General features: G+C 49.5%; 1 protein-coding gene across 2 annotated transcripts; it reads left to right on the top strand.

Annotated features, from left to right (window-relative positions):
* Positions 1-4,078: 4,078 nt before the first annotated feature.
* On the top strand, positions 4,079-35,478 carry GLRX3 (glutaredoxin 3). 2 transcript variants are annotated; one of them, XM_061162938.1, is made up of 11 exons: positions 4,079-4,201; positions 9,381-9,489; positions 17,635-17,709; positions 18,403-18,604; positions 23,469-23,641; positions 24,100-24,161; positions 26,188-26,245; positions 27,861-27,913; positions 30,173-30,212; positions 30,320-30,412; positions 35,195-35,478. In XM_061162938.1, exons 1-11 carry the CDS (start codon positions 4,113-4,115, stop codon positions 35,243-35,245), a joined length of 1,005 nt encoding a protein of 334 aa, XP_061018921.1. In that variant the 5' UTR covers positions 4,079-4,112; the 3' UTR covers positions 35,246-35,478. The 2 variants fall into 2 exon arrangements, with proteins under 2 accessions (XP_061018921.1, XP_061018922.1); XM_061162939.1 differs by lacking the exons at positions 26,188-26,245; positions 27,861-27,913.
* The last annotated feature ends 34,878 nt before the right edge of the window (positions 35,479-70,356 follow it).

Genomic DNA, 70,356 nt, shown 5'->3' on the forward strand with positions numbered 1-70,356 from the left:
GGTATGGTCACTTGGTGGGAACCCTGTGTGTCCAGTTTATCTCAGCATCATTTGTGAGGCAACCTTCCCAAGGCCCATTCTTGGAGCCCCCAAAGCTGGTGGATCGTGGGGTGAAATTCCCTGGGGGCTCCCGAGCGGCAGAACACAGACCATCCACCTTTTAGTTACCTCGTTCTCATTCCAGGCCGGGGGCCCCTCAGCAGGATTCTGCCCTGGGGCAGCCCAATGGGGGTGACCCTTTGGGGCTCCTGGGGAGGAGCCTTTGTTCAGCCCTGCCAGGCCTGCGGCCAGCCGTGGTCTGTGGTCACACCACCACCCCACCCGGCTCGGGTCACCCCAGCGGACTGAGCCCCAGTCCGGGAGGATGCCTCCCGGGGAGCTCCGTGTGGGCAGGTTCTCAGCAGAGGTGCGGGCGCTCATTTATGCCTTTACAGTAGCTTGAGAAGATGTTATCGCAGCTTGAGAACAGAAATTAAAACATGTATCCTTCAGGTGCAAATCTACTGTACTTACAGTTTTACTGTTTCTCTGCAGGGGGGCTCCATTAATCTTGTAACAGTGAAATTCCTGAGGAAATTAGTTTCTTCCAGTTGGGTTATCCTCAACCGGTCTTTGGGGGAGGAGTAATTAGGATTTAAGACTCTCTCTTAAAGCAAAGGAAGTATGCCATTTTACCTGAGTAACGGCACTTTTCAATGCCATGCTTTGCCCATTAAAAACCCGTGTGTCTCTCAGCTCGCCGACATAGGGTACACAAAGATTTAGCCAGGTGGGAACTCAATTCCAAGTCCTCATCTATAGCGGCCAGGTAGGTGTTTTTCTCCGCCTGGCTTATCTGTGCCCACCTAGCACTCAGCACTCTACCCTGCTGGGGAGTAACCCTTGGGCCCAAGAGGGAATAACGTGCTCTCAAAAATGGGATGGCTAAAATATGTCCTCACTTATTCAGAAGCGCTGAAATGTTAGCTGTCATTAAACATAATTACACCTCAACCACACCTACATATCTCTCTTTGAACTGGGGTCAGTTCAGAGATGCAGGGTGCAGCACTTTTGCTGCAATAAATGCTTCACTTTTCTTCCCCCGACCCCCTGCAACCTGGGGCCGGTAGATTGGCTTTACCGTGGGCAGGCGAGCGGACCCAAGTTTGGTTAGGTATCACAGGCAGTGACGTTTTTGCATCATGGACTGGAAACAGCAAGGGCTTTGGAAAGCTGAAAAGCACTCTGTAGCTGTGTATAACCTTATCTACCTGTAGCTCAGATGCGACAAGCCCCGGTACATGACTGGGGCTCAGAGCTTCGAGGAGTGGACTTTACTGCACAGCTCAGTGATCCACCTGCCGAACATTAGACTTGTTGATGTCAACAGTGGTAACTGCATAAAGGGCAGAATCTTCCAAGGAGAGGACATCCCTGGTGGTCAGAGGCTAAGATTCTGTGCTCCCAATGCAGGGAGCCTGGGTTTGATCCCTGGTCAGGGAACTAGATCCCACATGCAACTAAAAATTTGTAAGCCACAATGAAGAGCGAAGATCCACTGTGCCACCACTAAGACCTGGCACAGCCAAATAAATGAATATTAAAACTCCCCTGTTCTCCCTCTCCGGGAGCAAGCGCTCCTAACTCATTGGGGCACATCCTTCTGAAGACTTGCCCTTTGCTACATTCACCTATACAGTAATATGTTGTATTTATAGAATTCTGCTTAAAGATGGTCATCAGAGCGAACACCTTGTATTGCAACATGCTGTTGTCTCCCCTTTTGTTGCATTTTTCATAGCAATCTCTAGATTTTATTTACTTTTTAAGAAAAATAATCTTTTTATTTAAAAATAATTGTAGGGTCACACGCCGTTACAACCCACTCTAGTACTCTTGCCTGGAGAAGCCCATGGACAGAGGAGCCTGACAGACTACAGTCCATGGGGTTGCAAAGAGTTGGACATGACTGAAGGGACTCAGCATGCATGCGGTTATAAGAAATAACACGAAGAGATTCTGTGTATGTTTTTCCCCCAAGGACAGCATCTTGAAACACTGTAGTACAATATCATAATTAGGATGTGGATGTATATTCATACAATCTGTCCATCTTCCTCCATTTCCTCAGCTTTACTTTTTGTGTGTTTTTTTTTGTTCTATGCTATTTTGATCACATTCAGGTTTGTGTATCCACTACCAAAGCCAGGATACAAAACAGTTCCTCTCTTTTTACATTTTAAATAATGTAATCTACCATCTTCAGTTACATCTTCTCAGGCTGAGTCACAGGTGTAACTGAAGGCCCCTTTCAGTCACTGGCACAATGCTGCCCACGAGAGAACACAAAGTGAGCCAAAAATGAGTCACCTGCATACTTTAAACATTTCTAGCAACCACATTTAAAGGGTGAAAGTGAAAGCTGGTCGCACAGTTGTGTTCGATTCTTTGTGATCCTATGGACTGTAGCCCACCAGGTCCTCTGTCCATGGAATTTCCCAGAGTATTGGAGTGGGTTGCCGTTTCCTTCTCCAGGGAACCTTCCCAACCCAGGGATAGAACCTGGGTTTCCTGCATTGCAGGCTGATTCTTTACCAACTGAGTTGCTAGGGAAGCCCCATTTAAAGGGCAGAAAGAAGTAAATCTAATTTTAATAATATATTTCACACAACCCAGTATATTTCAACATGCAATAACTGTAAAGACTATTCACGGGATACACTACATGAACTTCTGTTGGTAATGAGTCTCTGAAACTCCGCAAGTCCACTTCGCCCCTCCTCCCCCCGGTCGCAAGTAGAGAGCGTGGTTCACAGCACCTACCACGTGCCGGGCTCTCACTCAGGCTCTGGGATGGAGACACAACTCCCGCCCTTGATGTGAGACCACAGACGCTTTTAACGCGGTGACGGGTGAGGCGTGCCCGCAGTACAAGCTGCGCAGGAGCCCTCACCTGAGTGTGGCTCCACGGGGCCTGTCCTCCAGCCTGGTACAGAGCCAGAAGACCCCACATGTCTGGAGGAGCCCCACGTGTCTGGGTGGAAGCAATGGCGGTAGTGAACCTGGGATCCAGGAGGGGCGCTTTGGAGACACGGCCAGGGCTGGTCTGGGGGGAACCTTAAAGAGACCATCCTCCCCCGCCCTCCCCTAGCCTTGGGCACCGGGGGCAGGGGAGGGCGCTCTGCGGGAGCTTTCCTTGGCGATGGAGGCTACCGGGACCATGGACATGGACAAGGTCACCCAGGCTGGAGAGGAGTGCGGAGCAGTGGTGGAGAGGTGGCGAGGGGGCACTGCCTGGAGCGTCAGCATCAGGAGGTGCCGAGGGGACCCGGGGGAGGAGGCCTGAGGTTAGAGGGGCGCGGGGCGAGGGTGAGCGGGTCCTGGAGCCGGGCCTGACCTCACAGTGGGTGATGGTGGGCCATGCGCTGACACGGCTTCGGGATCTTCAGGGCCGAATTCGAAACTCCTTGTCAGCGATGCGGTTCGGAGAGGGCGCAACCTCCCTTCCCCTGATCTCCCTTTCTTCCATCCCTACCTTTTGGATTAAAATTTCAGCTTGTTAAATACACGCTTCCCTGGTGGCTCAGATGGTAGAGTCTGCCTGCAGGGTGGGAGACTCGGGTTCGATCCTTGGGTAGGGAAGATCCCCAGAGAAGGAAATGGCAACCCACTCCAGTACTCTTGCCTGGAGAATCCTATGGACAGAGGAGCCTGGCGGGCTGCAGCCCATGAGGTCGCAAAGAGTCGGACACGACTGAGCGCCTTCACTCACTCAAATACACACTCACATCACACACACACACACACACACACACACACACACGCATAAACCCTTCTCCCAGCTGCCTTAGGAGCTGCTAGCATCGCAGGAAGCCCTGACTTCCAGGAGCCCCGGAGGTCAGGATTCCTGAGAGTCCAGAGCCCCGGGGGTCAGGGTCCTACTTGGCCGGCCGGACGCCGCAGCCCCAGGGTGTTCACCAGCTCCGGGCTGGCAAGCGGCCCTGGAGGGGCGGGGCGGGCCAGGGGGTGGGGCCTCCGGGACGGCCGGGGGCGGGGCTTCCTGCGCCACCGCCCGCGCTCCGCCCCCATCGGCCGCCCGCGCTCGATTGCTCTAGTCTGGCGGCGGCAGCATGGCGGCGGGGGCGGCTGAGGCAGCGGCGGCCGTGGTGGAGGTCGGCTCAGCCGGGCAGTTTGAGGAGCTGCTGCGCCTCAGAGCCAAGTAAGCGAGGCGGCGGGCTGCAGGGGTGAGGGGACGCGGCGGGGGCCGGCCTCATGGGCGGACTGCCCGGCTCCCTCGTGCGCGGCCCAGCCTGGGCGGCCCGGACCCCGAGCCCGGGTCCCCGCCCCTGTGAGGGAGCTGGTCCACCGCAGACCGGTCCCGAGCCGCCGGGCGCCCCGAGGCGCCAGGCCCGGCGGCCCCCCGGGGGACGGCGACGCGGGGACCCAGCCCCCGGCCGGGGGTGGGCGCGGAGACCCCGGCCCCTTGCCGTGTCGTCCCGGGCGGACGCTGCAGGGAGGCCGAGCGGGGCCGGCAGTTGGCGTCTGAGGGCGCTCGTGGTCGGGCCGAGCGCGCTTGCCCGGGCGCTGGACGGGGCTCTCCCGTCTCCTGAGCGCCGCCCTCGGTTTTGGTTTTGCCCGCCTGCCTCTCGCCCTAGGGGGAGGCGTCGGAAGGAGACCCGCGGGGTACGTTGGGCCCTTTTGGGGGATACCCGGAAACACCGCCCCCCGCCCCCCAACTTGCGGGTCGGCGGTGGCGGGCGCGCGGGGCCTCCGGGGGTTCTCTCCGCTTCCACTTCGAGGCCTCGCCTGGGCACCCGCTCCCCGCTCAGCCCCCTGCTAGCCCAGGGCCTCCCCTGTGCTCGCGCCCTGGCGAGGCCTCGGTGTCCTCTGCGATGAGAGGGGTCAGGGCCGTGGGCGGCGCGTGGCCGGCGGGCGGGAGCGCTCGGAGGCTCCAAGGGGCAGAGAGCCTGCGCGGAGCTCAGGGCTGTGGGGCGTGTGAACCTGAATGCAGCCCCGAGTTTGAGTTGGAGACAGATGGGGAGCTCCCTGGGAGCGTGGCAGGGGGCGGGGGGGCGTGGGGGTGCGGGTGAGAGGGGAGAGCCCCTGTCTTCCTCGTCGCGGTGCCGAAAAGTGTTCATCAGAACAGCTCATTTGGCGTTTCAGGTCCGCTTGGTAAATTGTTGAAAGAGGTGGGCCCGGGGAGGCGGGTGCGTGGGGAATGACGTTGACTCATTGATGGAAAGGGATGCGGCCCGGAGGCGGCCTCTGGAAGGAGCCGGGCTTGTGTGGATCTGTCCTTAATAAACGCTCAGTTTACCCATCTTAAGTAAACAGCGCCTGACGTCATGAGGACAGAAACCTGAAGCAGACATAAACGCGGTCACCCTCTTCCGGTGAGGGTGAAGACTATTTTGCTGTTTGTGTGTTTGGCATTTTTGATTCTATGTTTCATTTTTTTTTAAACGTAAAAGTCCGTAAGACGTCACAGTCGGTTAAAATTTCAATGTTAATACCATTTGGATGCATTCTTGCCTGTATCTGAAATGACCCAAGTTCAGAGCAGTGGCAAGAACACATCCAAATGGTATTAACATTGAAATGATTCCTTTAGATGGGCACGTGGGAAGTGGTGCTTGGCATCTGGGGAAGGAACAGATCTGTGCTCCTTTTGGTGGAAATGGCAGCATTTCAGAATATGAAATGCCTTGTTAATGCCATTTAACGTCTGTTTGACAGATCATCGCTTCTCAATTTTAAAATTTCATGTGAATTGAAAATGGTTTTTGCCTAAGTCGTCTAATCACATGTTTATGTGTTATTGAAACCTCAGTTAGTCTATACAGTGGGGATATTGATACCCATTTGCAGAGTAATTAAGGTTTTGCCCATTTGTAAAATATTTAACTAATATAGCTTAATACTGTATGATTTTAATACATGGTAGTTGGTGTTATCTGCACAGGATTAACCTCAGGAGCAGGACATCTGAAATAACAGAGAGACAGCCGTTTATTGACCACTAATTATTTTACTGACAACCAAGGTTCACTACGTTGTTTAGAAGCACAGTAGTTAGGGTTTGAACCTCGGTCTTCTCTAAAAGGTTTTTCCTTAAACAGTGCATCCTGCACATTGGGCTATCCATGAAGATGGAGAGAACAGTGTGACGTCAGGAGAGGGTGACAGCATTTATGTTTGTTTCAGGTTTATGTCCTCATGATATCAGGCATTGTTCACTTAATTGGAAAGTAGAAGTTAAGCATCTAAATATGAGAATAGCATGGATAATTTAAAATTACATTAATGTAATTCTTTAATGTTTTTAAAGGGCTTACATATTTTTGTTTGATCTTCCCAACCTCCCAGGGTATTATTGCTGTTTCACAGATGTGGCAGTTAGGTTAAATTACTCTTCAAAGCCGCATTAGTAGTGGTGGAATTTAAGTTGTATATGTGTACTTTTTCTTTTTTACATACGTTGGCACATACTGTTAAAAAGTTTTGTAACCTATTTTTTTAAAATGTACTCTTTGTAAGCATTTTCCTGTTGTTAATTGTTCTTTGAGATATAATTTTTAATGACTTTATAATATTTTATGGTCATTAAGAAAACTATATTGTTGAACAATAGCCTTTTACAGTTACTTGCTATGTAGAATACTGGGGAAGTATTCATATACATACATCTTTGTCTCTTTAATGACTTCTGTAGGATAGATTCTTGACAAGAAATTTCTGAAAGTTTCCAAGTGAACTTTTACCAGTGGGATATGAAAGTGTTGTCTCACTTTATCTTTTTAATCATTGAATATTATGATTTTAAAAATCATTTTTCAGTTTGGTAAGAAGTGGTAATGTCCAGCTGCATGCGTGAGAGGAAGAGGAAGCAGTAATTGGTGAAGTATCAATACTTCCTCCATAGCCTCTGGCCATGCGCCAGCGCTCCTCTGAGTTCTGGGTACAGTGGGGGCCCATGGAGTGGGGGCCTTACCCTGTGTTCCTCTCCTGCCTTAGGTGGCTCTTCCTTCGGAGCCTCCTGCTTTCTGTGTCCCAGGCAGCTGTCCCTTCTTCTTTGGTCCTGTCTGTGACCCTTGTCTTCCATTTTCCTTTGTTTCAGCACAAGACCTTGCTTCCTACCTGAGAAAATAGGACTTCAGTAGCCTCATCAGACTGCTTCTTCTACGTGCCCCTCCCCCAACACAACAGATTTACTTGTAGCTTTTCCCACTCTAGGGACTTCCTGGTGGCTCAGACAGTAAAGAATCCGTCTGCAATGCAGGAGACCTGGGTTCGGGTTCGATTCCTGGGTCAGGAATATCCCCTGGAGAAGGGAATGGCAACTCACTCCAGTACTTTTGCCTGGAGAATCACGTGGACAGAGGAGCCTGATAGGTTACAGTCCATGGAGTTGCAAAGAATTGGGCACGACTGAGCAACTAACACTTTTTTTCACTTTACCCATTCTTGATTCCTTTGCTCCTGACCCAGAGGAAACTGCCCTCTTCTCAAGGTGAATTCTTCTCTGCTCTAGATTTCCCTGTCCTGCCACCTTGAATCTCATGTCTTTAGCCTCTCCCTCTCATTTGCACTGTCCCCTCACAAAATAAACTGAAGATTTTCTTGCACTGAAGAAAGCCCATCCCTTGATCTGTCTGGATCCTTGCTCTCTCTTTGTTAACAGCCCAGTCTCTTACCTAGTAGGTTCCTAGCAGTTTACTTCCTCATCCTCAGCTCAGTGGTCCACACATTGCTTCTCTCACCTGCTGAAATGACTCCCCACTGCTGGTTACTTTTTTTGCTCCATTTGATGGTTGTCCCCCTCCCTTCCTGACTCCTGTGAGACCCCTGAACCTTCTCTGGTCTACTGCCAGACTCCTTTCCCTCCGTCTCTCTTGACTTGGTGTTGACGAGCCCCAGAGGCTCTGCCCTTGGCCCCTTTATTCTCCGGCGTGGATGAGTGTGGTGCCCACTATCTCTTGATTCGCAGATCTGCGGATTAAGTGTGGTCTTCTTTCCTGAGCTCGACTGTCACTAACAGCCCACTGACTTCCTTTCCTCTCAGGTTGCCAGCTTCTGGACTGTGATTCGTGGTGAGTACCACCACTACCTAAGTCACTAAGCCAGAAACTTGGAGGTACTAAGCCCCTTCTTTTCTCAGCTGTATTGTTTTAATGGTTTAACAGTTGATTACTTTTTTTCTTGCCCAGGTTTAATTGTCCTTGTTTTTTTCCTCCTTGTAACATATTTTTCAATGTGTTTTCCTGAGTTTTCAGATTTTTTGTAGGTGAAAGTGAAAGTCGCTTAGTCGTGTCCTACTCTTTGCGACCCCATGAACTGTATAGTCCACGGAATTCTCCAGGCCAGAATACTGGAGTGGGTAGCCTTTTTCTTCTCCAGGGGATCTCCCCAACCCAGGAATCGAACCCCGGTCTCCTGCATTGCAGGTGGATTCTTTACCAACTGAGCTGTGAGGGAAGCCTTTTTGTAGTTGAGAGAGAGTGTATTTGCATTTGGGCTTCCCAGGTGGCGCTGGTGGTAAAGAACCCCCCTGCCAGTGCAGGAGCCATAAGAGGCTCAGGTTCGTCCCTGAGTCGGGGAGGTCACGGCGCCCACTCCAGTCTTCTTGCCTGGAGAGTCCCATGGACGGAGGAGCCTGGCGGGCTCCAGTCCGTGGGGTCCAGACTTGCACACGACTGAAGCAGCTGTTTGAATTTAGAGCTTTGTAAAAGTGAAGGGTTTTTCAGTTGAGTATGAGGTTAGACTTAAAGGTGTCTTTGCCAACATAATTTTATATGAAAATAGTTAATAGATACATACTGAGATTTCTAAGGATTTTATCAGCAGTTTATTAGTCCACTATTCTGTCTGTTCATACTGTCAATTTTTAGAAAATACTTTGTAGCATAATATAAGAAAGTTTGTCTGTAAAAAGCGGTTCTGTTTTTTTCCTTGTTTTCTGCTTATATATTTCATTTGCCACATTTTATTCCTATTCCTATGATCACTTCATTACAATACCATGTTTAAAAATACTAACATTAATAGTAACGCATATACAGTCATGTTTCACAAACATTGTGTCCTGACTGCAGAAATCTAGTTTCTGCAGGGTCTCAAAATAGAGTTAATTTACATGGCTAGTAGTTGAGGTGGGTGAATGTTCAGAACCACTTCATGTGAGCTAAATACTGACTCAAAAAATATCATTAATTTGAAAATTCATCCGAAAGAAGACCTTGAAATCATATTTCAGCCTGTGTTTAATATAAGATTCTAGCAGTACAAAAACAATTAAGGCGGCCCTTGAAAGGTTTCTTGGTAATAAAATTTAATCTATCACTATTCGCTTATTTCTAAAGCTACTGTTTTTATAACAGCTGCGTTTTTCGGATTTACAGGTCCCTTCTTGTGGTCCATTTCTGGGCACCATGGGCTCCGCAGTGTGCTCAGATGAACGATGTGATGGCAGAACTCGCCAAAGAGCACCCACAAGTCTCGTTTGTGAAGGTACTACGTTTTCAGTGTCTTGTCTTAGGAATTTAATTCTGATTTTTGGGTTAGACTACATTTTATTGACATAGAAAGGAGTGGTGGTGTGGGATTCCTCATATTCATAGGTAGTGTTGGGATCTGTTATTTTCACAGTAGATTATTCTTAAACATCTTAAAATGGTTTTATATTTTTCAAGCAAGGAGTGGTGTAAAACTCACCACACTTTCCTGAATACATGCTTGGGTGGGAGGACAGGATGGGCAGTCAGGAGAGGGTTTACGTCAGCACTGGCAGGCGAGATCACTCATTGTGGGTAATTATGGTTTTATACAGTAGAGATGTTAACAAGACTTGCTTCATTGAAAAGCTAAGTGGGACATGGAAAGTGATTCAAGAAAGGGTGTGTGAGGGCTACAGGGAACAGGGGAGTAGGGAGAGCTTGCTGCCAGGGGTCGGGTAAATGCAGGCCTGCAGGGAAACCAGAGTCTCTCTGTCATGTTGGGGAAGCAGAGGAAGAAGGAAGCCAGCCTCTCCCTAGCTGCCTTTGTTTTCGCTCACTTTGCGTGTGGCCTTCTTTGTCCTTGCCCTGGTGCTCCAGGCTCCTCATTCCTGGTATCTGTCTCGGCTAGGCAGGACTAGGATAGTGAGAGTTACAAAGGACAAGCTCGCTTGGTTTTAGCACATTAATGTATCAGTCAGGACTTGTTGAGGCAACATGGCCAACATGTGAGTTGAGTGTTTTTAGAAATGAGCTTTTGGGAAGGGAGGCATACCCTGTATTCAGAAGCTGAATCTTTAGGATTTAAGAAAGCAGACAAAACCCCAAAGCCTTATTTTTTTAAAAAATAACTAGAGGATGTGTTGGCAAGCATATGGAGTTAAAAGTGATTATCAACTGTATTTGTCTGTGTGCCACTTTTTATGTAAACTGAAGACCCAGAATTCTGACACATTAATTTATTTGTGTAGTGGCTGATACACTTTTCAGACAGTTTCTGTTTAAATATGTGTCCTCTGAACAGGTATTGATTGCACATAGATGGTTCAAAATCAAAACAGTGTAGGAAGAAGTCCATTGAGAAGGCCCAGCCTACTCCTTCCCACCAGCCCTGCCGTCCCATCCCATAAGTAACACTTGTATTAATTTTGTATGAATCCTTGCCGTGTTTCCTTATGCAGATAGAGCACGTATGAATAGTTAGCTTTTTAAAATTTAAGGACTTATTTAAAATTCCAGTGAAATGTGTAATGTAACCTTAGAATACAACCTTAAAATGTCCAATATAAATAATAGAAGCGGACATTAAAACTGCATGTTTGGTCAGTGATAAAAGATAACGATTACAAGTGAAATAAATGATTAAACATTTCAATCGTAAGATTAATCAAGACAATGGTAATTGTTGTAAGTCTGCTTTTCTGTGTATCATGTTACTGGTTCAGGTAACACATTGTTCTTAGCTGCCATTTGAATGATTTATTTAAAGTGACTATAGGATTACTTCTCACATCAGTACTGGACTTGGCAGTGAGATTTTAAGTTGTTCAAGTGCTTAAGTGTCTCGGCAAGCCAAGGGTTGGGAGCCCTCATCTGTTGGGGATACCTGACCCTGACTGCACCTGCTGTTCAGAGAGGGTGACAGGTTTACGTGGGTAGTTTGCTCAGGTGTTAGTTTCTGGGAAGTCACTCTGTGGCATAGTTTTTCTTTTCTTAGACATCTTCAGAGGCAAAGATGATTTGCATGTAGGCAGGTGATTTAAAGGTCACAGTGCTGAGCAGTAGCCAGCCCAGGAGAGGTGAGGTCCCTGAGAGGGGTGCTGGCATTTCCCAGAGGAGGGGCATGTGGTTCAACTAAACACAGCTTTCTCAGTGAGAGCTCTGTGACTCTTCCAGTCTATAGAATCGACATTTTCTAACTCTCTGTTTCTTATGATTTGATTTCTTGGTGGTTTTTCTTTTTTTTTTAACAACTGCAGTTGTTTGGCAGTTTTGACTTGAGGTATAGAGATTAGTTCATTCTATGACTTAGATTTACAGATCTTAAACACTGTGTTTTAATACTTTGATTCTAAAGTTTTGTGATCAATTCCTTATTTTGTAGAAGATGGTAAAATAACATCTGAGAAAAACCTAGAATACATTTTTTTTTTTTATCCAGTTGTTTGTGCCCATTGGAATAGGTTGCTGAAAGGCAAGGTTTTCACTTCCTGCGTTTGAATCCCCTCACTTCCTGGACAGATGATACGGTGATAAAGGACGTGTGTGCCTTCCTGGTGCCACGTGTAGGCCGCCTGCCGTGTGTCCACCTGTGTTGGCTGCCACGTCCCATCAGGTCCTGGGGCTGGGCTTTTCCCTGACCTTCTCACACCTCCAAGGGCTCGGAGGAGATAGTGAAGTATTTCTGTTGCTTGAAGTCTCACAGAAACCTTACATTTATTCAGAATAAGATTAAATAGCTAATTAAAATGTCAAGTGTCTTTGCATTTTAAATTATATAAAGTCAATTTGTTAGTACTTTAACTACAATGGGAATACACATTTATCATTAAATCAAATTGTTTGGTCAGTAGACTATTTCAAGATACAGTGTCTGGTGGTGGCGTGGGAAAGAGGAAGAATAGTTTTGGGTGGTGAAATTGGGGCCACTGGTCAAATTCATGGTTCAAATCAAAGCCATTTAAAAAAAAATAGGAGTGGCAATTTATTTTTAAATTCTTACATTTGATATTATTATGACTTTTGCTTTTTAAGTAAAGATTGTGTGTATTTAAAGGGTACAATGTGATGATTTAAATCAAATCCATTTTGTGTGATGTCTTTTTTGTGTACCTCCGTGACTTTTTTTTCCCTTTCCTCTTTTTCTGAACTTAGTCTGTTCCATTGGTTGGACTGTCAGGGAGTCTCTTGTCTTTTCATTGGCTCTGTCGTTTCATTCCTATTTGGTTGACTTCTTGACTAGGTGGTGAGATACTTGAGGTCAGGACCTTTACCGTACCGTGTTTGTTTTGTTTGTTTTAAATTGCTTTTCTTCGTGCAGGTGGCTCCCACCTCACGTGCCAGCCCTTTCTCCTCTTTATTCCCTCCCCCGAATTCTAGCTTAGTCCTATTAGACTCTGATACTCAATTTACCATATACTGCACTTTGGTATAAAAAATTTATTCTTGAAGTTAGACTTAGCAACCACCTGGTTGGTGAGATTTTGTATTAATGTATTTAATTTACTATTAATCTTGTTTGTATGGTAGCTGCTGTTCTCGCATTTTATGTGCATTGTATTTTCAGATATGAAATCAAGGGTACAGAAAGAATTATATACTTAAATTTTTTTTTTTTATTCCTTAAAAAGTAGGAATCTATAGTTTGATATTTTCTTAAATGGGCAACCATCTTAAAGAACAGCTTACACTGTAGTTTCTAAAGGTTTGTACAGTTAGTATAGATAATTTCTGTAGCTTACAGTGTTTAAATTCTAAATAATCTGTATGATTAGTGAGTGTAAGCAGAAAATGTAGGGCAGTCTCCAGAAGGGTGCCAACTAGCTGTGTAACTAGGTTTTGGCTAACTGGCTGTATAACTGCTATCAGCATCGGCTAACTGGTATCAGCTGATAACTGGTATCAGCTGACTATCTGAACTTGCTTTTTTTGTGTGTCAGAATATTGATCAGTTTATTTGGTGTCTTACAGAGCATATGTAGGATTCCATTTTTTAGGAACTATAAAAATGTGTCTCTCATAATTCTAGTAGGATGGTTAAATCTTAAAAATAACATAGTTTACTAGCTGTTACTGGGTAAAGTTTGGCAAAGTGTTATAAAAAGTTATTAGAAATGTTCATTTAAATACTATTTTGAAATTTATATTTGACTTTCTGACAAACAAAGAATTTGACTTTGAAAGATTCACCTTTTATAGCACGTCACAGAGTAGAAAGACGCCCTGTATGAGGTATAACAGAGTGTCCCAGAATGTCAGGTGCTTTTGTTTGCTTGTTTGTTTTTTTGAAGTCTAGTTGATTTACGTTGAAATGTCATTTTCTCATCCTTGCCTTTACCTTGGAGCCTCACTGCTGCCACTGGCAAGTAGTCACTTGTGTTTTTGGCCTAGGAATAGTGACTACTGATTGTTCAGAATTCTGTTTCTTGAACACTTAATTATATGCCACACAGGATGCTAGTTATTGGGAATACAGGACAGTAAGGGTATAGACAGTAAATGGGTAACACAGAACCAAGGTAATTTCAGGTGGCATGGTGTTCAACAAAAGGAATAAACAGGCAGGCTGTGAAGAGCGGGTCTTGGGTAGGCGGGGTGCTTTTATGTAGGTTGTGCTGAAAGGGTGTATCTACCAAGTGAGAGTTAAAAAACGCAAAGATGGCAGTCACTGGAAGAGCTGGCAGAGAGCCTTTAGGTAGAGGCTTAGCAGGTACAGACCTTAGAAGAGCAGTGGGCGGTCAGCGGGGCTGGAGAAGAGGGAAGGGGTCAAGGCCCTGACCGGAAGCTGCAGAGGCAGGGAGGGCCACGTGGCCTTGTGAGCTGTGGTTGAGTTTTGGTTTTATTGCAAGTTCAGTCTGATGCAGTCTGATTCCTAAGTCGATTACTGTGGCTGCCACGTGGAGAATGGTTTGAAGTGGGTAAGGGGGCAGACTTGAAGCAGGTCTTCCAGTTAGGAGGCTGTTTGACTAGGCCAGGTAAGAGATTTCTCAGACGTTAGTGGGGAGATTGTTGAAATGCTGTCGTCATTTGTGTCGGCTTATAGTTTAGAGGGGGCACCCAGGAGACCTGTTGATGGATTGGATGTCAGGGTGGAGGAAATAGATCTGAGCAGCTCGGTGGATTAAATGAGATCGGGGCTGCCCTGGGGAGGAACAGGTGCAGTGGGAAATATCTAGTGGGGATCTGTGGGCAGATGTCGAGTATGTGGCTTGGAGGTGAGAGGAGAGGTTTGTGCTGGGTAGAGGTTGGGTGGTGGTGCCGTACTGGAGCCTTAGAGCCAGGGTGTTGCCTGAGACCACTCTAGGAAAATGAGTGTAGGTAAGAGAAGCAGGTGCAGAACCAAAGCCTGGGGTGGGCAGCAATGTTGTGGTTGGCAAAGGGGAAGGAAGAAGCCAGACACTCAGTCCAGGAATTAGAGGAAGAGAAGACACGGAAAGCCAAGGGACGGGAATCCGAGAAGGCAGCTGTGGTCACGCCTACTGGGTGAGACTGAAAGGTCAGTAAAATGAGGAGACAAGGAGGAACTGTTGGGTCTGGTGAGGTGCTAACAGGGCTGTGTAGAGTGGAGTGTGCCTGGAGCCAGACTGCCTCGCTCCCCCGCTCAACAGTGTAGTGACCTAGAAACCAGGTGTGATGACAGCACCTGCTGTGAGGATCCCTGCTGGGGCTCAGATGGTAAAGAATCTGCCTGCAATGCAGAGGACCTGGGTTTGATCCTTGGGTTGGGAAGCTTTCCCTGGAGAAAAGAGATTGGCTACCCACTCTAGTATTCTTGCCTGGAGAATTCCATGGACAGAGGAGCCTGGCAGGCTACACTCCATAGGGTTGTACAGAGTCAGACACGACTGAGCGACTAACACTCAACTCGCACACTCACTGTGAGGATTAAATGAACCCAGTATGTGAACACACTCAGAATGTTTTCTGGCCTAGAATACACCATAGCTCTTAGCCATTACTATCACGGTGGTCTTTGGGGACCCCTGATATATCGAAGGAGATGATGGAGATTCCTTTCCTCTGGATTCATCCTGCTGTGGTAGTGCTCCCCTGCCCTCCTCCCCTCTCCACAGACACACAGCATCCTGGGTGGGAAGGGTCTGAGTTTGAGATTCAAGGTGTAGGAAGCACGTGGTTCCCTCAAGGCATTCTGGCTGGGAATCCATTCCGGATGTGTCCATGTCTGTTTGGTCCTGAAGTCATGTATAACTGTGTCTTTTAAATTTGCTGTTTCTTAGTTGTTGTGGTAGAAAAGGTAACCGAAGCATAATGAGAAAAGCACGGGGTTTGTCGTCAAACAGACATAGGTTTGTTTCTCAGCTCTGCTGCTAATTAACTGTGTCTGGAGTGACCTCTCTCCTGGCCCCTGTGGAGCTGAGATGATAACACGGCCCCTACTTTCCAGGTTGTGACAAGTCTGGTGTATAGCACAGAGCAGGCCTCCAAGGAAGGTAGCTCTTGTTGGCCATCTTTGGTCACTTCAGAATGCAGAAGAAAATTGAAATGAAAAGTTTTGAGTATTTATGCATTTATCTTCTACTTTCGTTGTTATAACTGTTACGTTGCTTTACATCCAACAGAAATATTTCCAAGGAGTTTTAGTGCTGTGAAGGTTTTCGGACTTCAGCTGCCCTTGCTATTCTGGGGAGCGGCTTTGCCTTTAATGGCCCTCCTGTTCTGGACTCAGGAGGATTTGCCTGTCACTGTTGCCTTTGTCTTATTAAGCTCCGTCTTCTGGGAGCTCATTTGAGGGGAGGCACGTGTAGTGATCCTCCTGGTTTCAGCAGGAATTTTGAGAGCATCATTTGCTTCCCAGAAGAGTTGTCAGTAAGGGGCCCTACTGGAAACCAGCAGAAATACGAGAAGAGATCAGCTTTTAAAAGCATATAGGAATTTGATTTTATGAGTCAGGATGTGACTTGTTTTGTTCTGTTTAAGACTCTGTTATCTTGCTTCTACTTAGTAGCACCTGTTTTTTGATTTGTATTACTTTTCTGTTAGAATCCCGGAGTGCAAGCGATGGGGATCTTCACTGAGCCTGGCCCAGTGCCCAGAGTGTGGGGGGCCCTCACCAGATGTTAGTGCTGCCTCGGTCACCACCTTTCTGCTCTTCTTTGGTCTAGTGTGGAATTGTCTGAAAGAATATGGTACAGAAGTTCCTTAGACTTTAGAAAGAATGTCTTCTGAATAGCTGTCTCCAAATGCTTAACCTTCTCTTTGTTCTTTTTTTCAGTTTTATTGGACACTTGACATTGATTTTAAAATATATGTGGTTTCTCACATTAAAAATGAAAATAATTTAAAATATTGTTTCAGAAGGGTGTTCTAAAGAAAATAGAATTAAGGCGGTAAAAGAGCACCCAAGAATATATGAGATGGAAGACACAAGCCACAGACATAGGATAGCCTCCCCCTGTGTCATGGTCATTTTTATGGATAGAAACAATGGATTGGTTAAAGCTCTGGATAAAGAGAGTATTTTAAGCCCAGTGGAAATCTTTTACTCTTGGAAAAACACAGTGTATATATGTTTAAAACTCTTTAATAACATAATTTATCAATAAACTCTATTTCCTATAGGTATAATGTGGATACAGATTTTTATTGGTTTTAAAAGTTTATATTACATTGACAGTCCTGTGAGGGAAAAACACAATATATCTTGGTTTTTCTCAAAGTATATAAAGTCCACATAAAAAGCTTATAGTAATTGTATTCTCATTATTTAGAGAGCGTGTTACTAAATACGTTTAAATTTATGTGTCAAATATCACATCAGATCTTGTTGAAGGGCTTCAAGGAAATTTTCAAATAGAATGTGATCATCTTATTTAAAATGCATTCAAATGTATGAACAGACCCAGAAGCAAGTAACCTAGCAAGATATCTATCTGCTTAGGGTTCAGCAGCCTTTCAGGAGTTAAAAGTAAAATTTATCAGACATCAATAGTTTATTGAAGAAATACTCCTTTTTGCTTCATAATTTGCAGAAGGCTGCAACTGTCAGTCATGATGTACTGCCTCTTGAAATTAGTCAATAGAGCAAACAGCAAGAATTGCTGTGGGCAGAAAATAAGCACTGTAATCATGACATAACTGGGGTCAGTGATTTATGGATTTCAATATAGTAGTAGCTGCATATGATTGAAAATTTACTAGGTCACTAGTGCACCAAAAATTTTATTCACAGCCTCCAGGCATCTTTTGAAATGTGCAACAAAATAAAAACCTCTGAACCTGTTTTGACACCGCAGACTCAGTGGATGACATGCCAGCCCAGTGAGTCTCATTTAAATGTAAATGTGTCATAAACTTTTGTACTGTACTCTTTAAAACCGTCAACTACCTGAAGGGATAATGCATGTGAAACTGATTTACATGTTGAAGTAGTTAAAAAGAAAAGACCTTTTTATAATCACGCTTAAATTCTTTTATTTTAAAGTTGGAAGCAGAAGCTGTTCCTGAAGTATCTGAAAAATATGAAATTAGTTCTGTTCCCACCTTTCTGTTTTTCAAGGTAAGGATAAAGATGGTGAAGGAGACGCTTTGTCAGTACTGCGGGGCCGTCTGTGCCGGTTCCTCTACCCTTTCCCCTGATGGCTGAGCACGGGGTGTTCGCTTGCTCATCGCCTTCACTGTCTTGTAGTCTCATTACTTGCTTGCCCTGGGGGTCCTGGAAAAGTGACATGGTCTGTGGAGGTCCAGCCACCAGAATGCATGACTGTAAACCCAAAATGTTTCCGGAGTTGGGTCAGAAGTTGGTTGGTTGGGAAGTTGATTGGTTGGGACATGTGCCTGGATATGATGAAACATCTGGCCGCTTCTGGTTTGATTAATGATTCTCTTAGGAAGTGGGTGCAAATCTGTGTTTCAGGGCACTCCTGGGTGTCACCATAGTTCCCCAGGTACCTCCTGTATACTTCATAACAGCTTGACCACAGTGGGGGTGGGGAGCTCCTTTCTGATTTGGTTTGAGGAGTAGTGCTTCTTTCCCAGTGTTTGCAAAAAGGAAAAAGGAAACCATTTATTTCTAAAATTGACATGTATAGCAGGCAGTTTGTAATCCGAGTTTTAAAAAAGTTCTCCCGTGATAGTGTTGACCTCTTTAAATATTGGCTAGAGCTATGGACCTGTGCTTGTTATAATTTTGGAGCCTAAAATAGATGATGAAGGAATGTACACATACTCTAAATGACTTCTTTAACTTTAGAATTCTCAGAAAATCGACCGATTAGATGGTGCCCATGCCCCAGAGTTGACCAAAAAAGTTCAGCGACATGCGTCTAGCGGCTCCTTCTCACCAAGTGGTGGTGAGCACCCGAAGGAAGACCTCAGCCTGCGCCTGAAGAAGTTAACTCACGCTGCCCCCTGCATGCTATTCATGAAGGGAACTCCTCAGGAGCCGCGCTGCGGTAAGGGGCTGCTGTGAGCCATGGCCTCACGGGGTTGGGCTTGAGACCACGTGCTCTGTGCAGACTGTGCTGGACATCTTATATCGATGCTTGTGATCAGACACCCTTAGAAGAGCAGAAAGGTTGTAATTTCCAGTGGACTCTGTAGTTAGGTGATGAGAACTTGTTTGCAGTGTAGACTTGGAGAATGTTGGAACCAAAAGGCATCTTGGAAATCATCTAATTCAAAACCTTTGTTGTCTGCCTAATTCCCAGTGAAGGCCATTTGCTCAGCCACTGAGTAGCAGAGTTGGGGTTGAGTCCTGGCCACCATATTGCTGTCTCCATTAATAGGCTTTGGTCTGTTCAGCTAGTCTGGCTCTTAACACTTACCTTCTCTTTCTTGGCAGCCTCCTTTTATTCATATGGTTCAGATTCAGCAGTTCAGAAGTGCACAGAATTACGGTAGTGTTCCATTGTCCACCCTGTATGCTTTTGCCTTTCCTGTTGTCTCTCAGCGTCTGATGACACTGTTCACCCATTGCTGTCATTTCCAGTTCATTGCTTCTCGGGATTTAAATATTCCTAATTCTGTGGCTTATAGTCACTGTTACTGTCTTACCTCAGATATGCATGGAGTTTTGTCCTTAAGTAAGTTTCAGAGTTATTTGACCCCTCTGGTATTGAATTTATGTTGTTTTCTTTTTACTGTGCCTTGCGCAACATTATTATGCTGCATAATTGAGCATTTAATACCTTTCGATGATGCTGTTGAGAACCTAAGAGTGTTGGTTTCAACTACACAGGAGGGATTAGTTAAAGATAGGTGGCAGGGAAATTAAATGTGTTATCAATATCATTACTGCATGTCCAGTGTGACTTTGTAAATACAGCCAAACTTCCACTATAAAGTTAGTTGTAAGTTCTTCCCTATATAGTTAGCAAATTACATATTAAATTACGAAAAAGTCTAGTTTTAAATGTGAAGTTTCATGGTGAATTCTGTCTTAGTTAAAGAAATGGTTCCCTTCTTAGTTCTGCTTGAAAATTTTCTTTGCCAGCATTTACATGTTAGTTGCCTGCTGTTCATGTATGGAAAGGCTGACTTAGTCTATGTGAGAGTTAACCAGAGAGAGCCGCAGACAGGTTCTGCGTGTTGGTTGTCTGTTTTTAATGGATGCTGCGCCTGGCCCGCCTCCCCCATCACGCAGGAGCACCGTTTCTGGCACGCTCTGTGCTGACCTCACAACAGCAGTCCCGTCGGTCTTAGTCAGGACCTTCATCAGGCCTGAACCATGCAGAACTGGCTCTAGGGCACGGAGGAACCTGCGTGACAGGTTAGACACAGTAGACCCACAGTAAAACCAGTAGGGTGTTATCTTCTTTGGGAACAGAGCAGTGATATTCTCTTAAATCTCTTCTGAATGAAGAGATTACCTGGCAGGTAAAACTGGCAGGTGGTGAAACTGCAGCTGGGGAAGGTAGTCTGAATCGGCAGAGGGGAAGGGGATGTCCTGGAATGCTTCGCAGACCAGATGCTGGCAAGCAGGCGCTTGTTGGCTGTGCCTGCCCTGATGCCTCGAGCTTCAAGTCGGCCACCGTCCTCGTGCCTTCAGTTCTTCCTTGGTAGTGTCAGAAGGTCGGAGTCAACCTTGGAGAGCCATCCAGATGCTGAATAATTATTCAAATAAAATAGAATTACAGTTAGAAATAATCATTTTTCTGCTTACCATTTACTTTATTAGGCTGAATGTATGAGGTATTTCTAGCCATCTTTATATTAACCACCTGAGTGGCATTTAGAAGGCTGTACAAATAATGAGTTAGAATGAAAAAGAAGCTTTGAAACATTTCAGAGCAATATATTATTGCTCTATATTATACACTATAACATACAGTATATTATATACATTTAGATAATACTTAGCAGATATAAAAACAATTTTTAGATACATATGATAAACATAGTTTCATTCCTTATTATTTTTATATATATGTTATGTAGAATTTTTAACTACATTTTAGTAGGCTTTTCTGTTTCCCAGTATTTTGGTTTCTGTGACAGCATGTCTTTTTTCACATATAGTAAATAGATTATTTTGGAGTATTGGTATTCGTTACAAAAGCGCCTAGTTAAGGCTTAATCGGGAGTCTTCTGCTGTGACTGTGCCCGGCTGCTCCTTCACTGATGCTGCTCTGACTGTTCGCCCTTGTCTGTGTGCACGGCTCCGTGCACTGTCTTTATCTTGAAATTGTCCTCTTACAGGAACGTACACAACTTTTACCCTCTTCCTTTCTGAGCTTGTTTAGTGGAAAATTGCTTTTGCTTTTCTGATGGTACATTAGTGGTGAGACCTAGGCAAACTCTTCTTTATAAGAGAACGGCCATCAGTTCTCGTGAACTCAGGTGGCTGGTGTTCCCACACTTTGCGCAGAACTCACTTTGAAGGCACTGCTCTCGTTAACACGCGTTACTCCCTTTGGACTCCCCGTGGGAGTAGAGCTACACTTGATTTTTGATTAGCGTGTCCGCACCTTGCTTTCAGTAAAACAGAAAAACATGAATGAATAACGCTTAAACTTTCTATCAAGGAAACCTTGAAAGCCGTTTCAGGGTCTGCCCTGGGATCTGCTTGGACTCAGCCCAGCCCCTGCACACTGCACATCTCTGTCTTCTCAACCTTAACTTTTGGGCTCTACCTGTAGCATGGTTAGTGTCCCAGGAGCCTGGCATGCTGATAGGGTCTCAGTCGTCAGAGGGTTAGACTTCCTTTTTCTGTGCTGCCTAGGAGGACAGGAAAGAAGGCTGTTGTGCTCTAGGATGATTTTCGAGGAGCACTGAAATGCACATCTTTTAAAACAGAATGATAAATCCTTGATCTTGCAGGTTAATTAAGTTTTCTGTGAGTTCTCATATCTGTTTCCTTTAATAGCGCTTTTAGTAAAGCAAAAGGTATTTGAACTACGGTACAGAAATTTCTCCTGCAGTGAGTCATCTAATTGGGTTTTACTTTTTAAATCAGACATGGAAACATTAAAGATTCCAAAGCATTCTTTAGGGCTCTATTGTTGTTAGATAGTGATGAAATGTGGCGTTAGGCTCCTTATTCATGTCATCTGTCATGAGTGGAAATGATTGTGGAGAAAAACAGTTAAACATGGTTTTTCTACTTCTAAATATTTTTACTGCATTCATGCATTTTTCTTAAAAAAAAAAAAGTGTGTAAATATTTTGTTATTAAAATAAAGCTTTCTATTTTATCCTTCAGCATAACATTTTCAGTCTGCCACTTTAACCCTTAAAAATGAAACACTACCAATCAATCTCTCTAGTCTGCCTGTAATTGCCTAAAGCAAAAATAAAGCTTTTTCTCAGTCAGTTACAGTAGAAATGAGTTAATATATTGGCAACAGAATAACCATCAGCAATCAGCCGTTAGCTGTTTACTAATGAACTCCCAGATGAATGAAAAAATTTCAGAATCAGTGTTTTACTTCAGGCTGTACATGAACTTAACACTTCAGTTGTAGGAAAAGCAACTTACATGCTATACAAATAAACACTGGTGCTTCATCTCAGTGAATGGCAGATCTAAAAATGTCTGGAGCTCAGTAATAGATCCACGTTTTAATAGTAAAAGTGCTTTTGCATCACATCAGGTAAAGCCTATTCATGATTTGATTTTATTTAAAAATAATTGCAGATGCTATTACCTTCTAGGAATTAATCTGAAGAGTAGGTTATTTTCCAATGGATTACGACTGTGTTTGGAAAGAAGAATGATGGAATGTGAAAGAGTGGAGTACAGAGTGTTGAAAAACAATCAGGAAGAATTAGCTTATAGGAAGAAAAATACCCTCTTTTCAGACAAGACTAAATAGGTTTATAAAAGACTGATATGCACACTCTTATTCTTCAGTAGTAATGTCATAATAAGAAAATGATGTCAAAAAAGTACAGAACAAAAATGTGTCACAAAAGTGTAATAAAATCATGGAACATAAGATTGTCACTACAGTGTGGTTAAAAAAAAAAAAGAAATCACATTACATGCTTTGGGGAATATAAATAGTTTTAGAAAAGAAACTGTCAAGTAACGACACTGGATGAGAAAGGATACTGTCAGTCTATTGACAGTTCATATACAGCAGTAGAGGAGATAGCTTTGAAATTCAATGTGCTATGTCATTTTAGACTAAAAGAGAACATATTGCTTTCTTGATTTTTAATTTATTCCATTTAGGGATGATGAAAATTGAGAACTATTGGAATGGATACATAGGAAGTAGTAAAAGGACAATAGAAACCAGACATAATTGGGTTTCCGAGTATGGTCCAGTAGTAGTGGAAAATAGCAGTTGTAGAGTTTTCTCTTCCACCTAGTGCTAATTCTCACAGATGCACAGAACAGCAGGGCCTGGGGGCGGGGGCACTGTCTGGGTGTCCAGGTCAGTCTCCCGACTGATAGCAAAGTGCAGGGAGTGGGAGGTGGCCTCCAGACCTGCACTGGGCCTCTGCTTGGTGAATGGAGCTGGCTGCCTGGGCTTGAGGTCTGTGCTATTGGCTGGCACTGTTTCCCCTACTATGAAAATGTACCTAATATTGAAGAGGAACTTGGATGAAAAAACACACTTTTTAAAAAAACCCACAGGTACGTTAAAAAGTTACGCCATACCTGAACATATAGTGTGGTTCAAGGTCAGAGAAGGGGTTCTTGGAATTGGTTTCCTCCTTACACACTAGTCAGCCAAGCTGATTAAATTATTGGTAAAATAGAGGCAGATTGTCTGTGTTCGGTAGGTAGTGTACACTCTGAATTAACATAAAATTGTGTGTACGTGAGAGAGAGAAATAAATTTCTTTATTTTCTTTTTCTCTCTGCAGGTTTCAGCAAGCAGATGGTGGAAATTCTTAACAAACATAATATTCAGTTTAGCAGTTTTGACATCTTCTCAGATGAAGAAGTTCGTCAGGGCCTCAAAACCTATTCCAATTGGCCCACCTATCCCCAGCTCTATGTTTCTGGAGAGCTCATAGGAGGACTTGATATAATTAAGGTTAGAATTGAGAAGACCATTGTAAACAATTTTCATGTTTATTGTTGTTTAGTCGCTAAGTTGTATCTGACTCTTGTGACCCCATGGACTGCAGCTCACCAGGCTTCTCTGTCCATGGGATTTTCTAGGCAAGAATATTGGAGTGGGTTGCAGTTTCTTCCTTCAGGGGATCTTACCGACTCAGGGATTGAACTTGTGTCTCTTGCATTGTCAGGCAGGTTCTTTACCACTGAGCCACCAGTTTGGTATTTTCATATTTAAGCATACTTTTATAAGTGCTGTATTAAATCAAAAGTACACATTTTTGTAGAATCTACATTTTTGAATCTGGAATAAATAATATTTCTGATTCACTCCCATGAATTCACTAATAGGTGATTCACTAATATTTTATATAATGGTATGCCCAAGGAGATTTGTTATAATAAATGTATAAATAAAATATGTGTTTATTTTAGGAGCTAGAAGCATCTAAAGAACTAGATACGATTTGCCCCAAAGCCCCCAAGTTAGAGGAAAGGTAAGTGTGTTTAAAGTTTCAGTCTGCTATTATTTAAAAAAAATTTTTTGAGTTTTCATTTTTGTATTACTCTTTCTATGTAGAAATCAGAGGTTTGCTATTGTATGTCAAGGTCATAATTGTTACAGACTTAACCATGCAAACTTGGAAAGATCTCATTTGGACTGGAGAAAATTTTGCACCAATTTAGTGATTATGTGGAGGATATTCTTGGTTTTTGTAGAAATGTCACTGTCACCATGAAATGACCAGATTTTAGCTCTCTGCAGTTTGGAGCTGGCCTCCAGTCTTGGTGTTAGGTTTCAGCTTTCTCGTGTGTCCTGCGTGGTGGCCTCGGGCCGGCTGCTGTCTCCATCTTGGTAGAGCTCTGTGAGACGTGTTGAATGTGGAAGGCAGAGGCTGTGCATGGAGGTCGTGTGGAGACTCTGGGATTTCTCATTGCCGTTCTTAGGACCGTGGTAACTTAAAATTCAAGGACCTTTTGTTTGGAGCTCTAAAACTGCTGTCTTATGAAGGGTCTCAATCTGCTTTTAAAGATTCTATCTTATAGAAAGTTTGGACTTGGGTCTGTAGGATTTTAATTTTAATAAATGTTAATTGTAATAAATAGTTATAATAAATATTAATGTAGAGGATTAAAAAGCAATTTATTTTGAAATACAGCAGCATATCAACCATTCATAGTTGGCGCTTGAGTTTATAAGGTAAAACTTTCTCTCGTAATTTTCTTCTCATTTAACATTTTAAGATTTCCTGCAAGTGTACACTTACCTGTTTTGGTTAGTACGGTGCTCCTCATAGTTGGCGTGTGTGTCGAGCTGACCTGGAGGTGCCACGTGCTCTCAGATGGTGGGCACCCTCTGTGCCTTCCTGACAGGAAGGTGCAGCTGCATGCCCCTGTGGCACTCGTGTCCTGGGCCAGGGTTTGCTCTGTAGCCTGGGTGGCTCAAGGAGGGGCGTGGCCCCAGAAGACTGTCTCCAGACACACTTGTATTTTCTTAGTTTATTTTCCTCTGTGTTGAGTTCACCTTTGCTGTTTGTATCCCTGTTTTCATTAGACCACTCTTTCCTAATGTGCTGTGTTCAGGCACCAGAAGATGACTGGCTAGAATTATATAGAAAGTAATAGTCAGTACATTTTGAGTCATAATTTAAAGGGCTCCTGGAAAGCGCAGTGTCGGAGCCCAAGTTCCTGGCCTTGGCCATGTCTCTGTGGTGGGACAGATGGACCTGTTTCGGTTCCCTGGATCCCAGTAGTTGGGGCTCCAGGTGAGTGAGAGGGGGCTTCTGAAAATTGGCTTCTGAAGCACCATGTGAAAGTGTGTGTGACGCAGCTTTGTGCTTGATTTGTCTACTTCATTTGTGAGACCTTTTTTCTCGGAGGAGATTTGGAGCCGTGAGTGCTCCAGAGCACGTGGAAGGAGGAGAACACGGTGCGGTGACCACTGCGGGGCCCCTGGTCCTGATGTGGGTGGGTCCTGAGATCCGCTGTGGACTCCAGGGTGTGTGCAGATGGTCAGCGTTCTGGACAGCAAGCTAGATCAGGAGGTTTGAAAGATGGTATAAAGTTGAGAGGAGAGCATTAGACTTCAGCAAGTGAGGCTGAGCGCGTCTCCCCCCAGGTGGGACCTTGTGGGCATGAAGAGTGTGGGGCTGTGCTGGCCTCATGGTGGGAAAGGACACACGTGTCTAGTTCAGGAAATTCCAGGCGGGCTCAGTCTGTATGTCCCTTATTGAGCAATTCCTTACTGAATTGGTTATTATTTTTTTAGTTCTGTGAGTTGATGGGCTTAAATTTGCAATTTGAAGGCACATTTGTTGCCTTAAAAAGCCATATTGTGTTTTACAGTGGCTTAGGGAGACAGTGAAATAAAGGGAAATGTTAGTGCATTTGCTTGTTTAATACACTCAGTGCTGTGAACTCTCATCCTGCCGTCCCTCAAATGTGCACGGTACCCGTGAAGCGGAGCGAAAGTGGTGTTTAATAATTGAGCTGAGCCCTTTCATATCAATTTTCTCTCTTCAGGCTCAAAGTACTGACAAATAAAGCTTCTGTGATGCTCTTTATGAAAGGAAACAAACAGGTAAAGAACTCAAAAATGGTTTTATTTGTAATTTCTTTTGATGTTAACATCTGCAACAAGGGGACACTTAAATCTTTTTTTCCTAGCTTTAGCTAATGAAGCTGTAGTGGTAGCAGGAAGTTATCCAGGCCTTAATTGGTGCTTATGGAGATCAAACAAAGTAATCTACGTTTTCCTTGACTTTATCATCAGCATCTCAGCGGGGTGTATTTCTTTCTGCTGCCAAACTTTGTCAGCGGATGTGGTCAGCACTGCCAGCACTGGACGGGTTCCGTTCGCTGCTGTCTGCTCCCAGAGCCTGCACTTCGGGGCCGGGAACCTCACAGTTCTTGGTTTGCAGCTTTGGACCATGGTCTAAAGTGCTGGCGATGGAGAAAGATGCAGGGCTGCATCTAGGGGGCTCAGAACTTGTTTGATGAATGAGTGGAACGGTTTGACAGTGTTTATTTGTGATTGGGTGGTTCTTGTCGCTCCCATGGATGAAAGTTGTGTTGATTGTGCATCATTCTGAATACCAAGTTTGATAGCTCACCCCCACTGATAAGTTGATCAAAACCATCTAACCTGTGTATTTGAATTAGATTGGTGATCTCTAGAAGCCAGCCTCTGTTACCTTCCTTTGTTCTAACCAGGTGCTGAGGTAGGCAGGGCTGGGCAGAGGACAGTAGAACTCTGGAAGGCTGGGCGGAGGTGGTCACGACACTGCCGTTCCATCTGCCTCACCTGTCCAGTGGGGTGTGTTGGGCAAGCCACTCGCCCCAGAGCTTCAGTGTCCCCTCTAGTGGATGGACAGGGTCATTCTGGGAGAGTTATATAAGTAGTACAGCTTATATAACTAGTAAACGTAGCTGTTACAGTGAAGTAACAGTAACTAGGAAGATGTGGTGATAGACACTTTACCAGATTGGGGTCACTAGATTAGGACCTAGATTCCTTGACTGCTTCACTGTATTTATTAAAACAAAGTAGAGGAAGTTAATAATTCCCAGTCACCTTTTTTTTTTTTTTTCCTTCTTGGCGGTTATTTAAAGCAGATTTTTATATTTTGTTCCTGGCAGCCCAGGAAGTAATCATGAATTCTGGGAATGGAATTGTGAGTGCTGGTAAGATGTTTACATGGTGCCAAGTCTTCTCTATAGGACTGGGATTTCGGATCCTCTGGCATGAAAAAAAACTGTTAGACTTTCTATAACCTCAGAAAAGTTTGGTACTCCATAATGTAAACATATGTTTAAAAAGTGAGAGTAGGAAAAGGATGATCCCAACCACTGCAGAAAGGAGGTGTTGCGGCTGTGGGTCTGCGTGAAGTGGAGCAGAGGCAGCAGGGTTTGACTCAGGCAGTTTTTGATCACGAGGTGACAGTGTCAGAACACAGTCATCTCCAGTGCTGACAAGCCCAAGTCAGGCTGGGGGCTGCACGTCTGGGGTGACGTCTGGATGGGTCCTTCTTGACGGGGCAGGTTTCATCCTTCTGTTGGCTCTGGTACGAGGAGGCCCTGGGAGCTGGCCGTCTTCGGCAGTGCCGTCCCTTGGACAGAGCCTTAGACAGGGCTGTGCTTGTGGGCTGTGTGGGCATGCGGTATACCCTAAAGTTTGTGTTTTTTCCTAAATGTAGGAAGCTAAGTGTGGCTTCAGCAGACAGATTTTGGAAATACTAAATAGTACTGGGTAAGTAAATCTTGTTTTCAGAGGGTGTATTTAAGAAGTTCTAACTTTTCAATTCTGACACTGATTCTTCTTAGTTGTTATATCTGTTCATGTATTTTTATGTTTATTTTTGCTTTAGCATTTTGTGAATGCTTTAACTTAGACCACAGTAGAATTTTTTTGACCAATGTCAACCTATTGGTAACATAAAGGAGGTATTTTGGCAGCCAATGAAATAACATTTGTCTACTTTCCCAGAGGAAAATTACTGAGTTCTTAGCATGCATAAAGATATTTTAGGGAAAGTGTATTATAGGTTTTTAATTTTCTTAAAAAAAAATTCTAGTTTCCAAATAGTTTGTGAAACAGGAAGCACAAGAAGATCCGTTATCTGGATCCATTATCTGGATCTGTTATGTAGCAAATTAGATTGTGGTGCTCATGCTTTTGATCTCAGCGATGAAGCTGCCAGGTAAGAAAACTGAAATTGTGGTCAAACCACTTATTTAGAGATACTTAACTCATGTTCTGTGTTGTCCAGTGTTTTTGCTTATTTTTCTTCCTTATTACTTCTCAACTGCCTCTTTTCAGTATTGTAAGGATTCCAACTGTAGCTTTAGATAGACTCGCCAACCCTATGACTTGACAGGGAAAGTCACCTTTGAAGTGTGTGTGGGCCTTCTTGGGCTGGGTGGAGTAACAGCCCCAAATGCAGCTTTGGGGATAAAAGAGGAACAGTCGCTCTATTCAGGTGATTGTGACACTTCACAGAGGAGAGTCTGGCTGCTGCTGTCCTCTGGCCTCCAGCTGCCCCGTCCTCACCCCGCCCTGGGCTGCAGGAGAGGCTGGCTCTCCTCTGGTCACGTCCTTCCCTTTGCCACATCTCCCATGAGTCACCCTCAGGCCACCTGTCCTTAGCATCGGCCAGTGCCCTGGGGTTCTGAGACCAGGATGGGACAGTTCTGGGCCCATTACAGCCTAAGTATTTGGTGGAAAGTCTCCATCACTTACTTTCTGTCCCGTATCTGTCTAAGCTGGATTGGATTGGATTGAAAGCACCAGTTCCCCCAGAACAGGGAGCTTCTTTGGGACAGAGTACCCTCCTGACTCCAGGCTGGCTGAACACCTCCCAGGGTCTGTTAATGTGGAAGACTGTGATCCTGCTGGAGCTGTTGGAATATGGGGGGGGGGGGGGGGGGGGGGGGGGGCGGTGCTTTTAGCGCTCTATTCCTTTTCTCCATCTTTGCTCTTGTCTGTTCCTTCCATAGGAAAGACAAGTGTGCCCTGAGGAGCTGAGCACCCAGTGTGCATTGGGGTGTGGGAGGCGCCCTTTACAGGGAACTTGAGGAGGTGTATTGGCAGCCGTGACTCGGTATACCTGTGTACATGTCGGCCCCGCACTTCTTAGAGCCCTTATATCAGTGGGCAGTTCCAGAGCTCAGTATTTTTATAATATTGTGTCAATTAGGAGATCTGCCTCTTTAGTTCAACTTGAAGGGAGGCTTACACTGTGTGGTTCTGTTTTTCTTTTTTTAATCTTTTTTGCTCTTCTTCCAAACATTACTTTCTTGATGCTTGTTGATTTATCCTGTCAAGTTCTTTTTTTGACTCCTTCTTGCATTATGGACCATTTTCTTTGGAACTTGTGTATTAAGTAAATAGGATTTCCCTATGAAAATGGCTTTGGTTTTATGGAAAACAAAATTCTTTTTTTCATATGTGGCATTTTCTTTGGCCAGGTTTTGAAATTGCACATATACTCACAGTCTTCCTGCAGGGATCCAGTCACACATGCTTACTAATTCCTTGACCACCTTGTAATGAAATCCTCTTGAGTAGATGTGGTTGAATTTTCACTCATTTATACAAGTAGCGTTCATTATACGGCATACAGCCACAACCCTTTCACTGGTTGTATGCATCGTGGAAATACCATGTGTGTTCTAAAGTAAGTCATGCTCTGTGGAAGGCTCATTTCCAGAGGGCGAGCTGGTGGGGGTGTGTCCCCCAACTGGTGAACTCCCAGCCTCCATCCCTGGGCGCTGCAGGGCTGTTCCGTCCTCCTGAAGTGCAGAAAATCCAGAAAAATTTGTATCTTGGGATGACTTATTCTGTCAAGTACAAGACAGATAAAGAAGTAAAATAATTTCTGTTTTCCCCCAAATTTTGTTAGCAACAAAACAGTTTTACTTTTCTTGACTATTTTTGAAACACCAAATACAGTTTATAATTTTTGTCTAAAACTGTATTTCTTGTTAAAATGTTTTCTCCTTTTTGTAGGATTGAATATGAGACATTTGATATATTGGAGGATGAAGAAGTAAGTTCTGTGTTTTAGGTTTTGTCTTTTGTCTTAGTTGTAACCATTAGGATTGTCATTTATTCTAATCTGATAGGATGATTTCAGGGTTCCTGTTGTTTCCGTAGGTTCGGCAAGGATTAAAAGCTTACTCCAATTGGCCAACGTACCCTCAGCTGTATGTGAAGGGGGAGCTTGTCGGAGGACTGGACATTGTTAAGGTGAGGTCAGGAATCACTGGGAGCCTGGAGGAATGAAAGCCTGAGCGTGTATGAAAACTGTCGTTTCACTGGACTTGTCCTTGGTGTCCTTTTCTGGCCTTGTGTCTGACCACTCCAGCCCAGAGCTACCATCTCTCCGCCAAGAATATCTTGTCTCTTACCTCTCACCTGAGCCAGTCAGAATCAGCCCCTCACTGTATGGCCTCTCCTACCCACTAGGTCCTTTGCTCTGGCTCTGAGGAGCTGCCAGCCAGGGCCTGCAGAGAGACTCGGCGCTCAGAGCAGCTCTGGCTGTGGCCAGGCTCCAACCCTGATTCACTCGCACTGTACTGTTCTTCCATGTTTTAGCTTCTTTCCCCACTGTCTCTACTTTGAATTTCCTTGCATAGTCATATCTGTATCCTTCAGGCTCCTCTTGTCTGTGAATCTTAGGTTTTTTCAGCCAGAAATGATTGCTTTACATCTGCTTCTGAAGTTCTCCTGCGCTGTTACATTTATATTGCTATGATTATATTACTTTCTGGTGTCATTTCGGTTGCCTTACTCACATGTCCTCGGTGATGGAGTAGAGAGTGCTAGGCTGAGGGCCGGGGGCCTGGGTGCAGTGCTGGCCTGGCCCTGCTAGCTGTGCCACGGAGGCCTGAGGACCTCGGGACTGGGTGAGGTCATCTCCAGGTCCCCCGCTGGTCCTCAGATGCTGGGAAGCTGGAGACCTCTGTCAGGCTGTCAGTGTATTTCAAGGACTCTGTTTCTTCTGCGTGTTTGATGATGGATTTTCTACTTGGACTGGCTTTCAGTTGAGTTGCTTAGTTGTGTCTGACTCTTAGCAACCCTATGGACTGCAGCACACCATGCTTCCTGTCCATCACCAACTCTCAGAGCTTGCTCAAACTCATGTCCATCGAGTTGGTGATGCCATCCAACCATCTCATCCTCTGTCATCCTCTTCTCCTCCCACCTTCAATCTTTCCCACCATCAGGGTCTTTTCCAAGGGGTCAGTTCTTTGCATCAGGTGGCCAAAGTATTGGAGTTTCAGCTTCAGCATCAGTCCTTCCAATGAATATTCAGGACTGATTTCCTTTAGGATGGACTGGTTGAATCTCCTTGCAGTCCAAGGGACTCTAAAGGATCTTCTATAACAACACAGTTCAAAAGCATCAATTCTTTGGCACTCAGCTATCTTTATAGTCCAACTGTCATATCCATACACAACAACTGGAAAAACCATAGCTTTGAGTAGATGGATCTTTGTTGGCAAAGTAATGTCTCTGCTTTTTAGTATGCTATCTATGTTGGTCATAGCTTTTCTTCCAGGGAGCAAAGCATCTTTTAATTTCATGACTGTAGTCACCATCCGCAAAATGATTTTGGAGCCCAAGAAAAGAAAATCTGTCACTGTTTCCATTGTTTCTCCATCTGTTTGCCGTGAAGTGCTGGGACTGGATGCCATCATCTTAGTTTTCTGAATGTTGAGTTTTAAGAGAGCCTTTTCACTCTCCTTTTTCACTTTCATCAAGAGGCTCTTTAGTTCCTCTTCACTGTCTGCCATATGGGTGGTGTCATCTGCATATCATCTGCATTCTTCCTGCAATCTTGATTCCAGCTTGTGCTTCATCAGCCCGGAATTTTTCATGATGTACTCTGCATATAAGTTAAATAAGCAGGGTGACAATATACAGCCTTGAGAAGTACTCCTTTCTCAATTTTGAACCAGTCCATTGTTCTATGTCTGGTTCTAACTGTTGCTTCTTGACTTGCATACAGATTTCTCAGGAGGCAGGTCAGGTGGTCTGGTATTCCCATCTCTTGATGAATTTCCCATAGTTTATTGTAATCTACACAGTCAAAGACTTTACGTAATCAATAAAGCAGAAGTAGATGTTTTTCTGGAACTCTCTTGCTTTTTCTATGACCCAACGGATGTTGGCAATTTGATCTCTGATTCCTCTTCCTTTTCTACATCCAGCTTGAACATCTGGAAGTTCATGGTTCATGTATTGTTGAAGCCTGGCTTGGAGCATTTTGAGCATTACTCTGCTAGCGTGTGAGATGAGTGCAGTTGTGTGGTCGTTTGAGCATTCTTTGGCATTGCCTTTCTTTGGGATTGGAATGAAAACTGACCTTTTCCAGTCCTGTGGCCACTGCAGAGTTTTTCAAATTTCCTGGCATATTGAGAGCAGCACTTTCACAGCAGCATCTTTTAGGATTTGAAATAGCTTAACTGGAATTCCATCACATCCACTAGCTTTGTTGTGATGCTTCCTAAGGCCCACTTGACTTCACATTCTAGGATGTTTGGCTCTAGGTGAGTGATCACACCATCGTGGTTATCTGAATCATTAAGATCTTTTTTGTACAGTTCTTCTGTGTATTCTTGCCACCTCTTCTTAATATCTTTTGCTTCTGTTAGATACTGGCTTTAAGTAAATTCTAAGTGAATTTTAAACAGACATGACTCTGTAGGATTTCAAATCCAGAACCTAGGGCCCCCCACCTGGTAGCACCCATGTGTCTGGAGCTCTCCTCAGCAGCCCAGGACAGCAGGGGGCAGCTGCAGCTTTACCATCCTCGAAGCCCCCCTGGAGCCCGGCCCCCGGCACCGCAGCGGTGGGGGATGGTGGCAGTGAAGGCGGGGGGGCCTGGGCGGCAGTGAGGGCGCAGCTGCAGGGGTGCAGCCTCCATGGAGGCGGTGAGCGGGGCTGCCCGGGCTCAGGCCCTCCTCGGCCTTGCCACCTAGGGGATGTTATCTGAGGTCAGGTCCTTGATGTTTTCAGTGGAAAGCAAGTAGTAAGTGCTGCTGCCTCAGGTTGTCTTATAACCTGCTGTCTGGTTGCTGATGCCTTTGTAAGTTTTTGACTCGATGCCGTCATCCCATGAAAGAGCTCTGGCCCAGCCCTGGGGGCCTTCAGCAGGTTTTCCTGGTCACAGGGCTGCGGTCCTGCGGTTTCATTGCCCAGGTTTTGTCTCCTGCTGAGTTCCAGGTTTGATGTCACACTTCTTGAGGAAGCCAGTGAATCATTTCCTCAGTAAACTCTCATTCCTGGAGGGAAGAAAACGTCTAACATAGCAGCTGTGAACAGCCCTGAGGCAGCAAAACTGGGTCTGCATTTGTTGTTCTGTATCTGTTTGTGTTTGTGTGAGATAGGCAGTGTTCAGAGCCCAGACACTCCCGAGCCTGTTCTTGTCTGAAGGTTTATGGCCTGTCCCTCAGCCAGTGCAGCCCTGGGGGAGATGCAGACAAGATGTCTCTTTTCACTCTGAAGCTGAGCTGCATGGGCAGCTTCTTTTAGGTGTGTAACAGTGTGTGTTACATGACTTCTTATGTTCTCCTGCTAAGAACTTACACGTCTGGAAGTTTGTGATATTGGTAACAGTGTTCTGTGAGAAGATAACGGGTTTGATGTTATGTGCTGTGTTGGTCTCTTCTGGCAGAGGGCAGCGCTTCATCTTTATGTCATTTAAAGTCTTAGCTGTGTTGCTGACGGCTCACCCCTGGCTTCCTCAGCAGGAGCTGTGAGTGCTGGTTTGGTTGAATGGGTGATGAGTGAACGGATTATGTGGTGACTGAGTGACTGCCAGGCTGATGTCTGGATAAAAATGTTGATAGGTTAGTATGGATGCAGAGAGGTAACATCAGTGGCTCTGCAGCATTGCAGAGTTTGGGATGCAGAATCAGCTGAGAGTCAGGTGCTTCCCGTACGCCACTGCCTGTCACCCTCCCAGCAGGTGAGGAAACACAGGGAAGTTAGGGGAGTGGTGTGCCCCCTCCCCGCCAGGGAGCTGTTGGGTCCCGGTCCCACGTCAGGCCCGCCCCCCCACCCACCCATCGAGCTGCGTGGCCGGCTGCCTCCGAGTCGTGTGCTCCGAGGTCGTGCATGGCTTCTTTTTTTTTTTTTTTTTTTTTAATTTATTTATTTGGTTGCACTGAGTCTTAGCTGAGGCATGTGGGATCTAGTTCCCCGACCAGGGATCGAACCTGGGCCCCGTGCATCGGGAGCCCAGAGTTTTAGCCACTGGACTACCAGGGATGTCCCCCTGTGCATGGCTTCTTGATGTTGCCAGATGTCTGCTTGTTAAATGGGTACAAGATCCCAAGAACTGCCTGTCTGGGTTTAATCCAGAGAGAGTGCCAGTGGATTTTAGTGGTTTTATTGATTGATGTTCATGAAGCTTAAGAATAACCTGAAATGTCCTGTCAAATTGTTTATTTTAGACTAGAAAATCTTATTTATCCTCCACCGTCACATTTTAAACCTGATGGCTGTGTTCCAATTTTAGATCTGAAAGAGGAAGATAGGCACAAACCCTTTGTGAATACCTCAGCTTTTTAATGGTTTCCGGCCTTTGAGTTTACATACCAGTGCCTGGCTTTTCCAGGTTGCGTTGAAACCATGAAGCCTCTTTACTACCTGTAGGGCAGCAGGTGTCGTGTGCATTGTATCTGAGTAGACCTGATGTTTCTTCAATCACTTAAAGTTCATTTTCCCTGTTAATTGCTGTTGTTTAAATAGGAAGCTTCACTGTTTTGCTCCAGTTGCTGTTGTTTGCTAATGCTGAAAAATCTGTGGGTTTTCGAACATCTTGTATCTCTAATTTTGTAATGTGATAGTGGGCCAGTTTCTGTGGCGGCGCCCTTAGTTTGAGTGTGCTGGGGGACTGGAGTTCGCATCCAGTGAGGTGTTTCTTTGGGTTCTCTGATAGAGATGCCATCTGCTATTGTATAGATGTTTTTATTTTCTATATATATGTATGCATGATACTGTTTCCTTCTTTATTTTTAGGAACTGAAAGAAAATGGGGAGTTGCTGCCTATACTGAAAGGAGAAAATTAATGAACGTTAGACTTGGTGCCCACCCACTGCAGGAAGGCTTCCTCCAGCGAAGCAGTTCAGGATTTAGTCCTCAGAAACGGACTAGGAGGAGAAAATGCTCATCCCCAGTTATGCTTTGTGTATTTCACAAGGCTGTGCTAAATAACGTATGTGACCTTTTTTTTCCACCAAAAATAGAACGCAATAAACATCTTCAAGTTCAATTAAAAATAATTGTATAAAAAAGTGTGTCTTTATAGTGATGTTAGGCATGTAGTTACTGTAACTACCCCACTTTTCATCTCTCTTTCATCATCTGTGGGCATCTTGCAGTTAAGAAATAGACAGTCTTCAGAGAGTGAGGAACTTGAGAATCTGAACCACACCAGCATTTAGAGCCACTCACAGACCAAACCAATGGCTCCCCTCACTGGCCGAAGATCTTTTTACAGCTCAGAAAATTGTGCTGCAGGCCTTTTTCTGAGCATCACTGAGCTGGGCCCTGGTGAAATGGCTGTGTCCGTGCTGGCGTCTGCACATTCAGGAGCTGTGTCAGCCCCAGCAACGTAGTACCTGGGAGCCTTCTGGGAAGGGGACTTCTCAGCGGATTTCTTTCATAACTTGTCCAAGGACAGGCAGCCTGGCAGAGAGCAGGATGGTGTTGTTGGGTTGTGTTACGCATCACAACTTACTCTAACCTTTGCACTAAAAATACTGATTTAGTCCTTAAATAAGTTGAGAACATCCAGAAGTCCACGAACATTTCAGTAGTATTTTTGATTCTAACATACTGAATTTTGAATCTAACATACTGAAAAAACAGTTGCTCCTTTAGGTCTCTGCCAGGCATGTGTTAAAGAGAAGGCTGAGTCCATTGCGATGTTCTTAGACTCTTGGTACCTGAGGCACGTGTTATCCTCATGGAGTTTTCCCTGCCTGTTGCGCTGGGTGGCTAAGGCTCCAGAAGGTTGGTGTTGGTCAGGAAAGGGGCGCAGCCGCTGCAGTTGGGGCAGGAGACACGGGAGGACGTGCAGGCAGTTCCAGCACAGGTAAGCCTTCGCTCACCAGGGCGCTGGCATTTCCCACCTCTCATGCCACAGGCCATCTCGCTGCCATTCCGCGTGCAGAGAGGAGAGACGTGCCCGTGTGAGTTACACGTGGCCTTGCTTCCTGCCACGAGGACGACACGCCTCATGGTTCAGTGTCTTCTTGCCACTGTGTGTATTTAGATGCGGCTCTTTTGGGCATTAGTCTATGAACTACGTTTTTCCACTTTGAAAATAACTGTATAAGCAAAACCTCTAAAATGCAGATGGAGATGGATTTTGACTGAAATTTTATTAAGCCGTCGGCTCCAGGGACGTGCGTGGCTCATGGAGGGGCCCTGATTTCCTTTATCCCAAACCGTCTAAACCCCACACCACTTTCGTGACTTCTGCGCTCTCCGTGGGTGCTGTCTGCCCTGTTGGATTTTCTACTAAGTCAGGTTTTAACCTCACTGGATCCCAAGCAACAGTATCTGCTGTCACAGCAACATGAAAAGATCTTTTTTTTTTTCTCTTGCATATTCAAATAAATAAAATGCATAATAACTTTTAGCAAAAATTCTGCCCTCCAATTAGGGAGCCACCCTTCTGCTCAAGAGGTGTTACTCTGATAATGTAAGATGCCGCATGTGTTCTAGGATAGACTCCCTTCAGGGGACTCTTGGCGTGATGAAGAGCTCTGGCAGTATTGTCCTCGGTTGAGCGTCCGGTTTGAGCTGGGAGAGTGTTTGGGGAGCTGTCCCTGTGCTGAACATGAGGGTGACCTCTTAAGCCCTGCTAGTTGTTGGCTCCGTTGGCTCCAGGTATGTTGGAGTAACAGTGGACCAGATTTCCATCTTGCAGGTGTTTCCAGCGAGACGTCGGGAAGTCCTCGAGACCTTCGTGCAAACTGATAGCATTCCTCACTGACTTTCTGGATGTATTTTAGGAGTGAGGCAGGTGAGTGCGGTGCCCAGTGGAACTTCACCTTCCATAGGTCGACCCCGATGAGATTTCCTAGCAGTCAAGCCTGCCCTAGTCATCACCTTTTGTCAGAGTTGGTATCTTCTCTTTGGAGGCAAAGTAGTTCCCAGCATCCAAGAGACCTCAGTGGGGGAGGCGACGGTGTCATCCAGATGCTACCCGAGGCCGAGCTCTGTTGGGAGCAGATTGCGGCTCAGTGCTGTGTGGGGGCTCTAGTGAGGTCAGGAACTTGCGAAGCAGGCGTGCGTGTGGATAGAAAGGCTGAGCATCACTGCTGTCTGCCAGGGAGCACGGCCTCTGCACGGCTCCCTGTGCTTGAATTCACTTGGGAATTCAGGGAGGCCTGCTGGGCCGAGGGCTTGTGCTGGGAGCGGGAGCAGCGGGTCACCGCGCGTGTGTGAGGCCGCTGGCAGCGCCTGCTGCCAGGACTTCGTCTCTGGGTCTTTGGACCCCAGGGAAGCAAACCTCCCATCGTCCGAGTTGCCCTTCCAGGAACCAGGAGGGCTCACCGGGGAAGGGCAGGCAGCTCCACTCGACCGTGGGTCCTGCCCTGAGGTGGCCTCCTGGTGCGGGTTCCTGGGGGATTGGTAGCCACTTGGGGAAGCAGCTTGCAGGAATGGACTTTAAAAATCCCAATAGAACCACTTTGATTTTACTTTTAAGCAGACATGGGGGAAAAAAAAAGTGAAACCAATGAAAGGAGTTAGGAATTCAGGTGAGGAACTCAGGGAACTACGAGACTCATTAGCTGCAGGACCCAGTGCAGGGCTGGGCTTTTACGTGTGACTCCAGGATTGTACGACTCCCGAGACTTGCGGCTCGCCCCGTCCGTGAGGCCGCCCCACCAAGGTGGATGGAATCAGACTGCCTTTCTGCCTGTGATGAGAAGTGCGGGGTGGCCGGCCAGCACGCTCCGCTCTGGCTGGCCCTCTCTTGAGCATCAGGGAGGCAGTTCACCCCACCTCCTCCTCCATCACTGTCACTCCTGTAGTCCAAGGATTGACCTGAAGAAGGCTGTAGGCGAATGTGTTGAAGCTTGCTCTAATAATGTCAGTGGTCCTTGGAAGATTAAAGGACAGGGGGTGACCTTGCCCTGGTAGTGATGGAGCCCTCATGTCATTCTGGGTCAGTGGGGCAGCCGTGCTGTTCTTGGGTCCCGCCCATCTTGACTGATGGAAAACTTGCTCAAGAAGGAAGAATTATTCTCCATTTTTAGACACCTACTGATGAGTTTGAAATAGAGACTGATTTTTTAAAAAGCACATTTTTATAATTAGAAAATCTCATTTTTGTTTTTAAAAAAACAACTTTCCAGTCATGTAGAGAAGTTACAGTCAGTTCAGTTGCTCAGTCATGTCCAACCTTTTGTGACGCCATGGAATGTAGCACGCCAGGCCTCCCTGTCCATCACCAACTCCCAGAGTTTACTCAAACCCATGTCCATCGAGTCGGTGATGCCATCCAGCCATCTCATCCTCTGTCGTCCCCTTCTACCTTCAATGTTTCTCAGCATCTGGGTCTTTTCAAATGAGTCAGTTCTACACATCAGATGGCCAAAGTATTGGAGCTTCAGCTTCAGCATCAGTCTTTCCAATGAATATTCAGGACTGATTTCCTTTAGGATTGACCGGTTTGATCTCCTTGCAGTCCAAAGGACTCTCAAGAATCTTCTCCAACATGACAGTTGAAAAGCATCAATTCTTCAGCACTCAGATTTATTTATGGTCCAACTCTCACATCCATACATGACAATTGGAAAAATTATAGCTTTGACTAGACGGACCTTTGTCGGCAAACTGAATGTCTCTGCTTTTTAATATGCTGCCTAGGTTGGTCGTAGTTTTTCTTCCAAGGAGCAAGCGTCTTTTAATTTCATGGCTGCAGTCACCATCTGCAGTGATTTTGGAACCCAAGAAAAGAAAGTCTGTCACTGCTTCCACTGTTTCCCCATCTACTTCCCATGAAGTGATGGGACTGGATGCCATCATCTTAGTTTTCTGAATTGTTGAGTTTTAAGCCAGCTTTTTCACTCTTCTCTTTCACTTTCATCAAGAGGCTCCTTAGTTCCTTTTCACTTTCTGCCATAAGGGTGGTGTGATCTGCGTATCTGAGGTTATTGAAACTTCTCCCAGCAATCTTGATTCCAGCTTGTGCTTCCTCCAGCCCAGCGTTTCTCATGATGTACTCTGCATATAAGTTAAATAAACAGGGTGACAATATACAGCCTTGACATACTCCTTTTCCTATTTGGAACCAGTCTGTTGTTCCCTGTCCAGTTCTAACTGTTGCTTCCTGACCTGCATACAGATAACTCAAGAGGCAGGTTGGGTGGTTTGGTATTCCCATCTCTTGAAGAATTTCCCACAGTTTGTTGTGATCTACAGTCAAAGGCTTTGCATAGTCAGTGAAGCAGAAGTAGATGTTCTTCTGGAATTCTCTTGCTTTTTCAATGATCCAGTGGATGTTAGCAATTTGATTTCTGTTTCCTTTGCTTTTTCTAAATCCAGCTTGAACATCTGGAAGTTTCTGGTTCACGTACTGTTGAAGCCTAGCTTGGAGAATTTTGAGCATTTCTTTGCTAGTGTGTGAGATGAGTGCAATTGTGTGGTAGTTTGAACGTTCTTTGGCATTGCCCTTCTTTGGAACTGGAATGAAAACACCTTTTCTGATCCTGTGGCCATTGCTCAGTTTTCCAAATTTGCTGGCATATTGAGTGCAGCATTTTCACTGCATCATCTTTTAGGATTTGAAATAATTCAACTGGAATTCCATCACCTCCACTAGCTTTGTTTGTAGTGATGCTTCCTAAGGCCCACTTGACTTCACATTCCAGGATGTCTGACTCTAGGTGAGTGATCACACCATCGTGGTTATCTGGGTCATTAAGATCTTTTTTTGTATAGTTCTTCTGTGTATTCCTGCCACCTCTTCTTAATATCTTCTGCTTATGTTAGGTTAAACTTCTGCAGAGTTTAGTTGACCTCAGAAACAGCTGTAATGCATTTAAAGCACTTGACACAGGTGATCATTACCTGCCTCATTGGAAGGAATTACAGAAATAAGACCTATCCCATGGCCAAATCAGAAGTTCAAAGCTTAAGACTGAAATATTAAACATGATTTCTGGCTTAATTTTTAATGGAAGTCAGTTTTCTTAAACTTGACAATAGATACATGTTACCAAAATTCAAACATTTTTTCCTCTGAAGGTGAAAGTGTTGACTATTTGAGACCCCATGCAACCCACCAGGCTCCTCTCTCCATGGAATTCTCCAGGCAAGAATACTGGAGTGGGTTGCCATTCCCTTCCCCAAGGGATCTTCCCTTCCCAGGGATTGAACCTGGGTCTTCTGCATTGCAGGCACATTCTTTATCATCTGAGCCACCTTGCAGATAAATTCATTTTTTATACCGCATTTCAGATGGTGAGTTGGAATGGATATATAAGTTGTTGCCTCATTCACCAAAATGGGTAATTTCAAAGACAGGGTTTTATAGTTTGTAGCCACACACAGGTTTCAGAACTCCAGGGACTTTTTCACAGAGGTTTGTCCGATATCTACAGATGTTCAGATTGGAAGATGTGAGTTCAGCTGGTTTCAGCTCAGTCAGGCCATAGCGGGGAGGGTGTGTGTTGGGCATTGCCGGGCTTGCCACGCACCGGCTCAGCTGAGACCTCGGCATCCTCTGGGGACAACTTCAGGGTGTCTAAGTCACTCTGCAGGGGTCCGGGGCTGGCAGCAGGGTCTGAACCAGGAAGACGCTGACTCCAGCCCTGGGAACTGTGCTTTGGGCATCTTGACACGACAGCTTCAGCCGGAGGTCTTGGGCTTCCGAAATGATAGGACTTGACATCCGTCAAGAGTACTGTGGATTTTAAAATTAGGTGCCAGGATTCAGCACTTAGGACCAAAAGGGCTTCCTTCTCCTGTGCTCCCCCACCTTCATCTAAATGGATACCACTTGTAGATAATTTTTAATCATCTAAAACAACACATTTTGTGTGAGCAAATTACAAGTTTCCCATATGAATCCCTGGAGGTCAGAAAGGCAGACAGGGTTCCTGGTCACATGTGGCTCTTAGAACTCCATTGCCTTCTTTCTGTGTACGAAGCAAGTTGTGGTCTGAGTGGAAAGCATGGCCTCGGGGCTGTGGGGTCATAGGTGTAACACGCTCCCCTGCACTTGCCCTGAGTCTTGAGGGCGTCCTGTGCACGGGGCACTGGGATTCTATGCTGTGTATGAACGGGGGATAGGGGACATGTATGAATGCATGTCGTGGGCACCTCCTGGCCACACACACACCCTTGTCCTGTAGGACTTCAGTTCAGTTGCTCAGTCGTGTCCGACTCTTTGCAATCCCATGAATCACAGCATGCCAGGCATCCCTGTCCATCACCAACTCCCAGAGTTGGTGTCCATTGAGTCAGTGATGCTATCCAACCATCTCATCCTGTCGTCCCGTTCTCCTCCCTTCAGTCTTGCCCAGCATCAGGGTCTTCCCCAATGAGTCAGCTCTTCTCATCAGATGACCAAAGTATGGAGTTTCAGCTTCAGCATCAGTCCTTCCAATGAATATTTGGAACTTATTTCCTTTACGATGGACTGGTTGGATCTCCTTGCTGTCCAAGGGACTCTCAAGAGTCTTCTCCAACACCACAGTTCAAAAGCATCCAATTCTTTGGTGCTCAGCTTTCATAATGAAAGTCTGACTCTCACATCCATACATGACTACTGGCTATACATACAGGAATATAGTCCAACTCTCACATCCACACAGGACTTCACTTAGCAAACCCAAGTCCAAAGGTACAGTGATGATGAATTTCAAGGTGACAGGGGAGTGTTGAACAGCCTGGGTTCCCTGAGGGTGGGCCTGCCAGGGGTCCTGAACAGGCCAAAGAAGCCTTGGGGTGTGTTCTGTGGGGGGAATCTGTGTTATTCCCTAGGGATCCTGTTAAAGCACCACTTGGGGTAACCACCGGCCTCCTGAGTCTTCTCTTTGAACTTGACTGAAACTGTTCGCCAGGGAAACACACATTACCCTCATCCTGGTCTCTGGGTCCTGGCTCCTGGCTCAGCGTGCATCCCTGAGTTAGTGACGTGGTGTAAGGACAGCTGCCCCCACCTACCTGTCAAGTGTCAAGTCCTGTCCTATATATCTGATGCCATGAATCACTTACTTCTCACAATGACCCTGTGAGGTGGGCATCATCAACCCCATGTTATACTTGGGGACGCTGAGCAGAGAGGGTGAGCCACCTGCTCCAGGTCACGCAGTGCCCCAGGGGGCTGGTGTTTGGCCCTGGGTCACCTGGCCCCGGCGCTCATCCTGCACAGAGCAGAGTCACTGACTCAGCTCCTTCCCTGGGGCCGCAGAGGGAGGCCATTCACGTTCCCGGGTGTCCGGGGGGGACTGAGCACAGGGCACGGCGCTAGCCTAACGGGGGAGAGCGGGCGCGGGGTGGGGGTGTGGGGTGGGGAGAAGAGCCCTGCGGATTGCCGGGGCTGCCCCTGCTGAAGGCCCGTCTGCGGGAAGCCTGGTGCTTCTCGGGTGGGAGCTGCTGAGGACATGGCCCGATGGGTGCCACAGGTCTCGTTTTTGTCGTGGGGGGAACAGGTGCAGAAATTTGCCGAAGTCGCCCCTGTAAGGGGATGGTTGAGCTCCCAGGCCCCGCACCTCCGGAGCGCAGCGCAGGGTCATCACCAGCAAGCGCTGGGCTCAGGCTGGGGGAGCCGGCCAGTAGCCCCTTGGTTCCCCAAGTGGCTGCAGTCAGCAAGGCCCCCTCTCTGCGCGGGGCGAGCCCCTCTCTGCCCAGTGGGCCCCGCCGGGCACTGTCACCCTGGGGCAGCCTGGGGAGCAGCAGGCGCTGAGGGAGCAAGGCTCCTGCCCCCTGTGCAAACACCAAAGTGCTAAATCTAGGGAACACGGCGTTACTGTGTGTGTTCTCTCAACCTGACACACACCCAGCCAGTGGGAGGCCTGCCCTTGAATTAGCCCTTGGAGAGCTGCCCGGGTCGTGGCAGATCGCCCGGCCCGGCCGCCCCTCTCTCCCACCCTGTTTCCCTGGCCATCCCTGAGGGCTGGTGCCCAGACTTGTGCAGGCCCTGCCCATCCCGCCCGGGACAGGGACAGGTGTGCGCCCTTGGGGGGCGCACCGGGGAGGGGCGCGTGGAACATGTGCGGGGGGGGGGGGGGGGGCGGGGCGCTGCGCAGACCACTTTCCGGAGGGCTCGACCTCAGTGCACCCCGTTCTGGAGAGGTCAACCCCAGGCGCTCCCTGCCTCTGGAGAGGTAAGTCCCGGTGCACCCCTCTTCTGGAGGGGTGGGTCCCTGTGCGCCCTGCCTTCTGGAAGGGCTGGCCTGGGCGCGTCCGTGCTGGCGGGGGTTGGTGGGTGGGTGTGGGGTCTCCTCTCCCTTGGGGACGCGCAGCCCCTGGCCGTGGTCGGGGGCGCACTGCCCAGGAGGACGCGTGCAGAAACCGGCCCTGTAACCAGAGGTCGGAACGCGTGGCCAGTCCCGCCTGGCTGGGGCGGGTCCCTGCCCCGGACCCCCGTCCCCCAGCCCGTGTGCCGCGGTCGTAGCTCTACAGGGGCGGCAGGCGACACCCAGGGCCCCGCGTGACGGTCACAGGCGCCAGGAGGTCCTCCAGGGGCTCTCACGCGTCCGTTCTGCCGCCTGCAGAACAGCCCAGGCTGGCGCGCTCGCTCTGCGGCCGCTCCCTTATCGCAGGGGTCCGCGCGGGCTCAGCGGCCGGTGGACCGGGGGAGTGGCATCCACGTGAGCGGCGGCCCTCCGCGCGGGCGGAGGCGGCGCGTGTCCACGCGGGGTCGCTGCTCTCCGCGCTCGGGGCCGGCGCGCGCCGCCCACAGGGTCGGCCGCCGGGCGCCAGGGGGCGTGCGAGGACCGAGGCGCGCGCGGGAGCGGGTCCCGGAGCGCGCGCCGGGCCGTGTGCGCACGCGCGTGCGGGGGTTGGAGGGGAGGCACCGGAAGCCGGAGATTCTCGCGAGGGCACCTCGCGCGCGGTTGTGCAGGTGTCTTTCGTCGGCGTTGCCTCTCTTCAGGCTTCCGCCCTGGGCCGACCTGGGCCAGGCCGGCACACGGAGGCCGCGGTGCTCAGGGACGACGACTCCCCAGCCCCGCTGCCCCCTCGGCCCTCGGGAGTCCCCGGGGACCTGAGCCCCCGGAGGCCTCTGTGGCCCGGGCGCCAGTGTCTGGGGAGCAGGGCGCCCCCACAGGGCGGCACCCGAGACCTCCGTCCTGGGGGGTTCTTGGGCGTCCCGGGGTCTGCGCCTCTGCTGGGGAGGGACCCTGCGACCCCTCCTTGCCCGGCTGGCCGCGGGGAGCCCCAGCCGGCAACCTCACAGCCCGCCCTGTTTATCCGGACAGCTGTTGGGGGTGGGGCGTCGAGCCCCGCTTGCTCTTGGGCGCCTCGCGGCTGGTAACCCGCACGCCCCTCGCAGGTGCACACAGGTGACCGGCGCCGGTGCTGCAGCACGCAAGGACAGGCCTGCCCGGCCTCAGCTCACACAGGCCTCTGGCCCCTTTGGGTCAGCTTCCCCCGCTCTGAGTCTTGTGTTTTAGCCTCAGAAGACCTTCCCTGTCCTACAAAGGGGGAGCTGAGGGACCTAGGGGGACAGTCGGGACCATCAGGGGTTAGTTGTTGTTGTTTTTAAAAATTTATTTATTTAATTATTTAATTAATAGACTTTTGATTTTTTCAGACTAGTTTTAGATTTACAGAAAACTGGGGTGCAAAGTTCAGAGGGTTCCATATCCCCGTCACCACCCTGCTTCCTGTGTTACTAGTGTTTTACAGCAGTAGGGGTGATTTGCTGTAATTAATGAACCAATATTGATATATTATTATCAGATAGAAGTTCATACGTCATTCATATTTTCTAATGGTATGGACCTAACAGAAGCAGAAGATAAGAAGAGGTGGCAAGAATACACAGAACTGTACAAAAGAGATCCTAATGACTCAGATAACCACGATGGTGTGATCACTCACCTAGAGTCAGACATCCTGGAATGTGAAGTCAAGTGGGCCTTAGTAACCATCACTACAAACAAAGCTAGTGGTGGTGATGGAATTCCAGCTGAGCTATTTTAAGTCCTAAAAGATGATGCTGTGAAAGTGCCTCACTCAATATGCAGCAAATTTGGAAAACTCTGTAGTGGCCACAGGACTGGAAAAGGTCAGTTTTCATTCCAATCTCAAAGAAAGGCAATGCCAAAGAATGCTCAAACTGCCACACAATTGGCAGTCATCTCATACACTAGCAAAGGAATGCTCAAAATTCCCCAATCCAAGCTTCAACAGTATGTGAACTGAGAGCTTCCAGATGTTCAAGCTGAATTTAGAAGAGGCAGATGAACCAGAGATCAAATTGACAAATTCTGTTGGATCATCAAAAAAGCAAGAGAATTCCAGAAAACATCTACTTTTGCTTCATTGACTACACCAAAGCCTTTGACTGTGTGGATCACAACAAACTGGAACATTCTTCAAGAGATGGGAATACCAGACCACCTGACCCACCTCCTGAGAAATCTGTAGGCTGGTCAAGAAACAACAGTTACAACTGGACATGGAATAATGGAGTGGTTCCAAAATGGGAAAGGAGTATGCTAAGGCTGTATATTGTCACCCTGCTTATTTAACTTATATGCAGAGTCAGTTCAGTTCAGTCGCTCAGTCATGTTCAACTCTTTGCGACCCTATGAACTGCAGCACGCTGGGCCTCCTTGTCCATCACCAACTCCCAGAGTTCACCCAAACCCATCTCCATCGAGTCGATGATGTCATCTTTAAGCCAACTTTTTCACTCTCTTCTTTCCATCATGAGAAATGCTGGACGGGATGAAGCACAAGCCGGAATCAAGATTTCTGGGAGAAATATCAGTAACCTCATATATGGTAGCTGACACTCCTTGTGGCAGAAAGCGAAGCAGAACTAAAGAGCCTCCTGATGAAGATGAAAGAGGAGAGTGAAAAACCTGGCTTAAAGCTCAACATTCAGAAAACTAAGATCATGGCATCTGATCCCATCACTTCATGGCAAATAGATGGGGAAACAGTGGAAACAGTGACAGACTTTCTTTTCTTGGGGAACAAAATCACTGCAGATGGCGACTGCAGCCATGAAATTAAAAGACGCTTGCTCCTTGGAAGAAAAGCTATGACTAACCTAGACAGCATATTAAAAAGCAGAGACATTACTTTGCCAACAAAGGTCCATATAGTCATGTACGGATGTGAGTTGGACCATTAAGAACTCTGAGCACTGAAGAATTGATACTTTTGAACTGTGGTGCTGGAGAAGACTCTTGAGAGTCCCTTGGACTGCAAGGAGACCAAACAAGTCAGTCCTAAGGGAAATCAGTCTTGACTATTCATTGGAAGGACTGATGCTGAAGCTGAAACTCCAGCACTTTGGCCACCTGATGGGAAGAACTAACTCATTGGAATAGACCTGATGCTGGGAAAGATTGAAGACAGAAGGAGAAGGGGGTGACAGAAGATGAGATGGTTGGATGGCATCACTGACATGAGTTTGAGCAAGCTCTGGTATATGGTGAAGGACAGGGAGGCCTGGTGTGCTGCAGTACATGGGGTTGCAACGAGTCAGACACAACTGAGCGACTAAACAGCAAAGTTTTTACCTAATGTTCTTTCTGTGTCCCAGGGTCCCATCCAGAATCCCACATTGACTCTTAGGGTCGTGTCTCCAGAGGCTCCTCTGGGATCGGGCAGTTTGTCAGACACTCCCTGTTTTTGATAAACTTAGCAGCTTGAGGAGTGCTGGATATGTGCTGCTCAGGAGTGCCAGGTAGGTGAGACATGTCTCTGTTGGGATTTGTGTGAGATTTTTGTCTTGCTGAGATGAGTCTAAAGGAAGGGGGTGACAGAGGATGAGATGGTTGGATGGCATCACCGACTCAATGGACATGAGTTTGAGTAAACTCCGGGAGTTGTTGATGGACCGGGAGGCCTGGCGTGCCGTAGTCTGTGGAGTCGCAAATATTCGGACATGACTGAGCGACTGAACTGAACTGAGATGGGGCTGTGAGGGGAAAACCAGAGACAAGTGTGCTTCTCATCACGTCCTACCCGGAGTGTGGTCCATACTTGTGGACCATATGGTCCACATGTGACTGACGCTGCTGATGGCGACCTTGGTCACCTGGCTGAGGTCTGTCAGATTCCTGCACAGTCCAGTCACTATTTCCCCTGGTCAGGGTCCTCTGGGAGGAAGCCATCTGCACAGGCAACACGTAAGGGACATCGTTAGGGAGAATATTGGACTTCTTCTACAAGGAGATTGTTTGTCTCCCCAAATCTCCTTGTAGAAGAACTCCAATTTATTTATTTTTCCAATAACATATTTATGTTGGTGTGGACTCGGGTATTTAGCAGGCAGTGGGATTTAAGATTGAGCAAGGCTGGTGGTCTATACATGGTTTTCATTGTATGAGCCACTGTTCTTGTCTGAAATGTTTCAAGTGCAGTGAGTGGGAGGTGAGTGTAGGGCTGATGTCCCGGGGCTGAACCAGGCTGGTGGACAGTCACTTCCCCATGTGCCCCCTTGGCAAGGATGACTGTACCCGCCCCTTCTCCCTGGCCCCGCCCCTTGTGTGTGCTCACGGCCAGGGCAACCAGGGTGCAAGCCTGCCGTCCCTTAGCATCCAGAACCGGCCATTTGCAGGGTCCTCGCTCAGCTGACACAGACCGAGTCCGGGCCCCGCTGGTCCAGGCCGCCTCCCTTCCAGGTGCCCTGACTGGGCACTCGCCCTGCCCCACGCTGGCCTGCATGGAGCCTGTGGAGGGCCGTGTGGCCTGGCAAAGCCCTGGGCTTTACCCTGTTCCTCACGCAATCTTCGGTCAGGTCCGTGATTTGTGCCCTAGGTGGAACCTCTGCTGGGTTTGGGCCACATGGCATCCTGAGCGAGGCGCGTCTGCAGGGGCCCGGCCCCTCTGCTGAACCTCCCCCCTCGCCTGGATGGCTGCCCGCCTGTGCTGGAGGGTGTGGATTCATTATCTTGTCTGTCTTGCGGGACGGTGTTAGCTTGGCAGTTAATAAAGGATTTTAATTAAAGAGGGAAGAATCATTTTGGCAAACTAGCCTCATTCACAAACTCAAATGACCCGTCAAAGTTATAAGTTGGGTTCATTTCCTCTGAGCCTCTGCTGTTTGGGGGGAGTTCAGCACAGAGCCTGGGGGTGATGTGGGCACCTGGTGGAGCCTGACCCTGCCTCCTCCCTCTGAAGCCCAGGCAGCCATGCCATTCTTGCTGCTCCAGGCCGCCCCGGCCTGCGGCCCCCGGCCCCCAGGAGGCCCCCGCATCCACATCCGCTCATGCCTTAAGGGGTCCAGCCTCCCTGTAGCCTTTTCTCTGAGTGCTGGCCGGCGGGGCTTTGACAAAACTGGAGATGACTGTAGGCTCACGAGCAAGGGTAACCGGGGAGTCCTGGCTGTCCTCACACCGTGCCCACGCAGGGTTAGCGACTCCGCCCACTGACCTCCGTCAGATCTTACCCGTCTGGGTGCCCTGCTGTGTGCTTGCGTGTGTGTGCTCTTGGGGGTCCCCGTGCGTGCATGCGTGTGTGTGGGCACGTGCACGTGCCTAGTTCTCTGCCCTTTACCACACGTGTGAACTCATGCGCCCACGTCCACTGTCAGGATACAGAACAGCCTGGTCCCCGCAGGGCTCCCTGCTGCTGGCCTTGTGTGCCCAGGGCCACCTCTCCTGCCCCCCTCACCTGGCCAGTGAGGCCCCTTCTAGGTAGATTACTGCCCTCCCCAGCTCTCGCCTTCCTCTCCTGACGCTTGACCCTCCTCGGCTCAGCCCACGGGCGCTTGGTGATGGTGAGAGTAGCGGCCCTTGGCTCTGCGCTGCCTGGGGTGTTGGGCTCTCGCTGGCCTGACTTCCTGACCCCTCCTCCCCTGCTGCCCACAGGAGGGGACAGGAACGGGTCTGGGTCAGCTGCCCCCCACGCCTTGATGCCTTTGCCTGGGCGCCCGCTCCCTTTCTCCTGAGCTCTGGCTCCACTGAGGCACGAGGCATGTCCTGCTTGTCTGTGTCCAGCATCCATGCGGGTCCCTTGGCCACTCGGGGAACTAGCGCAGCGGCTGAAGGCCCACCTGTCGTTAAGTGTGGGTCTGGACCCTGACCATGTAGAGGGCCGGGGAGCTCCGGAGGCCCCTGGGCAGTGGCGATGTGAACTTCAACTCTGCTCAACTAGACGGGCCTGGGAGGCGAGGCAAGGGACGCCATGCCAGGGAGGCTGGCCTCAAGGAGGCCGTGGCGGGAATCCAGGTGTGGGTGGCTGGACGCGGCTGTGGACAAAGCCATGGAGGTAAAGGCCACGCTCAGGTGTGAGCCCAGGTCAGACAAGACCCCACGGGGTGTCCTCCCAGCCCCTCAGTGTCGGGGGGCGGGTTGTACATCAGTGTGGGGCCTTGCAGGCCCACTCCTTGCTGGGCAGGCGGGTCAGAGGACGGGAGGAGAGCCGCTCCCTCCCGGTGTGATTCTCGGCAGCCTGAGTGTGGTCTCCTGGCCCGGAAGCCGCGCTGGGCCGGGCGGCCCTTCCCTGGTACCGGGGCAGGACTCTGGTTTCCAGGGCAGAGAGCCCAGCGTCTGACGAGACTCCGCCCTCCTGCGTGCGGCTGGGTTTTGGTTGCGCTGTGGTGTAAATTGGGCGGTTGCTGGTATCACCTCTGGGCCAGCGCGCACCCCGCCCCTCCGCCACCCGGAGGGGGTCTCTGGTCCCGCCTTGGCCTCATCTGGTGGGGGGCCTCACCCACATGGGGTAGGTGGGGTCGGCTGGGGGCTGCCCCTACGAGGCCCCTCCTCATCCCCCGGCCAGCCTGTGCTTGTCCTGGCGGTGGTCACAGGGCCGCGACAGCGCGCAGGCGTCTAGTGCCTCCGGAGCCCCGGCGGGAGCTGTGCCCTGTCCTCCCCTCCGCAGCTGCGGAGCCGGCCCGGGGTGGAGGGAACCTGTCTTCTCCGTGGGCCCCGGGCGGGGGTCCACTCTGCTGACCGGGGCAGCTGAGCTTCCGGGGGGAGGGCACCCGGTGTCCCAGGCAGCGCCCGGGGAGATAGGCTGGTGCGTAGGCTGGTGCGTACGCGGGTGCACGTGTGTGGGTGTGGGGGTGCGTTTGCCCACGGGCGTGTCCACACGCGCGTGTATGCGTGCAGCTGTGTGGCAAGACGCAGCCCGTCTCCGACCCGTCTCGTGGGCATTCCTGCCGCCGCCCCAGGCCGTCTTATGGGGCCGGCATCTGCGTCCAGACGCCGCCGGGCAGGAGCTGCCGGCCGGGGCGAGCAGCCGGTCAGAGCGCGGTCCAGCTGGGCCGCCCAGGGAGCCCGGGGGCTGCTCGCGCACGCCCCCTAGCGGCGGTGTTGCTGGGAGCGCGCTGGCGTGACCGGGCTCCGCGACAGATGCTCTGAGGATGTGTGGGCACAGCGGCCGCAGGCGCTCCGAGCCCCGGCTTGTCTGACTCGGCCCGGGCCGGCATCCGGCCGGCCTGTTCTCCCTACTGGCGGCTCGGGGCGTCTGGGCCCTGCCTCCCTGGGCTCCGGGCAATGCTGACTGGGCTGCCCCTTCCCAGTGGAGGGGGCCTGCGGCCCTGAAGTTGCAGGGAGGGCCCTGGCCCCCACGCTCCCCGCCCCACATCCTCTGTGTCGGCTGGAGTCAGTCGGATTTGCTGGAACTTTCTTCTCCCGGCAAGTCGTGGGAGCAGAGAGGATCTTTTATCAGGAAGTAAAAAGTGGGAAGCGATTTCTTTCAGTGCCTATGGCTGAGACCCTCGCCATAGAACAGGGAAAGGGTAGCCCTGCCCCCAGCTTCTCCACCAGCCCCGCCGGGAGAGCGGCCTTCTCAGAGTCATGTGTCGTCCGCTGGCTCTTGCAGGGTGACTTGTGCGGCCACGTGGAGGAGCCCCTCCAGGTGGTTCGGGGGTCAGAGCAGGTGGCCCGCGGGGCGGGATGCTCTTGACCGCAGAGGGCAGTGTCCCCGGGGTGATTCTCACAGCCTGCTGTGAGAGCTGCACCCTCTGTCCGAGAGGGGCTCTGTTGTTCCTGGGGACCAGGCCCTGAGCCACCGTTGTCATCGTCACCTGGGCGGGAGGCGGGTGGAGAAGCCCCCAGGACCCTTCATGAGGGAACCCCTGTCCTGGGCCCAGCAGGACATCAGACAACCCCCTGGACCTCAGCCAGATAGGAGACGAGGCCCCTGAGTCCACCTCTGGCCCTGGGGAAGGGGTCCCGTGGAGGCGAGGCCAGTCCTAACTTAGCCCTGGGGGGCGGGGCTGCCTTCCTGGTCAGGCTCGGCCAGCTCGAGCTGGCGGGAAGGCAGGGGGAGCCACTTAGAGGAGAGGGGCTTGGGTGTGATGGGGCGAAGGGGAGACCAAGGCCCAGGAGAGCGGCTGGCCCAGGGCTTCCGGGAGCTGGTGGCGGAGCTGGGTGGGCTGGCCACCCCGCCCCGCGCTGGGGGACAGTGTGGAGGTTGGGGGAGGGGATGGTTGGGTGCAGCTGTCCACCTGGATCGGTGGGGTGGGGATGAGCACGCCTGCCCTTGCAGCGTTCCCGTCTCCTTGAAGCAAGAGCTTTGTCTACGCTGGCGAAGGGCTGGAAAGGCGGCTAGATCATCAGGGTTTTGATGCGGGGGTGTCGTCCATGCCCATCCCGCACCCTCAGCCACTTTCTCCACCCACGTGCAAAGGATCCGGGGAATCTGGGTTATCTGTGCAGTTCAGGGCCCGTTTGTGTGCATGGATAGTCTTACTCAAGCGTTTCACCCTCACGTGCCACAGGGCTCACGGGGTTCCGGTTTATGGGGCTTTTTCAAATGTGGAAGCCCCGAGAATAAACAGTCCTGCCCCCATCTGCCAGGCCGCCTCCAGGCCAGTCCCCTTGTGGCCCATCGCATGTCTGCCCATGTGGTGTGAGACGCGCTTCTGTCTGAGCGGTTGTCTTACAGCCTTCCGCAGCCAGGCTGCTCAGCCCCAGAGGAGGCCACTGGCCCTGGCAAGGAGCAGAAGGGCCAGCCAGCGAGAGCCCAGCGCCAGCGCCCGCCGCCCATCCACTGTGCCAGCCGGGGCCCCAGAGCCGCGCCGTTCCCCCTGAAAGGACACCCGGAGATGAGCACCATCTTTCAGAATTAACTTCTCCCAGGGAACGTCAGAAGTCCCATAACTTCATTAGGAGCAATCGGAAAACTCCATTTGCTTTTATTAGTTTGAAAGCTGCTCTCAGGGCTGACATGCGGAGCAGCCCCAGAGGACAGGGCGGCTCCCAGCACGGGAGGAGGAGAGTCCAGCCCAGTGTCAAGGTCACGGCTGCCGTGACCTGCGTCCTCGCCCGTCGGATGCCTCTGACCTTGAGGCCACCTTGGAGGCTGAGGGTCGCTTTCTGTTTTGTAAAACCCGCATGCCTGTGTGCAATGGAATATTATTTAGCATTAAACGGAAGGCAGTTCTGACACCTGCTATCATGTGGGTGAACTTTGAGGACATCCTGCTCAGTGAAGTAAGCCGGACACAAGAGGATAAGCAGCAGGTGATTCCTTTTCTGTGAAGTATCGGAAATAATCACATTCGTAGAGGCAAGAAGTAGATGGTGGGTGCTGGGGCCTGGGGATGGGGAATGGTAAGTTAGTGTGGTTTTTTGGGTAAGATTTTTTGTTTTCTTTTTTGGATGTGGACCATTTCTAAAGTCTTTATTGAATTGGTTACAATATTGTTTCTGTTTTTTTTTTTGTGTGTGTGTGTGTGTTTTGGCTGTGAGGCATGTGGGATCTTTGCTCCCCTGAAAGTTCTGGAGATGGGCAGTGGTGATGTCATCGAGTCCAAGCTTGTAGTCCTCACTGCATGACAGGCCAGTTGATCGAAGATGACGTATCGGGGCAGTGGAGAGTGGCTTTATTCAGAGGCCGGCAGACCGAGAAGGTGGCAGACTAGCGTCCCAAGAACCATCTTCCCCAAGTCAGAATTCAGGCTTTTATACTCAGAGGGGACGGAGTGAAGGTCTGGTTTAGCTGGACTCTGGAGGGAATGTTAATTTCTTCCTTCCTGCAGCCTTCACCGGGTGGGTCTGGTCAGAATGTTTCCTACGAGCTAAGCAAAGGTGTTTTAGCTTAATGCTCATTACCTGGGACGTAGGATTACCAGAGATGGGCCATTATGTGTAATTTAAGCTTGTAGGTGATATCCCTCTAGTGATGAACTTGAATTAGGACATGAAGGTCCTTCCCTGTCTTAGTGACAGTTACACAGCCGTGAGAACGTACTTCATACTGAACTGTGCACTTAAAGATGATCCATTTTATGTTCGGGATGTTTCCCCATGATTTAAAGGATAGGAAATAATGCACTCTCTTCAGCCTGGACCCCTTGAGCCCCCAGTAAACCTGGAAATGCATTAGCATATGTGATAAACCAGCCTTAGGACTCGGACCAAGCTGCAGTGAGGGCATGGAGAGCTTTCGCTGCAGACGTCCAGGCTGCCTGGGCTGTGAACCTGGGCACATCACTGGCCTGTGAGCCTCCAACCTCCTCCTGGGACGGGGTCGGCCCTACCAGTATCTTAGCAGACTCGGAATCTGCATCAGACTCGCCTTTTCTTCTCAGTCCCCAAATTCTCGGGTGACGTCGCTGTAACCAGGGTGACCACATGTCCCAGCCTGGCTGGCCCATCCAGTTCAGCCTGCGGAGAGCTGGGTGGGCCTCTGGCCATCCTCCTGGTGTGGGTGACGTCATAGGGCCATCCTGACAGGAGATGCCCCAGTGCCCTGGCTCCTCTTGGGGTGCCAAGGTTTACGCCCTGGCTGCTGGGAGACTGCGGCCAGTCCAGCCCTCTCCCAGAAGCGCCCTCTGCCTACCCGACCTGGGAACCCTCCTAGCTGAGCCGGAGAGGTTGTGAAACCACCTCCAGGAAGTCAGCGGAGACCTGATGCCCCCGGCGAGCTGGTGGTGTCCCTCTGAAGGCACGCGGGGTGCCGGGGAGCAGGCAGGCCCCGTGATGGGGACGGGTTAGTCCCATCTGAGCTGGGGATGTGCGTTCCGGGGCGGGGTAGAAGATGCTAGAGCCACCAGTGTCCACCACGGGGGCTTGGACACGAGCACTCAGGCTGCGACCCAGGAGGGCACTGGGTCAGCCAGGATGAGTTAGCACTGGCCGGTGAGGGAGACGGCGGACCCGAGGGGATGAGGGGGTCTGAGCAGGGGAGGGGGCCTGAGGGGGTGAGGGGGCCTGAGGGGGTGAGGGGGACCCTAGGGAGGTGAGGGAGGGCAGTGAGGCACTGACAGGTTCAGCTTGACCACTTCCTGCTCCCAAATCTTTTGATTTATCGCTTAAATCCTGGTAACAGGCACACAGTCTGAACTGTATCCTCTTAGCTGTTTCCAGTGTACAGTGCAGTGATGTTAAGTATATAATACTGTTCTGTACTCTTTGCCCCAAATCTCCAAGGTCCCCAGGTCCTGCAGGAGCCCCCAGGCCTTGGTTTTCATAACTCTCTGTCCCATTTTGCTGGTGGCTTTGCGGGTCCTTGATGGTTGGGGAGAAAGCCGCAGCCTCCTCCTGGCTTCTTCACGTCTCCACGGTAACTTCCTGCCGTTGAGACCCACAGTGACCATTCGCTCGTAGGCCTTAATCGGTTTTTAACACATGAGAGAATCTTACCGTGACCCTCCCCCGGGGAACGCTTAGCTTTTTAGAGAGCTCCCAGGAAGTCAGAATAATTCCCACTGGTTGTTTTTAACGCTCTTGTTACAGGAGTTGCACCAGCAATAGTCAGCAGTTGGATGTAGTTTTTCTCCTTGAAGCCCTGGGGCTGTGTCAGCCCTGGAGAGCCCTGCCGGTCCGCCGCCCCCTCCCTCTTTTCCACTCCCCCCTTCTCCCCTCTCCCTTCCCTCCCCATCTGGGGGCTCGGGGATTGCAGATGTGAGGCTAATACCCATGGCTCTTCACATGCCGCCCTGTGTCTGGTGCCTGGTGCCCTGAGCAGCAGAGGTTATGAAGTGCTGGCTGTGGTCCGAGTGTTGGTTGGTGGGTGCCCACCACAAGGCCCGGGGGCTGACCTGTGCTTCGGTGGCAGCTCTCAGCTGCTGTGCCTGGCTTGGGCCTGCCAGACGGGCTCAGGGTTGGCGTCTGGTAGAGGATGTCTGTCCAGCCACAGAGGCCAGAAGCCCAGCATCCTTGGCGGGGCCTGGGGTTCAGGTGGTTTTCTGGACCATTGCCTCATTCATGAAAGCAGGTCCTCCAGGTCTCTGGCCACAGTGGGTGATGACCAGGGCTGGAGACATCCTCACTGTCGTGGGCACAGTCTGTTGGCAGCCTTGGGCTCCCAGCCATGTCCTGTGTGCCTGTGGACCCCTGACCTGGCCTGCGTGGGGTCCCGCCCCAGTCTGCCCTCAGATGAAGAAGCTCTGGTGCAGGGCTTCTGGCTGCCTGTCTTTCTGACTTGGGCTCCAAAAACCCGTTGAAACTCTTATGTTACAAATTCTGTAAATACTGTTATTTCATGTTGAGAATGCTGGCCAGGAGACTTAACCAGAGTCTTGAAGGTCACAAAGGGTTTGTGAAGCCAGCATGGAAAGACACTTGTGATGAACACAAACTCCTGGACACTTTTCTGTTTCTTGTGGGTTTTCACTGTTCAACAGGCAATGAGATTTATCTCATACTTTTGTTCTCATTTTCCTCTAAAGATAATTATGTATGATACACTCGGGTATGCTGAGTTCCCCTTTCTGTGTTCCCTGACTTTGAGATGTGAAGGTGTTATAAATTGTGCAATAAAAAGCTGATTCTGTAGCGAATGAAACAGAAAGACTCTCTTTCTAATTGTATCTGTTAATCTCTTACACGTCTTCATTAGGGGTTTTAGTATATTGAAAAGATGCATCAAAGTTGGCAGTTAAGGAAGCGTCTTCATCAATATGGGTTAGGTCTGCACGCAGTCCCTTCCGCACTCTCGGCAGAGATGAGCACCCACTTCTCGGGGTGCCTGCACCAGGGGCTCAGAGCCAAGCGCTCATGTGCACCTATCCTCCCAGCATGACCGAGCGCTCACCCTGGCTCTGTTCTGCAGATGGGGAGCAGGTTGAGAGAGGGAAGGAGAGGCGCAGAGTGCAGGTGTGGGTCTGAGCCCAAACCACAGGCCTCCCTGAGCCCGGGGTTACCTGCCCCAGAACAGTCAGGAAGCAGGGGGTCTGTGAGTCGTGCGTTAGGCCCGCTTTCCCTGCTGGGGACTCATGCTCCACGGCTGCCTCTGGTCCCCCAGCTGGTCAGTGGAGGGGCTTGCTCTGCACCAGGCCCTCTTCCGGCAGGTCTCTCCAGCACCATGGACAGAGGCGGGGTGAGGCTGCCCAGAGCGGGTGTGGGAAAGGACCAGGACCAAGAATGGAAGACCTACCTGCTGCTAAATGTAGCTGTTTGGTTTCAGGATCTGAGAGTGAGGAATTAGGAGAACTTTTAAGAGAAAAACACTGAAGTAACAGTTTATGGGTCTAGTTGAGGAAAGAATGATGGGAATTTATTTTCCTAAGGAGCCAGGTATTTAATCAGCGGCTGATAAACAGGCTCGAGGCTGACTCGGAATTTTGAGGAGCTGTATTTTCCTCTTTCCTCTGCCATGGTGAGAGGCTTAGCTCATGGCTTAGCTCATTCCGTAGACTTAGCTCATGGCTTAGCTCATTCCGTCTTTCTCATTATTTTCATTCTGTTAATTAACTCAGCCAGCCAGATGTGACATTTATAAAAAGCATCAGGAACGTTCTGTGCAGAAGCCATGGTTACCTGTGAAGGCGTTTTGCTGTAAGCAGGGGGTGGCATTTTCATGGAGAGGCGTCATGAAGGGGCCACGTGCTTGCCCCACCAGGCAGGGGTCTGAGTCCGGTGGGCGGAAATCAGTGTCCAGGCAGGAGTCTGAGTCCAGTGGGCGGACGCCGGTGTCCAGGCAGGGGTCTGAGTCTGGTGGGCAGAAGCCGGTGTCCAGGCAGGGGTCTGAGTCCGGTGGGCGGACGCCGGTGTCCAGGCAGGGGTCTGAGTCTGGTGGGCGGAAGCCAGTGTCCAGGCAGGGGTCTGAGTCCGGTGGGCGGAAGCTGGTGTCCAGGCAGGGGTCTGAGTCTGGTGGCTGGAAGCCGGTATCCAGGCAGGGGTCTGAGTCCGGTGGGCGGAAGCTGGTGTCCAGGCAGGGGTCTGAGTCCGGTGGGCGGAAGCCGGTGTCCAGGCAGGGGTCTGAGTCCGGTGGGCGGAAGCCAGTGTCCAGGCAGGGGTCTGAGTCCGGTGGGCGGAAGCCAGTGTCCAGGCAGGGGCTCCCCTCTTGCGTCAGGGTGGGCGGTGCTGATATGACACATTTGTCAGCATGAGGAGGCCTCTGGAGGGAGCGTCCTCAGGCCTGGGAAGTTCTGGAGTAACTTAATGGTCAGCACAGATGGTATGTGCTTGGCCTGCCCTTGTGCAGCTGGACCACTTTGGAAGTGGGGGGTGGGTTGAGCCCTGATATGTTGCCAAACGACTGCCACCTGCCGCCCAGCTCAGGCAGGAGAGGGGTCACTGTGGTAAGTGCACGCGCACTCGGGCTGAGTGTTCAGACGCTCTGCGCGGCCACATGCGCAGTGTCCTCATGTGCTCCATTGTTGCTGCTCAGTCGGTCAGTTGTGTCACATGACTCTTTGTGACCCCATGGACTGCAGCACCCCAGGCTTCCCCGTCCTCCACTATCTCCCGGAGTTTGCTCAAACTCACGTCCATTGAGTCGGTGATGCCATCCAACCATCTCATCCTCTGTCGTCCCCTTCTCCTCCTGCCTTCAATCTTTCCCAGCATCAGGGTCTTTTCAAATGAGTCAGTTCTTCCCATCAGGTGACCAAAGTATTGGAGTTTCAGCTTCAGCTTCAGTCCTTCCAGTGAATATTCAGGACTGATTTCCTTTAGGATGGACAGGTTGGATCTCCTTGCAGTCCAAGGGACTCTCAAGAGTCTTCTCTAGCACTACAATTCAAAAGCATCAGTTCTTCGGTGTTCAGCCTTTTTATGGTTCAGTTCTCACCTTAGTACATGACTATTGGAAAACCCATAGCTTTGACTAGACAAAGTGATGTCTCTGCTTTTTAATACGCTGTCTAGGTTGGTAATAGATTTTCTTCCACGGGGCAAGTGTCTTTAAATTTCATGGCTGAAGTCATTGTCCACAGTTAATCCTCAGAAAAATCCTGTGAGCTGTTGTTCTTTTTTCCCCCAGATTTTCTTTTTCTTTTTTTTTTTTAGAAATATTTACTTATTTTTGGCTGTGCTGGGTCTTTGCTGCCTTGAACGGGGATTTCTCTAGTTGTGGCGGGCGGGGGCTTCTCTCCGTTGTGGTACGTGGCTCCTCACTGCAGTGGCTTCTCTCGTTGCAGAGCAGGGGCTCTCGGTGTGTGAGCTTCAGTAGCTGTGGCTCTTAGTTGCCCTGAGGCATGTGGGATCTTCTTGGACCAGGAATCGAACCCTTGTTCCCTGCATTGGCAGGTGGATTCTTTACCACTGGAAACCAGGGAAGCGCCTGTGAAGTATTGTTCTTATTTGAAAGATGAGAAAACTGACACTTAAAGAATGAGAATCTTGATCCAAGCCCTGTAACTAATAAACCAAAAATCCGGGACCCACAGAAATTCTAAATAATGGGCTTAACATATAATCATACATCAGTGAGTATATGGAATGCATTTGAGAACATCTTAGAATGTGTTTATTGAGTGTTTTCTAATGTCAACTATTGTGGGATTTTCTGGAGCAAAGGTGAATGAGGCCTGGTCACCCTGGCCCTCAGCTGTGTGTCAGCTGGGGTGTTGGGGACAGCCCGTGAGGGAGGGAGGGCAGCTGCTCTGGACACTGGACAGCCCCCCATACTCCAAAGTCATCGGCACAAACTCAGGCTGCAGAAGCCCTCTGCACGGCACGGGGTGGGCGAGCGGCTCTGGGTTGGACCTGGATGCGTGCTCTGGCCCCATGCTGCTCTTGCTGGGTGGCCTGCACAAACTGCTTGACCGGTCTGTGGTTCTGCCTTCCCATCTGTTACAGCAGGTGGTGACCGTGGCTACTCTGAGTCTTAGTAAGTGTGGGCACCTGGCCTCTTAGCACAGGCTGGGAGGTGCAAACACGCATGTGGGCGATTAGAACTCTTCTTCATCTGCACATGGTTTTGGAGAATGTGTTTCCCTTTTCCTTCCTAAGTTACAAAAGTAATACATACTCATAAGTTCCAACAATATTTGTTAAGTTGCTAAGTCTTGCCATGAACTGTAGCCCACCAGGCGCCTCTGTCCATGGGATTTCAACTATAGATGTATTTAATTATAAAGCCAAGTGTGAACTTGCTTCATGCTTTACTGCACCTTCCGGAGGGGAAGACCACTGTCAGCTGTTGGCAGATGGCTTCCTAGGTCCTTTTTCTAGGTGTTTACTATGGGGATCCACCGTGTGCGTTTCCATCACTGACTCAGCACTCACTATACTGCATGTGGAGCAGCATGTCCCGGCCCTGCTTGTGTCCTTTGACGTACAATGTCGACATTTACAAATGCTACCTTTCCCGTGGCACAAGTTACCTCAATTCTTTAAGATTTACACTTGGCTGAGGTGGGTCTTTGCTGCTGGCCCGGGCTTTCTCTAGTCGTGGTGAGCGGGGGCCACGCTGAACCTGCAGCATGCAGGCTTCTCGCTGCAGTGGCTCCCCTTGTTGACGAGCACAATCCCTGAGGCGCCTGGGCTCAGTAGTTTGGTGCTTGGGCTTAGTAGTCCTGCAGCGTGTGGACTCTTCCCAGACCAGAGATTGAACGTGCCTCTTACGTTGGCAGGTGAATTCTTAACCACTGGACCACCAGGAAAGTCTACCTCGGTTTTTAAATCACTTCCTTACCTGGTGGACGTTGAGGAGTCTGGCCTGCATTCTCCCCACCCCCATATTTCATTTAGAAAGAATGCCGCATCAGACGTCCCTGTACATTCATCTTTCAGTTGGAGGAAGATCTGCATTCAGTGAAAGAAATCCCAGCACATTCAGTGTCTGCCCAGTGGTCCAGGAGTCTGCCCTGGTGAGCGGTGCTCCATCTCTGAGATGTTCCAGTGGGTCAGGCTGGCCCTCTGTTGGTGAGGTCCTAGAGGGGACTGCTGGGCTATGGGTGCAGAGCACTTGGCTCTTGGGAGAATTTTGGCAGTGAAGTTAGGAGTCTAAATAGACATGCCAATGGTAAAACAAAATGGTGAGAATTAAATTAAGAGAATTAAATATTAATTGACAAATGGGAGTGCATCCAGGGGAGGATTTCCAGGCTGGTGGAAGATTTTGAAACTGTGTTTTCATCAGCCGGGATGTTCAGCCTGAAAAGCGTGGGGACCACCATTAGGGACCACCATCCGGACCACCATTAGGGACCAGCATCAGAGACCACCATCCGGACCACCATTAGGGATCACCTATTGGAAAGACAGAAGAAGGAAACCTTTTCTCTGTGGTTCCAGAGGATGGAGCTAAGGCTAATGAATCCAACTTAGAGGAGGCTGACTTAGACTCAAAATGCAGAAGACCTTTGAGCATTCAGATATTTCTGCAGAAGCACTGAGCTGAAAGTCCAGGCCCCTATGGGGTGGAGGGGGTGGTGGATCCAGGCATATTCCTCTCTTCTCTGCTCCTGACTCAAGTGCCTGAGAAGTGAACTGTTAAAAAAATAAACAAAGGAGCCACGTTCAAAAGGAAGAGGAGAGCTTCCAGCCGCAGAAGTGGGGAGAACTCCAGGGAGAAATCCAGGGAGAGCAGAGGCTGGAGCAGTGGGCTCAAGGGAGGTGGACTGGAGGAAGCAGTGGAACCCAGGCTTTTGAAGCCCCAAATGCTTCTTGTAAGATCTGCTTTTAACCACACAACCTGCAGGCAAGGTTGAGGCAACTGCAAAATCGGATAAGAGGGAAAATGTCCAGGGCACACGTTGCAAACAGAATTACAAATCATAAGAAAAGACTCAAGAAACAGCCAGGAGATGACACACATCAGAGAATCGGCACTGAGCGAAATAGGTATATTGACCATCTGAAAACAACTTTAAGGTGGAGGGTTCAGAATCTCAAGGGTACTGAGGAAGGAACTGTGTTCCATTCCCTTGAAATGGAAAAGGAGGGTGTTGGGCTAGGTCTGGTCCAGTTCCTGTGAGGCAGACTGTGAAAGGAAGTCTTCTATGTAGGGCCTTTATCTCAGGGGCTCTCGGAGCGATACCTGTAAGCGTTTGAGGGAAGATGGGACAGACAGAGGACTTGGACGCTGATGCAGGCACAATGGGGGCCGCACACAGGCCCACGGTGGTGGTGCTGGGAACTTTAGGGCTTGGGTGGCTCTCAGAATTGTCCCCAGGGAGGCAGGGGACGTCTGTACCCCTGGGCAGGGTGACTGTGTTCAGCCAGGCTTGGGGCTTGGGCGGGGCCTGGTTCTGGCAGTGATTTGGGGGCGCTGACACTGCTTCTTCAGTGTGGACACTTCTGTGGCTTTGGGTAGGTGTCTAGGGCCCAGGTGACTCAGACGGTAAAGTGTCTGCCTATAATCCGGGAAATCCAGGTTTGATCCCTGGGTCAGGAAGATGCCCTGGAGAAGGAAATGGCAACCCACTCCAGTACTCTTGCCTGGAAAATCCCATGGATGGAGGAGCCTGGTGGGCTACAGTCCATGGGGTCACAACGAGTCGGACACAACTGAGTGACTTCACTTTCTTTGTTTCTAGGGCCCAGATATCTCATTTCTTTGTTGATTAATACAGTACTTCTCCTGGTCCAGATGTGGTGATGAGATTTGTGTTTTTTGCAAATGTTGTTTCTCTTGTGTTATTACCTAATCAGATGGCTCCCAGCTATACAACACTTTGGAAGTAGTTATTCTAACTACAAGGAAATTTTTCTAGCTAAAAAGCCATGCACGATAATGCTCATGTATATTTCATCACTACTGTTGTTTGAAATCATTCACAGTTAAAATAATAGAAATTGTTGCTTTGAAAAGGTAATAGAACCTGAAACCAGTGGGACGACGGAAGACTCTGTATGCATCACAGAGAGAACTGCAGGTCTTGGTGCTTGCTGGACTGTTGGCGATGTGGAGCTGGCCCTGTGGCCTGTGGTCAGCAGGGGGCACAGCTGGGGGCAGGGCCAACACACAGTGTGACCCCTGCCCCTCCTCCCCTTGCCAGGGGAGAAATTCCAAATTCCAGAGAACCAGGCTCCGTGCACATTTTGTGAGTTCTGGTTCTCTTAACTGCATGCTGGTCTGCAGTTGGGTGGCTCTGACGGCCCTGTCCTGGGGATAGGGAAACTTAGGGTAAGGGATGCTCAGGGTTCAGTGTCAGCATTGATGAGAAGCTCTGGCTTGTCACCCACAGAGGTCTTGTTAGGGAGCCAAGCTCGAGTCTGCTCACCCTTGCTATAAAGCCAATCTGCCGCCAGGTTGGGGGGAAGGAAAGTGCAGTGTTTATTGCAGGTGCCAAGCAAGGAGTCCAGCCAGCTGGTGCTCAGAAGACCTGAACTCCCTGAAGGCTGCAGGGAAAGGCTTTTAAAGACAAGGTGAGGGAGGGGGCTGTGGGGGTGTGGCCAGCTCATGGACGCTCTTCTGATTGGCTGATGGTGAGGTCATCGGAAGTCACCATCCTCAGCCTTCTAGTTTCAGCTGATCTGGGGTCTATTGCTGGTGGGCAGCATGCAGTCAGCTTCTCCTGGTGGGAGCTTCAGTATCTGCAAAACAGCTCCCAGGACATGGCTCAGAGTATTATCTATAGCCCTTACGTGTGTGTGCTAAGTTGCTTCAGTTGTTGTCTGACTCTTGGCGACCCCATGGACTGTAGCCGTCAGGCTCCTCTGTCCAGGGGATTCTCCAGGGAAGAATACTGGAGTGGGTTGCCGTTTCCTGCTCCAGGGGATCTTCTCAACCCAGGGATTGAACACAAGGCTTTTATGTCTCCTGCTTTGGCAGGCGGGTTCTTTACCACTGGTGCCGCCTGGGACCCCCTGTAGCCCTTGAGGGAGATCTAAAGGCCCTTGGCTTGTTTAACGGCTAAACTATTAGTGTGTTGTCTTGCCTGTTTTTCCTTTCTTTCTGCATTTTCTTACTTCTCTGATAACATTTATTCTTGGGAACTAGGGGAATGCCTAGGAGGCTGAAGTTTCTGCACAGACAAGGCAGGTGGAGGAAGTGGGAGGGTGGTGCCTGTCCCCAGAAGGCCCCAGCGGGTCCGGCTAGGTCACACTCTGAGTTTTCAGATCCTCTGCTGTGCCAGGACACTTCCGTCTCCCACACCTGCTCCTCCAAGAACGGTAATGCCTCCCCGGTGGTTCAGGAGAAACAGGCTTTTGTACTCTCTCTCCTCTGTGTGGGTCTTTTCCCAGGCATGCCGTCAGGGCCAGAGCGTGACAACTGCTGTTTGTTTGCCCGCTGGCCACACCAATGCTTGTCAGTTGTGTGAGTTTTCCGGGCGCTGTGGTAACAAACGGCCGCAGACTGGGCGGCATAAAGCGCCGGGAGTTCATTCTCTCCCTGCCCGGAGGCCCGAAGTCTGCAGTCACGGTGTGGGCAGGGTTGGCTCCCTCTCCAGGCTTTTGCGGAGGGGTGCCTTTTCTTCCCTTTTCTGTGTTGGGAGGCTACGGGTGCTCTTGGCTCGTGGCCACGTGGCTCCCGTCTCGGCGTCCATCTTCCCTGTGTCTCCTCTCCTTCTGTCTCTTCAAAGGACACTCGTCACCAGATTTAGGGCCCTTGGACAGGAGGGAGATCCAACCAGTCCATCCTAAAGGAAATCAGTCCTGAATATTCATTGGAAGGACTGATGCTGAAGCTGAAACTCCAATACTTTGGCCACCTCATGCAAAGAACTGACTCATTGGAAAAGACCCTGATGCCGGGAAAGATTGAAGGTGGGAGGAGAAGGGGACGACAGAGGATGAGATGGTTCAATGGCATCACTGACTCGATGGATATGAGTTTGAGTAAACTCTGGGAGCTGGTGATGGACAGGGAGGCCTGGCGTGCTGCAGTCCTTGTGGTCGCAAAGAGTCAGACTGAGCGACTGAACTGAACTAGGATCATCCAGGATGGTCTCATCTCTGATGAGATCCTTGAGTTGATTACATCTGCAAAGACTCTATTTTCAAATCAGGTTAGCCCACAGGTGCTGGGGGCTAGGGTGTGGACACGTCTTTTGAGGCCTCTGTGTCACCACTGCATCACCCAAGATGCATGTGAGGCTATGGACGTGAGTGCACCCTGGAGTCTGGGCACTGTTGGTAGTTTCATGGTCGAAGGATGAGAAGGACACGGGCTTTCTGGGCTGGGAGGGTCGCTTGGACTAAGCGTGCAAACACGAGGATGCCGAAAGGGCTTGCTGCACCGGCTGGGGAAGCCCGCGGAGGTGTTGAGGGGGCAGGGTGGGCAGGACTGGGATGTCCACTGTGACTGTGGAGCTTGGGTCGCTCCGTCCTTAGGCGGACTAGACGGCCTCAGCTGGGTGACCTGGGGATGGCGGAGGAGGGGCGGGCCCTGCCTCCCAGAGCCGGGTGTGGGCAGGCCTCTAAGCCCGCCCCTACTTGGACTTGGCTTGATTTGGGGTTGATGTCCCAGGTGGGAGGGCTGCCCACAAAGATATCTGTGTGGACAGTTCCCTCCCTTTATTTCCAGCCTGTGGCCTTGAGCTAGGGAGCTTCTCCGTGGTTCCTGGGGGGCTGCTGTCCCTCTGAGGTGGCCCCTGAACCAACACTGGGGTCTCATGGTGTGAGGGGGGGTGGAGGCCGGGGGAGGCGGTGGCCACGGGTGGTGAGAGCTGTGTCAGGGTCCCTGGAGACCCAGGTGAACGTAGGAGGGTGTGCTCACCCCCAGGGCCCTGGGCGCGCCCATCGAGGACTGTTCTGCCTGATCCCTGCCCTCCCGGGAGCTGGCTCTCCAGCCCCGGGGCGGTGGTCGTGTCCCCTCTCACCCAGGGCCTCCAGCCGTCTAGGGAGCCATCTGGCCAGGGTGTACCCTCGGTGGTCCCCATCTGTCCCTTCTGCAGGGGCTGCATTGGGCTTCCCTGGGTCCAGGCACCCTGGCCTTTGTGGGCCCTTCCTCTGTAGAAACATGTTAAAATTACATCTTACCACTATGGCAACCCACTCTAGTGTTCTTGCCTGGGAAATTCACGGACAGAGGAGCCTGGCGGGCTACAGTCCATGGGGTCGCAGAGTCGGACAGAACTGAGCATTGTGTGCGCACACACACACAAGCTGGTATAAAGGCGAACGGAATGAAGACGTGACGAGACTTGCTTATTGGGAGAAATGGAATGATTCTGCGGGCCCTGGCCTGAGCCTGTGGCCACCTCCCCTCCTGCACCTCCCACCCCCGGCTTGGGGCTCCTGTAGTGATGGACGGCACTCATGAGCACTGGCCCCAACCACCCTCACTCCCGCCCTGCGAGACCCGGCAGAAACACTGCAATTTCTTCTTATTTTTAGGTTGAAGTGTTGTTGATTTACAATGTTGTGTTGGTTTCAGGCATACAGCAGAGTGATTTAGCTCTCTCTCTCTATACAAACATACATATATATGTATATACATATTTCGAGTGATTTCCCATTGTAGGTTGTTGTAAGATATTGAATACAGTTCCCTGTGTGGTACAGTAAATCCTCATTGGTTGTCTGTTTTATGCAGAATAGTTTGTACCTGTTAATCCTGGACTCCTGGTTTACCCCTACCCCTCTTCCTTTCCCCTTTGGTAACCAGGAATTTTTCTGTGCCTCTGAGGCTGTTTCTGTTTTGTGTATAGATTCATTTGTTTTATCTTTTAGATTCCACATATAAAGTGACATCATATAATGTTTGCCTTACTGTGTTTGACTTACTTCCTGGGTAGCTCAGCTGGTAAAGAATCCACTGCAATGCAGGAGACCCTGGTTCGATTCCTGGGTCAGTAAGTTCCCCTGGAGAAGGGAGAGGGTACCCACTCCCATATTCTTGGGTTACCCTGGTGGCTCAGACGGTAAAGAATCCGCCTGCATGCGGGAGACCTGGGTTCGATCACTGGTTGGGGAGATCCCTTGGGTTGGGAAGAGGGGGGCATGGCAACCCATTCCAGTATTCTTGCCTGGAGAGCCCCCATGGACCAAGGAGCTTGGCGGGCTATAGTCCGCGGGGTCACAAAGAATTGGACATGACTGAGCGACTAAGCGTATATGTACGTATATGCCACATTTTCTGTATCCTTTCCTCTGTTGATCGACGTGAAGTTTGCTTCCTTGTCTTGGCTATTGTAAACAGTGCTGCAGTGAATACTGGGATGCATGTGTCTTTACTAATATCAGGACCGTGGTTTTCTCCAGATGCATGTCCAGGAGTGGGATTGCTGGGTCACATGGTAGCTCTGTTTAAAGTGATTTTTTTTTGGCCAGCTAGTTGCCACTTTCAGAGCTTCACCAGCTCTGGTCCAGCCTGCAGTTGTACTGGCCTGCTCCCCTAACTGTCGATGCATGGCAAAAACCACCATACTATTGTAATTAGCCTCCAATTAAAATACATTAATTAATTAAAAAAAAAAAAGAAAAGAAACCTCCGTACTGTTCTCCACCATAGCTGCACCAACTTACATTCCCACCCACAGTGCAGGAGCGCTTCTCTTTCTCTACGCCCTCTCTGGCATTTACTATTTTTGGATCTTTGATGACGGCCTTTCTGACTGGTGTGGGTGATACTCACAGTGGCTTTGGTTTGCATTTCTCTAGTAATTAGCACGCTGAGCCTCTTTTCATGTGCCTGTTGGCCATCTGTGGGTCTTTTGCTGGCTTTTTGTCTCTGGCTTTGCCACAGGACATGTGGGACCTCAGTCCCCGTTGTTGCTAGCTTGCTCAGTTGTGTCCAACTCTTCACCACCCCTTGGACTACAGCACGCCAGGCTGCCCTGCCCTCCACCACCTCCTGGAATTTGCTTAGAGTCATGTCCAGTATTCTTGCCTGGAGAATCCCATGGACAGAGGAGCCTGGCGGGTCATGGTCCCTGGGGTCGCAGAGGGTCGGACACGACTGAAGTGGCTAAGCGGCAGCAGCAGCATGTCCGTTGAGTCAGTGATGCCATCCAGCCGTCTCATCCTCGTTTATTCCTGACTGGGAGTCAGACTCACGACCCCTGCAGTGGAAGCAGAGTCTTAACTACCGGACTACCACGGAAGTTCTTGTATGTCTCCTTAGGAGAAATGTCTGTGTAGATCTTCAGCCCATTTTTTTAATTGGATCTTTTTTTGGTGCTAAGTTGTACATGCTGTTCATATATTTTGGATACTAACCCCTTGTCAGTCATGTTAATTGCAAGTATTTTCTCCCACTTGATAGGCTGTCTTTTCATTTTATTTATCGTTTTCTTTGCTGTGCATAAGCTTTTAAGTTTGATCAGGTTCCATTTGTTTATTTTTGCTTTTATTTCCTTTGCCTTGGGAGACTGACCTAAGAACATACTGTGCTTTTGAATAAACAAATGTCAGAATGACTCCTGACCCCAGTGGTTTAGGCGCCCACCAGGGTTTCCCAGTGCTCATAAGTCTAGTGATTTTATTACTTTAGGAATTTGCATCGCCCATTACCGGAGCAGTTGGGAACTTAATCGGCAAAATTAAGGACACATATTTCAGAGGGTACAGTAAATATTCACTGATGGATTACCTCGGGCCAGGCCTGCTGGGGCACTGGGCGCAGTCACCGCTCTCCTGCCTGGACAGTTATCCCCGCATGGGCGGAGGCCGCAGGGCAGCCGCCTCCCTGGGGGGACTTTCTCTGGCCCTGAGAAGGGGGCTGGCTCTAGGGAAAGGGCGGGGGTGAGTGGGATTTGGATCCACGCCAGCAGGAAGGGGAGGGGAGGGGACTGAACTTAGTCTGTCACATGGGCAGCCGTGTGACAGCCCAGGTTGGGAAAAATGAAACCTGCCCTTGCTGACATCCTGATGAGGATATGAGTGAGGGGTGATGGTCCAGGGAAGCCAATGGGGCCTCCCGCTAACACGGCCTGGGCACTCTCCACGCTGCGGGCTGTGTGGTGCCCCCAGCAAGCAGGCAGACCCTCGTGGGGGCAACTGTTGCTATGAACAGTAGGCGGGATCACAGGGCACTCCAAAGTTTGTAAGTCCATGTGCCCTTGATAATTCTGAACTGATCTCCAGTAGAAGGAACACCAAGAGGGTTTTAAAAAACCAAGCAGAACCACAAGGACATGTCCGTAGTGGTCTTCTTGATTTATGCTCTGGGCACTCACAGACCCCCATGCCCCACACTGGGCAGAGTGCCTGAAGCGGTCTCTCCTGCAGGGTCCTCATGGGGTCCAGCAATGGGGGCCCAGCTGGGTGTCCGGTCCCTGCAAGGGCAGCTGTTCCCCTGAGGGGCCTGCAGAAGGATCGTCCTATTTCACACTATGGATCCTTCTGTTTGGGGTTTTCCTGTGATGGGTGAGAAGAGAAGGAGGTGAACAGGATTGAATCTGCGGCTGAGCAGGGCAGGTGGCCCACCCAGGCCCTGAATGTTCACCTTTAAGATGGGTCCTTTTCCTGGGCGGGTCGAGAAGGGTCTGGAAGTCCTTGGTACAGTCATCAGCCCCACTGCCTGACCCGGTCCTGCCTGACTGCAGCCTAGTCTCTGGATCAGGTGGAGCGGGAGCGTCCTGGTGTGGGAAGGAGGCTGTTCTCAAGGGGAAAGTGATCAGCCTCACCCTGTGAATTCTGAGATGAGCCCATCACTGCATTTAGAGTCCTGAGGCCTGGATGTGGGGAGCTGGCTCTTGGGAGCCGTGTTTTGTGAATTTGTATTTCAACATGTTTCCCTTCTAAAACCCAGTTGGTCCTATAGTAGATTGATTCCCAAAGTGGCCAAGCATCAGAGTCACTGGAAGAGCTTAAAAATGTGCATCTCCAGGCCTGTTCCCAGAGGCGTTGAGGGATCTGATGATCTAACATGTAGCAATCCTGTCATCCTTGGCTACCCTGTATGTGCTCAATCGCTCAGTCCTGTCCAACTCTCTGCGACCCCATGGACTGTAGCCCACCAGGCTTCTCTGTCCACGGGACTCTTGCAGTAAGAATGCTGGAACAGGTGGCCATTTCCCATCCCAGGGGATCTTCCCGACTCAGGGATCAAACCCACATCTCCTGCATTGACAGGCAGGTTCTTTCCCACTAGGCCACCTCCGAAGGTGCCTGCTCTTTGTACCTATATCTAAAAAATCAGGGATTTTTTTTTTTTTTTTTTTTTTTTGCCAGCTGAATTTAAAAAAAGAAAGAAAAAGAGAAGCAGCAGAGACACCAGCAGCTTCCCTCTTTGAGTGATGTAATTGCTCAACTCAGGGGTCACCTGACCCACCTGAGTCCTTGTTGAAAATGCAGGTTCCAGGGCCTCACCTTGGAACCACTGAACTGGCCTGACATGGGATGGGGGATAGAATATGCGTTTCTGACACACACCCAGGGATTCTGGAACCAGTGGTCCATCGAGGGGACTCACATCAGGCCACAGTAGCTGTGAAGGTCTCATGTGCGGCAGCCCTAAGCATTTTCCCTAAGCATTCAGATTTAGCTGCCAGGGCCCTGACAAAGACCACAGGATGCCCTTTGAATGTGGGCAGGATGGAGCTAAGAGCCCCAGGTTTAGCCCGCCTCTCCTGCCTCCTGGGTCCTGCCAGCCTCCTGGTCTTCCACCCTGTGGCCCATGAGATGCTAACCACCCTGCAGGCGCCGGGAACCAACAGTGGAGACATGGCCTTCATTAGCAATGCAGTTCAGAGGTCAGCTGCAAGACCACCAATTAAAACAGAATCCTGCTAACTTCTGACACAAAATCAAAGCCATGAGCATCAGCAGGAGCGGCCTGGGCAGAGGGCTCTGATGTGCCCCAAGGGCTGGGCCATGTGGCCTGTTCATCGCAGCTCTCTGTGCAGACTGGCTCCGGCTCCATGTGGGCCTAGAAGGTATGGGACCGGCTGAGCCCTCTGAGTCCTCTCTGGCCCAGCCTGGACTGGGCTGTCCCTCTGAGTCCTCTCTGGCCTGGCCTGGCCTGAGGCCATCTCTGGACACTCGGAGGCACAGCCCCAGAAGCTTGGCCC

Source organism: Dama dama, chromosome 15 (assembly GCF_033118175.1).
Source record: "Dama dama isolate Ldn47 chromosome 15, ASM3311817v1, whole genome shotgun sequence".
Taxonomy (NCBI): Eukaryota; Metazoa; Chordata; class Mammalia; order Artiodactyla; family Cervidae; genus Dama; species Dama dama.

Bases quoted from the DNA above. Each gene is read 5' to 3' on its own strand.
- GLRX3 (XM_061162938.1), top strand. From the start codon at position 4,113: ATGGCGGCGGGGGCGGCTGAGGCAGCGGCGGCCGTGGTGGAGGTCGGC. The intron at 23,642-24,099 runs GTTAGAATTGAG...TGTTTATTTTAG, and splicing joins GAGGACTTGATATAATTAAG to GAGCTAGAAGCATCTAAAGA. The intron at 24,162-26,187 runs GTAAGTGTGTTT...TTCTCTCTTCAG, and splicing joins GCCCCCAAGTTAGAGGAAAG to GCTCAAAGTACTGACAAATA.